Source organism: Kickxella alabastrina (assembly GCF_025024165.1).
Source record: "Kickxella alabastrina strain RSA 675 chromosome Unknown BX661scaffold_38, whole genome shotgun sequence".
Taxonomy (NCBI): domain Eukaryota; kingdom Fungi; phylum Kickxellomycota; class Kickxellomycetes; order Kickxellales; family Kickxellaceae; genus Kickxella; species Kickxella alabastrina.
In genome coordinates this window covers 10,793-73,366 of record NW_026251509.1, presented here as the reverse complement: position 1 = coordinate 73,366, position 62,574 = coordinate 10,793, and the positions used below count along the sequence as shown (strand labels likewise).

The 62,574-nt window shown below is 45.9% G+C and overlaps 27 protein-coding genes and 1 non-coding gene across 28 annotated transcripts; 16 read left to right on the top strand and 12 right to left on the bottom strand.

The window, feature by feature from the left end:
- Positions 1-3,298: 3,298 nt before the first annotated feature.
- Positions 3,299-4,085, top strand: BX661DRAFT_146781 (P-loop containing nucleoside triphosphate hydrolase protein; the record flags this gene model as incomplete). Its single annotated transcript, XM_051533192.1, has 2 exons — positions 3,299-3,780; positions 3,884-4,085. Coding segments are annotated over 2 exons (684 nt in total), but the record flags the coding sequence as incomplete, so codon positions are not given.
- A 1,164-nt stretch (positions 4,086-5,249) lies between these two features.
- Positions 5,250-6,050, top strand: BX661DRAFT_189329 (multidrug resistance-associated protein 1-like protein; the record flags this gene model as incomplete). Its single annotated transcript, XM_051537559.1, has 1 exon — positions 5,250-6,050. The coding sequence occupies exon 1, from the start codon at positions 5,280-5,282 to the stop codon at positions 6,048-6,050; it is 771 nt and encodes a 256-aa protein (XP_051388709.1). The 5' UTR covers positions 5,250-5,279.
- Positions 6,051-8,200: 2,150 nt separating this feature from the next.
- On the bottom strand, positions 8,201-8,666 carry BX661DRAFT_71023 (uncharacterized protein). The gene has a single exon (XM_051539438.1). The coding sequence runs from the start codon at positions 8,573-8,575 to the stop codon at positions 8,324-8,326; it is 252 nt and encodes an 83-aa protein (XP_051388708.1). The 5' UTR covers positions 8,576-8,666; the 3' UTR covers positions 8,201-8,323.
- On the top strand, positions 8,444-9,037 carry BX661DRAFT_189323 (uncharacterized protein). Its single transcript, XM_051537558.1, is given in 2 exon segments — positions 8,444-8,515; positions 8,526-9,037. The coding sequence occupies 1 exon segment, from the start codon at positions 8,748-8,750 to the stop codon at positions 9,006-9,008; it is 261 nt and encodes an 86-aa protein (XP_051388707.1). The 5' UTR covers positions 8,444-8,515; positions 8,526-8,747; the 3' UTR covers positions 9,009-9,037.
- On the top strand, positions 8,636-8,708 carry BX661DRAFT_t129. Its single transcript has one exon. It is a non-coding gene; the product is annotated as a tRNA-Ala (tRNA).
- An 851-nt stretch (positions 9,038-9,888) lies between the features above and the next one.
- BX661DRAFT_201021 (uncharacterized protein) lies at positions 9,889-10,422 on the bottom strand (the record flags this gene model as incomplete). Its single annotated transcript, XM_051538466.1, has 1 exon — positions 9,889-10,422. One exon carries the CDS (start codon positions 10,420-10,422, stop codon positions 9,889-9,891), a length of 534 nt encoding a protein of 177 aa, XP_051388706.1.
- A 395-nt stretch (positions 10,423-10,817) lies between these two features.
- Positions 10,818-13,243, bottom strand: BX661DRAFT_227000 (uncharacterized protein). Its single transcript, XM_051538984.1, has 2 exons — positions 12,715-13,243; positions 10,818-11,351 (listed from the first exon to the last, which is right to left on the bottom strand). Exons 1-2 carry the CDS (start codon positions 12,914-12,916, stop codon positions 11,248-11,250), a joined length of 306 nt encoding a protein of 101 aa, XP_051388705.1. The 5' UTR covers positions 12,917-13,243; the 3' UTR covers positions 10,818-11,247.
- A 462-nt stretch (positions 13,244-13,705) lies between these two features.
- Positions 13,706-14,755, top strand: BX661DRAFT_70982 (uncharacterized protein). The gene has a single exon (XM_051539437.1). The coding sequence runs from the start codon at positions 13,811-13,813 to the stop codon at positions 14,582-14,584; it is 774 nt and encodes a 257-aa protein (XP_051388704.1). The 5' UTR covers positions 13,706-13,810; the 3' UTR covers positions 14,585-14,755.
- A 7-nt stretch (positions 14,756-14,762) lies between these two features.
- On the bottom strand, positions 14,763-15,482 carry BX661DRAFT_128342 (aquaporin-like protein; the record flags this gene model as incomplete). The annotated part of the gene is made up of 1 exon (XM_051532504.1): positions 14,763-15,482. A coding segment is annotated over one exon (720 nt), but the record flags the coding sequence as incomplete, so codon positions are not given.
- A 124-nt stretch (positions 15,483-15,606) lies between these two features.
- Positions 15,607-15,972, top strand: BX661DRAFT_70978 (uncharacterized protein). The gene has a single exon (XM_051539436.1). The coding sequence runs from the start codon at positions 15,731-15,733 to the stop codon at positions 15,926-15,928; it is 198 nt and encodes a 65-aa protein (XP_051388702.1). The 5' UTR covers positions 15,607-15,730; the 3' UTR covers positions 15,929-15,972.
- A 413-nt stretch (positions 15,973-16,385) lies between these two features.
- Positions 16,386-16,970, top strand: BX661DRAFT_201017 (uncharacterized protein; the record flags this gene model as incomplete). The annotated part of the gene is made up of 1 exon (XM_051538465.1): positions 16,386-16,970. One exon carries the CDS (start codon positions 16,386-16,388, stop codon positions 16,968-16,970), a length of 585 nt encoding a protein of 194 aa, XP_051388701.1.
- A 23-nt stretch (positions 16,971-16,993) lies between these two features.
- Positions 16,994-18,745, bottom strand: BX661DRAFT_189314 (DUS3L protein; the record flags this gene model as incomplete). Its single annotated transcript, XM_051537557.1, has 1 exon — positions 16,994-18,745. One exon carries the CDS (start codon positions 18,743-18,745, stop codon positions 16,994-16,996), a length of 1,752 nt encoding a protein of 583 aa, XP_051388700.1.
- Positions 18,746-20,227: 1,482 nt separating this feature from the next.
- BX661DRAFT_146779 (uncharacterized protein) lies at positions 20,228-20,872 on the top strand (the record flags this gene model as incomplete). Its single annotated transcript, XM_051533191.1, has 1 exon — positions 20,228-20,872. One exon carries the CDS (start codon positions 20,228-20,230, stop codon positions 20,870-20,872), a length of 645 nt encoding a protein of 214 aa, XP_051388699.1.
- Positions 20,873-21,095: 223 nt separating this feature from the next.
- On the top strand, positions 21,096-21,443 carry BX661DRAFT_173658 (uncharacterized protein; the record flags this gene model as incomplete). Its single annotated transcript, XM_051533884.1, has 1 exon — positions 21,096-21,443. The coding sequence occupies one exon, from the start codon at positions 21,096-21,098 to the stop codon at positions 21,441-21,443; it is 348 nt and encodes a 115-aa protein (XP_051388698.1).
- Positions 21,444-22,627: 1,184 nt separating this feature from the next.
- BX661DRAFT_146775 (putative ATP-dependent RNA helicase) lies at positions 22,628-24,289 on the top strand (the record flags this gene model as incomplete). The annotated part of the gene is made up of 3 exons (XM_051533190.1): positions 22,628-22,693; positions 22,751-23,318; positions 23,625-24,289. The coding sequence occupies 3 exons, from the start codon at positions 22,628-22,630 to the stop codon at positions 24,287-24,289; spliced, it is 1,299 nt and encodes a 432-aa protein (XP_051388697.1).
- Positions 24,290-25,993: 1,704 nt separating this feature from the next.
- On the top strand, positions 25,994-27,148 carry BX661DRAFT_201013 (uncharacterized protein; the record flags this gene model as incomplete). Its single annotated transcript, XM_051538464.1, has 1 exon — positions 25,994-27,148. One exon carries the CDS (start codon positions 25,994-25,996, stop codon positions 27,146-27,148), a length of 1,155 nt encoding a protein of 384 aa, XP_051388696.1.
- Positions 27,149-27,308: 160 nt separating this feature from the next.
- Positions 27,309-28,464, bottom strand: BX661DRAFT_189305 (uncharacterized protein). The gene has a single exon (XM_051537556.1). It carries the CDS (start codon positions 28,375-28,377, stop codon positions 27,325-27,327), a length of 1,053 nt encoding a protein of 350 aa, XP_051388695.1. The 5' UTR covers positions 28,378-28,464; the 3' UTR covers positions 27,309-27,324.
- A 289-nt stretch (positions 28,465-28,753) lies between these two features.
- Positions 28,754-31,935, bottom strand: BX661DRAFT_189304 (MCM2/3/5 family-domain-containing protein). Its single transcript, XM_051537555.1, has one exon. The coding sequence runs from the start codon at positions 31,737-31,739 to the stop codon at positions 28,845-28,847; it is 2,895 nt and encodes a 964-aa protein (XP_051388694.1). The 5' UTR covers positions 31,740-31,935; the 3' UTR covers positions 28,754-28,844.
- A 930-nt stretch (positions 31,936-32,865) lies between these two features.
- BX661DRAFT_189301 (plasma membrane iron permease) lies at positions 32,866-34,371 on the bottom strand. The gene has a single exon (XM_051537554.1). The coding sequence runs from the start codon at positions 34,171-34,173 to the stop codon at positions 33,133-33,135; it is 1,041 nt and encodes a 346-aa protein (XP_051388693.1). The 5' UTR covers positions 34,174-34,371; the 3' UTR covers positions 32,866-33,132.
- Positions 34,372-36,787: 2,416 nt separating this feature from the next.
- On the top strand, positions 36,788-38,563 carry BX661DRAFT_194713 (Cupredoxin; the record flags this gene model as incomplete). The annotated part of the gene is given in 2 exon segments (XM_051537901.1): positions 36,788-38,466; positions 38,479-38,563. 2 exon segments carry the CDS (start codon positions 36,788-36,790, stop codon positions 38,561-38,563), a joined length of 1,764 nt encoding a protein of 587 aa, XP_051388692.1.
- A 130-nt stretch (positions 38,564-38,693) lies between these two features.
- BX661DRAFT_189296 (uncharacterized protein) lies at positions 38,694-39,929 on the bottom strand. Its single transcript, XM_051537553.1, has one exon. The coding sequence runs from the start codon at positions 39,021-39,023 to the stop codon at positions 38,793-38,795; it is 231 nt and encodes a 76-aa protein (XP_051388691.1). The 5' UTR covers positions 39,024-39,929; the 3' UTR covers positions 38,694-38,792.
- A 434-nt stretch (positions 39,930-40,363) lies between these two features.
- Positions 40,364-40,903, bottom strand: BX661DRAFT_189295 (uncharacterized protein). Its single transcript, XM_051537552.1, has one exon. It carries the CDS (start codon positions 40,754-40,756, stop codon positions 40,520-40,522), a length of 237 nt encoding a protein of 78 aa, XP_051388690.1. The 5' UTR covers positions 40,757-40,903; the 3' UTR covers positions 40,364-40,519.
- An 883-nt stretch (positions 40,904-41,786) lies between these two features.
- BX661DRAFT_189293 (uncharacterized protein) lies at positions 41,787-44,006 on the top strand. Its single transcript, XM_051537551.1, has one exon. It carries the CDS (start codon positions 41,827-41,829, stop codon positions 43,909-43,911), a length of 2,085 nt encoding a protein of 694 aa, XP_051388689.1. The 5' UTR covers positions 41,787-41,826; the 3' UTR covers positions 43,912-44,006.
- Positions 44,007-44,159: 153 nt separating this feature from the next.
- On the top strand, positions 44,160-44,758 carry BX661DRAFT_189292 (uncharacterized protein). The gene has a single exon (XM_051537550.1). It carries the CDS (start codon positions 44,267-44,269, stop codon positions 44,522-44,524), a length of 258 nt encoding a protein of 85 aa, XP_051388688.1. The 5' UTR covers positions 44,160-44,266; the 3' UTR covers positions 44,525-44,758.
- BX661DRAFT_189291 (uncharacterized protein) lies at positions 44,160-45,232 on the top strand. The gene is made up of 2 exons (XM_051537549.1): positions 44,160-44,682; positions 44,892-45,232. The coding sequence occupies exons 1-2, from the start codon at positions 44,601-44,603 to the stop codon at positions 45,158-45,160; spliced, it is 351 nt and encodes a 116-aa protein (XP_051388687.1). The 5' UTR covers positions 44,160-44,600; the 3' UTR covers positions 45,161-45,232.
- Positions 45,233-56,945: 11,713 nt separating this feature from the next.
- BX661DRAFT_189278 (trypsin-like cysteine/serine peptidase domain-containing protein) lies at positions 56,946-58,441 on the bottom strand. The gene has a single exon (XM_051537548.1). The coding sequence runs from the start codon at positions 58,014-58,016 to the stop codon at positions 57,045-57,047; it is 972 nt and encodes a 323-aa protein (XP_051388686.1). The 5' UTR covers positions 58,017-58,441; the 3' UTR covers positions 56,946-57,044.
- A 1,822-nt stretch (positions 58,442-60,263) lies between these two features.
- BX661DRAFT_189274 (carbonyl reductase [NADPH] 1-like protein) lies at positions 60,264-61,889 on the top strand (the record flags this gene model as incomplete). The annotated part of the gene is made up of 2 exons (XM_051537547.1): positions 60,264-61,583; positions 61,870-61,889. Exons 1-2 carry the CDS (start codon positions 60,761-60,763, stop codon positions 61,887-61,889), a joined length of 843 nt encoding a protein of 280 aa, XP_051388685.1. The 5' UTR covers positions 60,264-60,760.
- A 3-nt stretch (positions 61,890-61,892) lies between these two features.
- BX661DRAFT_189273 (uncharacterized protein) lies at positions 61,893-62,504 on the bottom strand. Its single transcript, XM_051537546.1, has 2 exons — positions 62,120-62,504; positions 61,893-62,039 (listed from the first exon to the last, which is right to left on the bottom strand). The coding sequence occupies exons 1-2, from the start codon at positions 62,332-62,334 to the stop codon at positions 61,958-61,960; spliced, it is 297 nt and encodes a 98-aa protein (XP_051388684.1). The 5' UTR covers positions 62,335-62,504; the 3' UTR covers positions 61,893-61,957.
- Between the last annotated feature and the right edge of the window lie 70 nt (positions 62,505-62,574).

Genomic DNA, 62,574 nt, shown 5'->3' with positions numbered 1-62,574 from the left:
CCCAAGTAGGGAATTAACTAGCGATTGATTCATTAATCAATCGCCGGAGACAAGCCGCAATTTCTTGTATCACAGCTGGAGCGTAAACTGTATTACAAAATGCTTTATAGCTTGCTTATCCACAGCTGGAATGTATTCAATCAATGTATCTGGTTGGTTTTGTATAAACTTGCCATTGTAAACTTTTTTGCCCATCTGGGGCCATACGACTTGCTTACCATATATGTTGCTATTACGCCTATGTACTATGTTTATCCGTTGTATTGGCTGCTTGAGCCAACGACGATCAGCGCTCTTGTAAATAATTATAAAGGCGCACAATCACAACAATAATTGTTGTGATTCCGGGCTTCTCCTTCCTGGATTTTTATTTAGTACTGAAATAAAGTCATTTTATACACCTGAATTTCTATCGGCTTAAACGTGCGATAAGCTTGTGAATTCGTCAAGCAAGTCCTTGGGGTCATATCTCTTGATTTGGGTACTCCAGAAAGGGTCGTTATGAATATCAAATTTGTAAACATCAATTGGGTATGTGTTTTGCCTTTGAAAGATCTACCGCTGAAGCCAATTGCCAAATATGACCATGGAGCCCCGCTAATTGATTTTGGCAGTCCCCGCTTTGGTTTATGTTTGATTGCTGAAAAAAGCAGAGACAAAGCCTATATCAGTGATTTTAAACACGTAAATATAAAACCGATTAGGACGGACGATTACAACGGTTATGACTATGTCACCTCAGTTTATCTGGGCATGCGCTGCATAATCAAAGTGCCAGACAACTTGGCTTAAAAAACTTTGGCATATAGCTGTGTATTCATTTAATATTTACTTAAATATACGGTACCATTCCGTGTGTGACAAGAAAATCTGAAATAAAACAATGTTTTAAAGGCACACCGCAATGGTGATAGTAATAATGTTGTTAAAAGCACGTTTGGCGCAAACACACAAACTCTTTATTGCTTTAGGTTAAGACGGGCTGCCCGTCAAAACTCAATTCATTTGTACGCATTTTAAAAATTTTATTTGCGCAGAAAAATGTGCTAAACTAAAATAATTGCAATAAGCACATGCTATGCTGCAGCAGGAATAAAAATGTGTTTTGGCTACTTTTAACCATTAAAAATACAATGCAGAACAATATACATGTCTAAAATGCAGGCCACTGCTCAACCATGCAAGGAAATTGCAACCACATGAGCTTTTATTCTCACAGAACCATTTTTCACATTCAGCAGATTCATTGTTTGACTGCGGCTTTGGGTCTATTTGTAAAAGATGTCCTATTTGCATATTGCATCTGGAATAACATGTTCTTAAAAATATGCTGGACGTTGACGAGTGTATTGAATACTAGACTAATTTATATTCCGTAGAAACCTAGAAAAGAAAAGAATGCTCACAAAGAAATATTATTTTTCCCTTTTTATGACTACAAGTCTTAGTGCTCACAAAGAAAAGGGCAGCTGATGGGCATTGGGCTAAAAAGGAAATGTGTGCCCAACAGTACATGTGTTTTTGGATGCCAAATTCTCATTCTAGTGTAGTGATGCGTGTATACCAACAAAATAGAGAAAGCCCAACCACTGGTATGTGTCTTCTGCTTCTTATTCTCCCACCACATTTTTCACATTTATTTTATTTACTTACAGCTTGTTGAAACATCACCCATTAAAAAACTTCATATTATCATCTTTTCAAATTACCAACAAATGGCAGCTAATTTTATTGCGGCAAACGCTAGCGTCGCAATTGATATTGTTGTGTCAATGGCCTGCCTTATGGCAATGTTTAATGCCAAATCAACCAGGCGCAAAACATTGCCCACGCCTGCATTTTCACTGATTGCATTGGGCATTGCCAATGTGGCACTTGTTGTAATCCAGAGCGTGTCCATCAGCTCAGTTGTTTTTACTGCTTCTTTGTCTGCTGCAGTCTCGCTGACAGCATATTCGGCATTTTGCCACTATTTGGGCGCAGCCAGCGGCAGCAATGCACTTGCCTGCTTTCATGTGGCCAGAATTTACCGACTGGGCCAATCGCCGCTGATAATGACCCTGCCAGCAACCGCAGCCAGCGCAGCAATTCACCTTTGGCTCGCGTGGTATGCGTTGAATTCGCAGTTGAAAAGCAACATTTTGTTCCATCTCAAGGGCATTTGCGCTCTCGATGGGTTTGTTTTTGCCAGGCTCATGCGCAGTGGTGGCCTTTCTATTGAAGATTTGCGCAACCGCAAGTTTGAGAGCGAGTTTAGCGAGCACAGTAAAAGAGCAGTGTTTGACCCATTGCAAAGGCAATTCTTCTAAAATAAAATACATGCTAAATGATATATTTGACCAACTACAATTAGTTTGTTCTAAACACACCAATATCTTATTACTGTATTTTTTGTGCACATAGGTTCTTTGTCATCCGCGGCCTTATTGTAGCCGAATGGAAGGGTATTGTCGGTGTGCTTGTTGCCAAAACACTAGTTAAAATGGCTACTCACTTGCGCCGGCTCATGTTTGTTAGCATTATTGCAACTATCGGCAGTCCGGGTGCAATCGACTACCCGAGCTTGGCCATGCTTCTTGCTGTCTGGCAGTTGCTGTCGCTCACCACTCTTGCTGATAGATATATTATACATTTTCATGAGCTGATATCTGAAAAAATTCTTGCGCTTGTATATTTTAAGGCACAAGAGTTGTACATTACGGCATATTGCAAATTTTTTAGAGAGTATAAATTTTATAGCTCAGCTTATAAGATCTCAGCAACAACCAAGACCCTTATAGACACCTTCAGCTCGATGCTTGCTCAGCTTTTCAATGTTTGGATCATATCTCGACATATCGGCTGGTGTGCTGTCATTCCAGTTGCCATCACTCTTGGCCACCAGCTGATTGCCCATCTGGTATCTGCAAATATCGAACATCTGAAAAGGCTAAACCAAACGACCAGGATGCCCAGGTTTCAGGAAGACTATGACACCATATCTAGAAATATTCGCACAATCAAGCTCTATGCCTGGGAGAGGACATTCATGGGCGCTATGGCATGGTTGGATTTGCCAGAATACACACCGCCAATATTTTGGTATGTGCTGGAGTATATAATTAAAGTTCTTGGGTCCTCGGTTTCGCAGATTTCCGCTGCATCAACAATCATTATTTTCTTCAGCATGTCCAGTGATCCAATGTCATATGCCACTGTTGCACTGCTAGTGGACTCAATCGACTCGCTCATTCGATTTGCCAAAACAATTGGTACCACTGGACAGGCACTTATTGACATCAAGGAGGGTGTGGCTTTTATGCAGACACTTGTCGATGCTCAGCATACCAAAATTATTGCACATGTGTCAGAGACATCCAAGGATGGTGTTGCAGTAGAACTTGACAACTGTGCTTTCAGCTGGGGTAAGAGTAAGTTTGGATTGGATCCGATCACACTGTGCATCAAGGCTGGCGAGTTTGTAACGATAATCGGATGCATTGGCAGTGGCAAGTCGTCATTACTTTCAGGGCTGTGCGGCGAGATGCCTATCGTCAGTGGACATGGCCGCATGTGTGGAAATATTGGCTATGTCAGCCAGAAACCATACATTATGAACAACACCTTCCGCGAGAACGTGCTCATGGGTGCTGAGTATGACGAGAAATGGATGCATCAGGTGCTTGAAGCCTGTGCTCTGTCCGAGGATGTCAAGCAGTTTGCAGCTGGCGATCTGTCAGAGATTGGCCCTAATGGCATTAACCTGTCCGGCGGTCAAAAGGTCCGACTGGCACTAGCGAGGTAAATATTGGATATTCACAGCAAACATGTATCATACATCCAACATATGCAGGGTGTAGAATATGTATTTTGTTGCTAATTATTTTGCATAATTATTTTGTAGGGCGCTGTACCTAAAAGCGGACGTTTACATCTTTGACGACTTGCTTGCAGCTGTTGATGCACGAGTCGAGCGCCTCATTGTCGAGCGTGTTTTAGCATCTGGCGGCATCATTGGCAATAAAACGCGTATTCTAGTCACCCATGCTGATCATCTGGTGCCACTGAGCAGCAAGGTTGTCACGCTTGCTGAGGGGCATGCTGTGATTGTTGAGCAGCAGCCGGTTGGTTTTGTGTCTGCTGTCAACACAAATGAGCATATCTCTGATTCATCGACAGAAACTGCTTCAGCCAGCAATGCCGACACCAAATCTGGCAAGTTTACCATTCACCCCGAGCTGAAGGATCCACCGTTCAAGCTGTGGCAACTGTGGAGGTTTATCAAGCTCAGTGGGTATGGGACTGTTGCTATTGTGGCCTTGATCCAGCTTGCCAATGCCTATGTGATATACTACGTCGAAAGCCTGCGAATCAGCCTTATGGTCAACAGCAATCCTGACACAATGCGCCAGTCAATGAGCAGGTACTTAATTGTCAATGCATTGGTGGGAGTTGTTTGCATGCAGCTAAATTATTTTGAGGCGTGGATCAGGAAGGTTTTGTGGACCAAACGTGTTGCAGAGAAAATGCGTCGCCAGCTTATCAGCAGTATTCTCTCACTGCCACTCACACTTGCTGAGAGACTATCTTCCTCTGACCTGGTAAAAACGTTTATGGCTGATCGGGTTTATGTATCCAATAACCTTCCAAATACCCTGTGCAATACTGTTTTGTTTGAAAATTTCTTGGCAGTCTCAGCAATAATCCAGGCTACAAGATTTTCGCCAACAATTCTGCTGCTGTGCTTGCCACTGGCTGGCCTAACTGCACTGTCCAAAATATTATTCAGAGATATAGACAGGTTTCCGTGGATTCTAAACCAGTATATTGATAATAGTATCTTAAATCACTCAGAAGTGATATTTCAACACAAATTGTTACTTCGGATTCACAGATGTGCCGACGTATACCTGGACCAATCAAGAACTAGGGTTTCCTTTGAAATACATTTTGGCCACATTCGTCGTGTATTGGACAGTTCACGCAAGATGATGGCTACTGTTTGCGCTGAGGTCATCCGCAGCGGGATCTTGCTATTCAGTATCCATCGTCGTCTTTACACTAACACTCCTGTACTTCCAGGAGAGGTCGACACAATGGTTTTGCTGTCCTTAAACGTGTTTCATTGTGTGAATGCACTAAATCACATTTCTGGCAAGTTTGAGGACCAAATCCAGGCACTTTTGCGCTACTACATTTATACAGAACAGTTGGAGCACGAGGCACCACCAGTCATTGAGAATGCAAGGCCAGAACCCAGTTGGCCGCAGAATGGGGTAATTGAGTTCTGCAATTACAGCATGCGCTACCATCCAGAGTTGGATCTGGTTCTCAAAGGGCTTAGCTTTTCGGCACAAGGCGGCGAGAATATTGGCATTGTCGGCCGCACGGGTGCAGGCAAGAGCTCAATAACATATGCGCTGATGCGCTTGGTCGAGCCAGCCAACGGCCGGATCATCATCGACGGCATTGACATTTTGACCATTGGTCATCATGACCTGCGATCACGCATTGCCATTATTCCGCAGGACCCGGTGCTGTTCAAGGGTACCATTCGCGACAATCTTGATCCGGCCAACGAGTACACTGACGACGAAGTCTGGGCAGCTATTCATGCAGGTCAAATTAGCAACCTTCTCGATACCCCAACAGAGAAGTACGTCAAGCCTCTAGATAGCAAAAATTCTGACAAGGGGCTGTGGATCGAGGGTGTTGGGCTGAACAAATGGGTGAAATACAATGGTATCAATTTTAGTGTCGGCCAGAAACAGCTCATCAGTCTTTGTAGGGCACTTCTTTGGCGGCGCAAGATTGTCATTTTAGATGAGGCGACGGCCAACGTGGATTCCAAGACTGACCAGATCATGCAAGAAGTGATTCGCCGCGAGTTTAAGGAATGCACCGTGCTGACCATTGCGCACCGGCTGGGCACTGTGATGGAGAGCGACCGCATCCTGGTGATGGACCACGGCCAAATGGCAGAGTTTGACACGCCCGAGAAGCTGCTTGCTGACAAGAACAGCCACTTCTCGCAGTTGGTCGAGAGCATGAATTTCAGCCACAGCAATTGACATGGTTTTCAATGAATAAATAATTATATTGACATCAACAATTATTTTGCTCACATACTTTATTGTAATAAAACTTATTCGTACTAACTATATTTTTATTTAAAAAAAATACACTATAAGGGAGCTTAAAGAGCTCCGCTTATCTATTCGAAACTATCGACCGTGAAAATAGAAATCGCGATCGTAAACAATCACAATTTCAAACAATCGCAATAATTGATGTCACACGTTGTGTGCTGAGGTGCTCCTGGCATGAGGACGGGACACCCTCCGTTTTTAATATGCCTTTATTTACCCCTTTAACAGTGTTCCTTGCGAGTGGTCGGCTGATTACTATTGGTATCCTCTTTGGGCATGTTCACGACAGCATTGTACAATGAGCGCGTGTTTTAACTGGAGTATTCCTTTTGGTCGTTTAAGAAATAGCTCTTGTGGATTTTCTCCTATTAGCATCAAGCTGCAGCACCAGATAGTAGATAATAATAATGAACAGCTGTCTCCCATTTTCAATTTATTTTCTCACTCTCACTTTATTTATTTCTTACTAATTACAACATACCACTCTATTATATTATAGTTTTGCGCGCGCAATATTATTCTTACTATTATTCAAAATGTTTAACAGGAAACCGGCTACTATCGCCAGCACTAAAAAAGAGGAAAAGAAAAGGCAAGCCTCTCCAAAGAAGATTGCCGCCATGTCTGTAAATTTTCTTAATAAAGGATTCACGCTTCAGTTGGGCAATATTGAAGGCAAAGATTGCAATGAACTGGTAGCCTTTGCTAAAGGTTATTTAGCTAGATATTATAAGGACATATTGGAAATAAACGCCAGCAATAACCCCAATATAAAAAAAAGGATGAAACAGTTACTAGAACATTCCAAATACGAACCTACTATCAAGTTTGATAAGGTCAACCAAATTAAGCTCTGCGGATATTCCTTGATCAAGGGCCAATACATAGCTATCCTTACATATAGGGGAATGGGGGTAAATGAATTCGCTAGGCTTTACAAAAGCCAAGATTAATTATCGCAAATGCATTTGGTTTATATTTAAATACATTTATTTTTTAGGTAGCTGACATACTCAGCTTGTGATGTCTCCAATCCTAGTTTTGTTACCCTTGTTTTTTTACGAATAAACTATATCCGTATTTTCGCCATTTTCACTCAGTTGTCTTTTCTGCCTTTTAATTTATAATTGTATAAACAAAAATATATGAACATCAGCTGCCACCATTTTATAAAGAATAAACCTTTATTTTTGTACTCGAAAAAGGGAAGCAGGTTTGGCGACAGCGTCGCTTTTTTGTTTTCTTGGCTAGAGGTACCGCCATAATAAACGGTATGGTTGGTATTTTTATTCATGAAACGTATGGATGCTTTTTTCCAATAGAGCATTTTGTCAATTGTATTAAGCAGAGTGCTGTCGCGCAGCATTTTAATTGAGTTTTCAACAGCGTAAAAAAGGGTAAGGGAGATGCATACATGACACACATAATACATGCCTATCCCCTTTCTGCCACTCAAGCCGGAGTAGTCCTGATTTCAAGGTCGCGTTGATTGCCAAAGACGGATGCCAAAAAGAACAGTGTTTCAAAACCAGCAGCAGTAGCGGAAATAACGAGTAGTAAAAAGCAAAACCTCAAGATGCTAGCAAGATCAAGCAGCAATTGGTGCCGGCCATTATTACTTTTCTATTTTTACTTTGCTCGCGAGAATGACCAAGCTTGAGCTTTCGGCTATATTTAGGCAAAGTGCTCATTGCTTATTGCGTCCTGATATTGCGTTTGCGGTTTAGTTTTGTATGCCATCGTCTGTTTTCCATTTCAAAGCTGTACTTTTTTATCTGGGCGGAATCGTGTGCCGAATTATGTACTACGTGCTTATTTGGCACCGGTATTTGTGGTGTCATCTCGGACAATGGCAATGGCAATGGCCGCCACTCGGAATGAGAGCATTAGCCCAGCATTGCAAACAGGTACCGCCCGCATGCAGGCTATACCCGCCCGTGCATAAATGAAATTTGTGCACTGCGCACAGAAATCTTCAAAGAGGCCAGTGGACATGACAAATTTGAAATGAGTTGAGGTGAGGCGAGACGCACTGTTACTATACCCTGGTGGTCAGAGATTGGCTTGCCTCACCTTGCCTTGCTTAGCCTCGCATCTTCTTTTATTATTTTGGGCATGCATGGTGTCCAACGCTATCCGTGTTCGGAATGTGCAAGTGAGCAACTGGCATGCAGGACAAATAGCAGCAATAACCATTATCTCACAGCTGCGCTCGCATTGGGTTGGTCACTTAGTTGGCTGGATGGTTGTCGGGACAGAAAGCAGGGGAGCCGGCGCGATATGAGAGTGATGAGTTGGTTTGTGCGCGTGGCATCGCACACACGTATTGGATAAACAAGTACAGCTGGGGGCGGGAGCAACAGGGCGGGCAAAAAAACACAGGTTGCCAAAGCAAAGCAAAGCAAAGCAAAGCAAAGCAGCATTGCCCAGCCATGGATACGGGCCATAATGAAGAAGTTCAGAAGGAAGTTGATTAGCTCAGTAAAGTGAGCCAATCAGGAGCCGAAGGGGGTCTAGCTCAAATGGGAGAGCGCTCGCTTAGCATGCGAGAGGCACTGGGATCGATACCCAGGTCCTCCACACTTTTGCCGCTTCTTTTTCTTGTTGCGTGCTGTGGTGATGGTGGGCCTCATTGGGTGCTGTGAAATAATAACAAAAACACTAATCTTTTTCGAATGGCTCTTCTTTTTTTGCAGAGGCAAAAAAATAAGGAACGACCTGGTGGATCCAGATGCGGGCTGGCCATCGTTGCAATGCCTGCCACTGTGTTTTTCAAAGCTGTTTCTTGTCTATCCCACTCTTGTTTCTTTGTTGTTTTATTGCTTGGCACTTGCTGACCGACATTTTCTTTTTCTATTGTGGATATTGTATTTACAATAAACTGCATTTATTTTACTTGTGTATTGTCATTTTGGCGCTATTGTCTTTTCAACCTTTCATATTTGTGTGATGAATTGGCGCTGGTATAGGCTTCTTTATTCTCCCTCGTAAAATGTTTGACCTCAAGTTTCTGTCATAATTTGCAGAACAGCGGATAATGGATAATGGATAATGGATAGTGGATAATGGATAATGGATACTACCAGGGATTCAACCTGCCGCATCATCCCGTTCCCTTTAATTAAACCATTTTGTACTTGCCATTTTTGCTCTTTATTTGTTTGTGGCCATTGTTAGTTCCAAAGTGTTGGGGATAGTGAGTGAGAGGAAATAGACCCAATCTTTGAGCTATGCATTTTGTATTTGATAAACAAAGGACAGGAGATAGTGGGAAAATGTTGTTTTATTAACTCAAAAAGGAAATAATAAAAAACTTGGATCAGCGACGGTCGTTGTCGTTGTCGTTGTCAAGATTATACAGGGTTTGAAGAGTGCATACAGGTGGCAATGCTTTGGTCGTGATTGTGGTGGAGTCGGCAGACAATGGACCAGCCAAAGAGAAGAAAAGGGAAAAGAGCGAGAGCGAGAGCAAAAGACGCAGTAGAAAGGGGGGTATGAGTGAAGAAGGGTCAGAGCACAAAGAGCCTTCCAGAGTTGATCACGAAGAGACGGGAAACCAGCTCCAGCCGAATGAATGAAATAATAATAAAGGGGTTTTGGAGTATTTACAGTGTCAACAGAGACACAGACACAGGCACAGCCACACAGAGGCTGTGAGGGAAGGGCGAAGAAGAAAAAAGGACAGCCTGACGCCAATTACACCGCCAGCAAAAGGCAAGTCGTGTACTGCTCTCCCTTTGGCTCAATTCTCGCGGCCATCTCAGTTGTGCGCAGAAGACCCAACGCCCATCTTGATGGTCAGCCTGCGGAAATGCATCGAGCTCCTGCGCGTCATCTCCTTGATGTTCGCCAGCGACACGCGTCCGCTGGTGCTGGCACCTGAGCTCTTGCGCCGCATGTGCGTGCGCCGCCCGCCCGAGCTGCTTCCGCCATAGTCGTCCTCGTTGTCGGACCCAATATCCAACCACGATCCACCAAAGTTGTTGCGCGAAGTGTGGCGCATAATGCTGCAGGCGTCGGCCGGGCTGCCGTTAGCGTCTGTCGCGCTGTAGGTGCTGTGGGCGCTGTCGCTGCGCGCGCTGCGGGCACCGCCGCCGCTGAGGGGGTGGTAGTGGCTGTACAGGGAGGGCGCCGCCGGCGAGTGCATGGGCGGGTGGAAGCCGATGTGGTCGCTTGGCGAGGCAGACATGGTCGCATCGACCATGGGCGATGGCGGCATCTGCGGGAAGCCGCTAAGGGCTGTGCCGTGGGCCGTTGTGGTGGTGAGCGTCATGTGTGTGGGGCGACCGGTCATTGTCAGTTTGTTTTTGATGTCAGATAAAAGATGGGCGAATAATAATAGGGTTTGTGAGTGGTAGAAAATATACAAATAAATAAATAACTAAATAAATAAATATGGATGGGTGGGTGGGTGGTTGGTTGGGGGGTAGGGACAACGCCAGCGTATTTATATGTGCAAAAAGATCCTTGCCAAAGGCTCGGAAGAGAAAAAGAGTGTTGTGGGCAGTTTAGCCTGAGAGCTGTAGAAACAGGATCGGAACGGCGATTTATGAACTCGAGTGATTTAATGTGACGGCAAAAAGAAAAGAAACAGAATGCAGAGAACAAAAGCCGAGAAAAAGATGAAAAACAGCAGATCCACCCACCCCTTTTTATATAAACAGGATACGGAAAAGGAAGAGGGGAGGGTGAGAGGGCGCTTGGTGTTGTTCTCAGCAAGAAAGAGCAAAATAAAATAAGGCGCGTTCATACTCAACACCAGAAACCAGGCGGATTGGCCAATCGCAGGATGCTCCGATAGCCGATATCGAGTCAATCCGCGCATTTTTCCATTCCGATCGACATGCAGGCTAAAATAAGAGAGAGGACGCAGGAGAGGTGTCCGCTATTTTGATCACAAAAACACAAAAACACAAAAACAATAACAGGCGGCTTGGGCGAGAGCGCGAGAAATAAGCCGAAAACACAGGCTTTTTTTAGCACTCGACTCGGTGCTTGGTTGGTTGGTTGCCTTCAGCTGCTTTGACTGCTTGACTGTTTGGCTGTGAACTCCGATCGACCAGTCAAACGGGTGATTTTTTGCGCTTTGGCTTTATTTTGGTTGTTTTGGTTGTTTATGTTAGCTCGGTGCTCTCACTTTGCCGCACCTAATTTCGGGTTTGGTGCTTTGAGCGTCGGAATCACACTCGCTGGCTGTCGCTGGCTGTCGCTGGCTGTCGCTGCCTCCATCTTGGGTCAGCTGCATATGCGAGCCAATGGCCATATGGGTGCAAAAGGGGACACGCACACAATAGCAATTTAGCCATCTTTAGAAACTATGCACCCGGTGCAAAACAAAAAGCCAAAAGAGCAGACACATTTTCTGCTTCTGGCAGTCCTCGTGCTCTATTATTATTATTATTACTATTGTCTTCGTCGCAATGGAAAAGAGTTGACAAAAGACAAACAGACAGGCATATTGGGGCAATAGTGGGAAAAAGAGAGCAAAAAGAGAGTCATAATGACATTGTGTATTATTCTCACTCACCCTCTATTTTCCGAAAACAATGCGATTGTAGACACAAGTACTGCCCAATATATCCATTTCAGGACCAGTTCGCGAAACTGCGAAAAATAGAGACGTAAAAAGACAACAATAATATATTGTTTGATTCAGTTCAGTTCAATTCAATGTAACTACCAAAAAAGCATGTAAGCCTCCCTCTGCTTTTCCATTTGAATTTTCACTTTGCGTATTCCATGTATGTCTGGCAAGACAGCTCGCTTGTTCTAGCACTCCGTGCAAGGTGCAAAATGCGGGCTGTAGGAACCCAGATACGCCGTGGCTTTTTGTGCTTCTAGCTGCCGCGAAAGGCATATGTGTGCTTACGTCACTCGCTTTTATTTCCTTTTTACCAAGTCTTTTTCCTTCTTTCTTTCTTGTGCACAAAGGACAAGTGCGCTGTCGGATTCCAAGCACGTGTTTGGCGATCGGGCCGACCCGCCCTGGCCACAAATTGGTTCATCGGGGTGGATTTGCAGCCCGCAAAGAGTACGAAAAAGAGACGGAAGGCGGAGACGGAGAGGAGTCTTGGCAACTGCGTGATACTAAGCCCAATGGTAAAAAACGATGAGGAATTGCCGTTTTGGCTGGGCTTTGACAATGCATAAAGCATAATATTCTAAACAGGCCCATTTGTTGTCATTTATTGCCTTTAATTGCTTTCGGCTGTCTCTGTACCACCCAGGATAAATATCCAAGGGCCAATGAATGGCACTGTTCCTGTAAAATATTCAGCCTAAAAACCAAACGTTGTCCGCCATGGATAATATAGTGCGACGTGGCCAATAATACGGCTTGACTTGCTGGTTACACAACATGTATTTTAACCATCCGCTCATTTCATAGGTGCCTTGGTGTGGCGAAGCAACAAGCGTGAAACAATGTAAAAGAAGTGGCTCGTGAAAAAAGATTGGTTTTTGTCAAATGCCCAACCCACTAGGCGAACTTGAAACCAGCCAGGTAAAAAAAATTATTTAGTAAGAGTAAAGGCGGGAAGAATAGCAGTGTTGCTGGGCTCCTCGGACGGAGTCCCGAAATGGCCACCTTCAGCTCCAAGGTAAGCCGAACGGTTGCCATCAACGGCCTTCTCACACGCCTTTGCAGTACCCGTCAGATCCAGCTGATTGTAATCCGGGCTATACATGGTAGCGATCTCCTCCCAATCCGAAGCCGCCGGCCAGATGAATAGTAGCATTCCTGTCAGCCCTAAGGATGAGTGGCAAAGGGTGGTATTTGGATCCAGCATTTGGTTACAAATGATTTGGTGGCAGACATTTAAAAAACAATATTCGGTTATTTGTTGATTGTATTTGTGGCATGTGTGAGTTTCCTACATTTGTGGCATGTGCGAGTATCCTACATTTGTGGCACATTAGCGGCAATATCAACAGTATAATTGAGAGTAATGGCAACATCAGCAGCTGCTCATCCACTTTATGCCATTCATTCTGCACACCATTTATTTATATATTTTAGTGGCATACTTTGGATGGCATCCCATCTTCCAAACGCAAATTGTCAATTGCAGTCTCATACACTTTATTTGGTTGAATTGCACGTCCCACAGTTCTCTGTCTATATATATGTATATATAATTTTTTAAAGTTCAAGTTCATGAAAACAAAAACCACGAAAATGCTTGGTAAATTAGTTCCGATTAAAGGCGTGTTTGTATTTCGAAACAACAGCAGGTTTATTGTAAAACGTTAAGGAAAAGGTATAAAGTTTGCCAGTGGGCTTTTCTTCTGTTTAACATTTAACATTTAGCATTTAAAGTTGCTGTTTACGAAAGAATACACAGAGCCCAGTCAGCTGAAAAGACACGGGGTGCAAGCATTGGTCTGTTCTCGCTGTTTTTGTACAGTTGGCGACAACACCACGCTTTTTACTCGATCAAAACGCCAAATATCAGGCCCCAAAAAACATGTAAAAAAGAACGGGATATCAATCACATGATTTCGACTGTCCTGCTTCCCAATTGCGTGGAAAAGAAAAGAAAAAGGTTTGGCATTGGAAAAGGACAAGAAGCGCATTTATTTTCTACTCATCTTTTCTTCCGTTCACTCTTCGTTAATTCAACTTTTTTACTTTTCACTTTTTACTATTTATTGTACTTTATAATTATCTAAACTTTTCAAGAATGAGCAGCAATAGCAACGGCAACGGCAACGGCAACGGCAACGGCAACGGCAACGGCAACGGCAACGGCAACGACGTCTCAGACACCACAGCTTCCACAGACCTCAAGGACTTTAGTGAATTCGAAGCAGCCCCAGCCTCCCGACAGCTCGACCTCCCAGCCTACGAGGTTGGTGTCCCCGAGGCCATGAACAACTACAACTTGCCCTCCGACCCCGACCTCATTGCCTCCAAGCAGCAGCAGCTCTGGGACCAATTCCCGACGTTTGCGAATAAATCCGCAGATGATCTCGAAGACCTCCTGCGGTACGCGGATCTTTTCCAAGCGCACATTGACGGGTTAGAGCAGATCCAGCTGATGCGTACCTTGGAGTACGAGCTGCGCGAGGAGAACGAGCGACTGGCTAAGGTCAACTTGTCGTCGGAGGATGAGCTGAAGCGGATGCGGGAGGGCGTGGCGGAGCTGCAGATGTTTGCAAGCTCGTTGACTACAAGGCTGTATGAGTTGGTGCAGGAGCATTTGGATTTGCAGAAGCCATATTCGCCGGCGGTGTTGTTGGCCAGGGCGAAGAGGGAGGCGAGGGAGGCCGATGAGGAGGCGGAGAGGAGGGCCGACGAGTTTTTGGACAAGGGCGTGGACGAGATCGAAGACTTTGTCAGGGCGTACAAGGCGATGAGGGCCAGGTTCCATTCGCTCGACTCGAGGCATAAAATGGCTGATGCTGCGTACCGCAGTGGGGATCTTGCCGGCGTGCCAATGGCCGTTGATCGCTGAGAGAAAGAGACACACACACACAGAGAGAGAGAATGGGAGAGAACCATTTTGCAAGGCGTGCTTTTATAAACAATAAAGGTAAATTGATTTAAAAGTAAATCTAATGGACTAAACCCGGCTAGTTGCCCTCCTCAAGCACATGGTGCTGCTGGTACTCTGCGTCCAGCTTGACCAGCCACTCATACACAAACGCGCCCAGCGCAGCGCCAACCACGGGCCCAACCAGGGGCACCCAGAAATAAAGCGAACCCTCAGTAAACACGCCGAAACCATACGCCAGGGCGGCAAACACCCTGGGTCCAAAGTCTCTGGCCGGGTTAATCGATACAGCCAGCGGCGAGCTCAGCGCCAGTGACACGCCGGTGAGCGCCAAGCCAATAACCAACGGGGCAACAGGGCGTCCTGCGCTTCTGCCATCAGTGACGGCAAAAATAACCAGCACAAAGACAAATGACCCCAGTACCTCAGCAACCAAGCCCTCCCATGTACCATTGGATGTGATGAAAGCAGCAGTGGCCGGGTGTGTGCCAGTGGGATCAGTGAGCTCGAGCTGCGCCAATGCCTGAGCATAGTTCAGCCAGACGAGGAACGCCGCTGAGAATGCGCCGAGGGTCTGCGCGAGCAGGTATCCGGGCAGCTTAGCGGGTGAGAATCCGTTGAATAGCGCGCGGGCAATGGACACTGCTGGGTTGATGTGTCCGCCGCTGACGTGTGCTGAGGTCCAGATGCCCAACGTGACGGCGATGCCCCAGCCGATAGAGCTGTTGAGTGCTTCGGTGTGCTGTGTGGTCTTGCTCGTGAGGTTCTGCGCAGAAATTCCCAGGCCGACAAAGGTCAAAACAAGGGTGCCGATGAATTCGGCCCAGTAAGGCGCGGCAACGTTTCGAATGTTATTCATAATAAAATATATTATAGCGCTTTATTAAAACTTGATTGTTAGATTTGATTTGAGTATGTAAATGAGCGGAGTGGGTGTATTTATGAGAAAAATTGTTTAGGAAGAATATAAAAATACGAGTCGTGTGGAATCGCTCGGGAATGGGGGTTTAAAACGCTTTGCTTCTTTCCTTTTATACAATTGCCCTTGTTGCTCTCTTTCCACTTAACATTCTCTACATTCCCGCGCATTTTGGTGGTAATGCGAGAATGGGATTAGGTGAGCACAAGCGACAAAATGTTTCAAGTATAAAAAACAAGGAGACATCACAGCATTGCTCGTCCAATGTCCAATATTTGTCCAATGTTTGCATCGCATCGCACTCTACCCAGAAGATACATGTGGTGATATACAAAAAACATATACAATCAAAGCAAGACAAAATTTTTTGGTTTGCTCACGAGTAACATCCATTAGGATAAGGGTATGTGCACTCTCATTTGTTTTTAGCGGAAAACAATATATCAAATTGTATCACAACAAGTTATTACATGGGATAACGTGACGTTTTGTGGCTTTCTTTTTGTTTGTCTATTGGCAGCGGTACAATTTATTGCATTGTATTTAAGAAATATTGCAATTCATTTATTTTAAAAAATTTCCCACACTACTGGCATGTGCACTTTTATTTTGTCACAAATATTTCCGCTCATTCTGCTGCGTATTTTTTATTAACTGCTTTAGAAGGTATAAAATGTTTGTTCATATGACTATTGGCCACTCCAATACTTTTTTCCCACATATAAATCAGGTTTTTAACCTCATATTCACTTTCATATCAATTCACTTCCCAATCTTGCATATACATTTTTATTGATCAACATTTCAATAGATTACCACATATATATATATTTATTTTGCAGGATGCATATCTCCTTAACTTCCCTTGCCCTTGTCCTCGGCCTGGTTTCGGTCTCCGCGCTCACGACCAACATTAAAGTTGCTCGCGACGCCACGGTCTCCTACAACTCGATCAAGGCCAATGGGCAATTCGACTCGCTCACACGCAAGGGGCTGCTCCCAACGCTCGTAGCCTCAAATACGCGCACAGAGCCGCTCACCCACGACCGCATACTCCTGGGCTTTGACTTTCCCACCAGTATCAAGCTGACGCCCAATGTGAGGTGTAATCTGGTGATTCCCGCGCCACTGGAGGGCCCAGTTGTTAATTACAGCTTGACAGCATCGGCGGCGGAGAGCGGGTGGGAGGAGGAGACGGTTAATGGCGGAACGAGGATTGGCGAGGTGAGGGTGCTGAACAGTATGAAGGTGGTTGGGGACAAGACGGGTTCGCTTGGGGTTGTGGATATTACGCGCGCGTGCCAGGCGGCTGCGGCGACTAAGGGCCGCAGGTTCAGCGTTATCGTCGACTCGAACTCGCCGAGAGTCGTGTTTAACTCGAAGCAGTCTGGCCAGAGCAGCATCTTCAGTGTCGACATTATCCATTAGAACAATAAATTCATACCATTAAATTATTCGTACGAATTGGACTTGTGCTTGGGCACAAATGTAAAGTCGTCGGAGACGGGGCCGAGGATCATCTCTGATATCTTGATCCAATCGCGAGACTTTTCACTGCCCATCAGTGTTTCCAAATCATTGCGGCCAATAAAGGCCGGCGGTCTCTGATTCATCTTCTGTGGAAGAACCTCCAAGATGCCAGCCGGAATATACCTGTACAAGAACGACTGCCACTCGAGCAAGTATCTGCGCACATTATCTATTCCCTGCGTATCCGTGCCCCAGTGCTCCATCCCGAAGCGCGCAAACTCCCTTAGCATATCGAGGCGCTCCGTTGCCGAAATATCCCAAACACGGCGCTCCTCGATTTCCTTAAACACCCAGGGCTTAATCAGCGCGCCGCGGCCGATCATGACGCCGTCGCATTGTTTTTCGTCCTCCAAGTGCGCCCAGTAATCCTCCCACGAGAGCACGTCGCCGCCGCCAAACACTGGCATCTGCGCTGCCCGCTGCTTGCACTCACCGATATAGCCCCAGTCGGCGTGCTTAGTGTAGCGCTGCTGGCGCGAGCGCCCATGGATGGTGGTCAATGCGGCGCCCCAGCGCTCAAACTCCGGCACAAAGGTGTGTGCGGCAGGCGTGGTGGAGCTGATCCCAGTGCGCAGCTTAACGGTGATATCGCAGTCCACAACTGCACGCATCGTGCGCACGATGCGCTCGACCTTGGCCGACTGCGCCATCAGCGCGCTGCCGCCGCCGCTGTTGTACGCCATGTCGATGGGACAGCCCATGTTGAGGTCGATGAAGTCCACCAGGCACTCATTGCCGACTGCCTCGGCGGCGCGGCCCAGCTGGTCGGCGCGGTTGCCGGCGAGCTGGATGCCGAAGAGTGTCTCGCTCGGGTGCCGCTTCAGCAACGCCCACTCGGATTGCTGGCCCTGCAGAAGGTTGCCGGCCAGCGCCATTTCTGAACACGTGATGTCGACGCCAAACCCCTTGCAGATGCGTCGGAATGGCAGGTTTCCAACTGTCGTCAGCGGCGCAAGGTAGGTTTTGGCGCGGAAATCCACTCTGCCCGCGGTCTTCTGGCGCTTGGGCTCCTGGTCTGTTATGGGTGGTTCGCCGCTGCTGCTGGCCGCGTACGTGCGGTCAAAGGCGTCGGTGCGCGGAAAAGTAATCTGCTTCTTGCGCATTCTGATCTGGATCTCGCGGCCAAAGTCGTTGTGCGCATAGAGCTGCTGCTTGCCCTCGACCTGCATCTGCTTGTGCTCAGCGTTGGTGTGCGCGCCAGCGTAGCGGCACCGCAGCCCGTACTTGCATGCGCCGTAGGTGTCAAAGAGAACGCACTGTGTGCCTAGGTCAACAGGCTTTTCCGTGAGGTACTTGGTGATGTCGTGGCTGAACGTGCATTTGTCGCCGAACGGGCAGTCCTCGCCGAGCGAGAATTTAGCGCACAGCCGGTCGGAAGTAGACACCTGGTATGCTTTGTTTTTGTTTTGCGCGCGCCGGTTTGCGTTCTGCCCGCCGGTGGCCTTGGCCGGGGCGGCAGAGGGCTCTGTGCAAGGCTCGGTGCTGGGTGCGGCTGCGGCTGGAGTGACCTTGGCGAGAAACTCCTTTTTGATCGGCGCCTCGCCCGCCTTGACTGGCCGCTGCTCTGCCTCCTCTGTTTGTGTTTCTGTGCTTCCGGGCGCGGCTGTGTTGCAACCCGGTTCGGGGGTCGGAAATTCTGGTGTTGAATTCGAATCTATAGTGAGGACTGTCATTGTCGCCAAAAAAATAAATAGTAATAAAAATGCAGAGATCAAAAGAGAAATACGGGCGAATGACTGAACAAAATGGTTGAATCAATGATCAGGCAGGGAAAATTCAAAATAATCCACCAAATTAACACATCGTTAATTTAATCTCATTTCTGTATAGGGTGTCGCCATCACCATTTAAAATACAAATAGAGGTAAATTTATAAATATAAAATATTTGCCATTTGTTTATTGCGTTTAAAAGGGAAAATCGTTCAACTCACTTGGTGTAAATATTTAATGTTTAAAATACGGAGTAGTCGCCAGTTCTTGCTGGCCACAAATTATATTTTGTTCAGCTTTTATTTTGATGCACAGCACGTATGTCTTCCTCAATAAAAATTGCGCATACAGATTTGCGTTTTTTGGTATAGAACAAGTATATGCCCTCTTTCTTTCCCAAATTCTCCTTTCAACACGTAAACAGACATACATCAGCAACTACTAACCGACACTCTAGGTTTGCATACTCGGCGTCAGCCAAATCATTAAATTTACATACATAGTCAAACAAAGCGCTTTTCATCATGGTTATCTTTTACGTTCATTCCCCAAGGACAAGTGATATAAATAAGAAATTTGAAGTCAATGATAAGTCAATGAGATTATTAGACATACTAAAGAAAAAAGGATTTGAAGACAAAGCACGTTAGCATTACATCTTTTTACACGCAAAAAAACAAAGATGATCAAATAAGTAAAGAAAAATATAACACCGGTAAATACTTTAATATTAAGGAATTCAATGAACTGTATGGTATAACCATTTATAAAGTAGAAATATCCGACCATGATGCTTACATTCATCAAAACATGAAATACAAGCTTAGAGAATAAGTGAAACAAAGCGTAAACTACTTTTAATATGTGGGCTATATGTGATACAAGAGGTTGCGGCTTGTCTCCGGCAATTGATTAATGAATCAATCGCTAGTTAATTCTCTACTTGGATATGCGGGAATTCATACGCACGCATAAATGCCAATGAATATGAACAGTGGAGGCTGTTCATCCCTTAGCTTTCTTTTAGTTCATTTATTCAATATATATATATTTATAACACAACACTATAGATATTTTAATATTTTAATATTTTATTTTATGGCACCAATAAATTAAAAATTTGTATTCTTGACTTTTCTTGATCTTTGTTTTTTTGTGCTGCGCGCTTTTTCGATTTGTCGATCATCCACTGAAAAACAGTGCGGATTCCACCTCTCCCATGCATTTATTTCCCCCAATACTTTACTCCGTTATCGTTCGATTACACCAGTTTTCTAGCTTTTTTGGTTTATCAAGCAAAGCAAAGAAAAAATCGACACCCCAAAAACCCAATTTTTCATTATTTTTCAGCTTCATCTGCCCAACTCTGTCTCTCTCTAGATCTCCATATATTCCATAATTAATTATTTTCACCTTCATCACAACATTGATATCAGCAACGAAATGGCCGACACCAAGCTTTACATTTCGTACAACCAGATCCACCAGCTGATTGAAAATGCTGTGGATAACTTCCACATGGGCGAAGACTTTAGTCCGGATCTGATGATTGCCATTGGCGGCGGTGGCTTCATCCCAGCGCGCATCCTTCGGTCGTTCCTCAAGGCCAAGCGCGGCCACAACATCCCAATCCAAGCCATTGGCCTTTCGCTCTACGAGGAGCTCCCCAATGCCGGACAGGACGGTGTCCCGGAGGTCCCCGGCGTGCAGGTCACAAAAACGCAGTGGCTGAATTTTGGCGGCGCCGATTCTCTGGTTTCTCTGCTGGGCCGCAAGATACTGATTGTCGATGAGGTCGATGATAGCCGCAAGACACTGGTGTATGCGGTGGCAGAGCTGTTGAAGGATATTGAGGAGCAGGAGCGCAAGAAGGGGTTGCAGCCGGGTGAGTCGGGCACGGAGATTGGTATTTTCGTCGTTTATAATAAGGACAAGCCGAAGGCCGGCGATTTGCCTGAGAAGGTCATGGACAGGTACTATGCTGCGGCCACTACGCCTGACCGCTGGTTGTCATTCCCTTGGGACTGCACGACGGATATTGCCGAGCACACTGAGCTGGCTAAAAAGTCATTTTCAACTTCCATGTGACAAGTAAATAAAGGGAAAAAATTATGCATTATCAATCATTATTTTTGTGCTTTGATATTGATGGTAACACAAAATAGCTTCTAGACAATCGATTTTATATAGGTGTGTTGCCATCGAATAAACGCATTATTAGCACACATAAAATCGATTGTTTTTCTTTATCGACGTGTGCTTTACTCGCTTCATAATTTGAAACGAATTAGTTATTTACACTTTTAAAAATATGATGGAAATAGTAGACAGTCAGAGCGCACACGCGTCCAGCAATTGCACATCCGCCGAGCAGACTAACGCACTCAAGCAGATCAACGCGCTTCTCGAGATGCCGTCTATCTGCCTGTCGCGCATCCGCGAACCACTCGCTCTGGTCGGCGGCTACTGGAACATAGACGCCGACATTATTAACAAGGTGTCCACAGGAGCGCCGCACACCGCAGAAGAGGGGATCGCGGATATGTGCGCGGTTTTCAACAATATCCGTCATTCGCCATCGCTTGATGCGAAAATCAAACGCGATATCGCTATTTTCGTCGAGCGCGCTGGTGCTTGGGTCACGAACAACCGGATTTGAAGCTTACAAGGAAAAGGAAAGCGGGCAGGCAGTGTGTCCCAGATTTAATTCTGGAAACCTCGATCGGAAAAAAGATTAAGCGGGGCAAAATTACAACTAGGCTTTGACTACACAAAACCATGTTTTCTGTATGTGATCTTGATTAGGTGAAAAATTTTCATGAAATTGCAAACTGCAATTTTTTCTTCTGGCTGGCTGGCTGGCTGAATATTTTGGCTGGGGGGTGTGTGTGCGAAGTGAGGCAAAGCAAGGCGAGGGGTAGAGGAGGGGTGAGGGGACGCGCGTCGCCGCCACATGAAGAATTCTCCAAGAAATTTGTACGTGTTTGCGCGAACACAAACAGGTGATGGAGGCGACGGAAGGCTGTGGAAGGCGCATACAAACAAAAATACACCGTGGACGAGATTGTGTACTGGCAGAAAGAAAAAAACTGAAAAGAACAATAGCCGCGCGTTCATTGTTTTTTGTCGCCACTGCTATAAAACGCGCATATTCCAAGGCAGAACTTGTAAAGTATTGCTTTCTCCAAGCCCACTTTCATTTTCACCCACCCCTTTCTCCTTTGTAATATTTGTACTCTTTTTTGTTTCTTTTATTTGCACCTATCAACCCTTTATTATTTTTTAGTTTTTGCAATTTCAAGCCATCTCCCCTTCACCTCTTTTTTCTCTCATAATTTTCATTTTCTGTTTTGTCAACAAGGTACGAATTAATCATGATATAAGCACAAGTCGGGTTCTGGTGCTCGATTTCCCTGAGAGACCCCACCCTCAAGCCCCAAGTCTACACACAACACCGCGCTAGGACACACTCACTGACAGAGGTTGGTGGTGTTTTTCTTCCGGTCAAGCCCCCTCGTCCATCGAGCCAAGCGCGAGCAAAGGAAAGAGAAGAGTTTTAACAGGACCTTCTCACGACATTTTTTCCTTTGGCTTCAAGATGGACACTCAGTTGGGTTGCTGACGCGACGCGTCGTCTTTATCGCCGGAGCAGTTTGGCAGATCTGAATTCACAAGATCCTCAAAATTCAAAACTACTAATCGGATCTCCAAAAAACACTTTCGCCGTGGCCTCGTTCTTTACTCCCCCTCGTTAGAAAAGGTTTTATTTTCTCTTCTTTACTAGCAGCGACCACCTGATCCCAAAAAACCGCTACCTTTTTCAAACCAAGACCCCTTTTAACTATGGCTGACCACGCTGATGATCTTATCGATTACGAGGAGGAGGACGAGGAGACTCTCCAGCCGGCTGTTGCCGTTGCCGCCACCGCTGCTGATTCGTCAGCTGCCACCGGCGCAGCAGGTGAGTCCGGCGATGCCGCTGACGGTGACGCCAACACCGCAGATGCCAAGAACAACAAGGGCAGCTATGTTGGTGTGCACTCGACCAGTTTCCGCGACTTCCTGATGAAGCCCGAGCTCCTCCGTGCCATCGTTGACTGCGGTTTTGAGCACCCGTCCGAGGTGCAGCAGGAGACTATTCCGGCGGCGATTAACGGCAATGACGTTCTTTGTCAGGCCAAGTCTGGTTTGGGCAAGACCGCGGTGTTTGTCCTGGCCACGCTTAACAAGATTACGCCGGTGCCCGGCGCTGTGTCGGCGATTGTTCTGTGCCACACGCGTGAGCTTGCGTACCAGATCAAGAACGAGTACATGCGTTTCAGCAAGTACCTGCCTGAGATCAAGACTGAGGTGTTTTACGGTGGTGTGCCGATGAAGCACGACCAGGATATCCTTGGCGATAAGGATAAGTGCCCCAACATTATTGTTGGCACGCCTGGTCGCATTCTCGCCCTGCTGCGCGACCGCACTCTGCGTCTGTCCAGCGTCAGCAGCTTTGTTGTTGACGAGTGCGACAAGGTCCTCGACTCTATTGGTAAGTATTCTTGTTGAGTTTATTGCTTGTCTTGATTTGTGTTTATGTGGCTGGCTTTGTCTTTCTTTTTTACATGATGAAAACATTTTTTTCTAAACCTAGCTCGTTTAATGGCCACCAAAAACAACGCAAAAAACCGGTCATAATGAGATCAAAATTTTATCTGAACCCACCCACCCACCCGAAAAAAGAACATTCATTCTGCCAGTCCATTGCACAAGCTTGCTCATCAAAAAATTTATGTATTACCAAGATATTTTGTACTAAAACCGTCTTTTGTCTATTTTTATTTTTCATGTCTTATAGATATGCGCCGCGATGTGCAGGAGATTTTCAAGGCCACGCCGCATAACAAGCAGGTACTGATGTTCAGTGCCACTCTGAGCAAGGAGATCAAGCCGGTGTGCAAGAAGTTCATGCAGGATCCTCGCGAGATCTACGTTGACGACGAGGCCAAGCTGACTCTCCACGGTCTGCAACAGTACTACGTGACCTTGCCCGAGGCCGGCAAGAACCGCAAGCTGAGCGACATCCTTGATTCTCTCGAGTTCAACCAGGTTGTTATTTTCGTCAAGTCCCTGCAGCGCGCCAAGCTGCTCAACAAGCTGCTCAACAGCTGCAACTTCTCGTCTACCTGCATCCACTCGGGCATTCCCCAGCCGGAGCGCATTGAGATTTACAAGAAGTTCAAGGACTTTTCGTCGCGCATTATGGTTGCCACCGACATTATTGGCCGCGGTATTGATGTTGAGCGCGTCAATATTGTTATCAACTATGATATTTCGAGCGACGCTGACTCGTACCTTCATCGCGTTGGTCGTGCCGGTCGCTTTGGTACCAAGGGCCTGGCCATTACCTTTGTGTCGACCGACGAGGACAAGAAGATCCTTGAGTCCGTGCAGGAGCGCTTCGAGGTCAACATCAACGAGCTGCCCGCTGACATTGACCCCAAGACCTACATGACCTCGTAATTTTTGCACTTTTTTTCTATTTTTTTTCTAGCTTTTGGATTCGAATTTGATTCGGGGGGTGTCTCGAGATCCATTAATGGGTCTTCGGGCCCCTTTATTTTTCACTATCATTTTTTTTTGGGTGTGTATTGAATCTCATGCCATTTTTTCTTGCAGTTTATTTTGTAGTTCAGTTCAGACCGTTGAGCAAGCAATAAAAGCAGTAAATCTAAAAAAAGAAGAATGCTGGGCGATAAAAGAAACGTGCTAAGAAATAAATTGTGGCACGGGGGTCCCAATAACTTTTCTTTCTTATATTGTTGTTGCTGTTTATATCAGCTCTGCCAAAATGGAAAAGGGGGGAATAGGGACTACACAACATTACTGTACAATGGCTGACTGTGCTCATTAACAAAATGGCTTTTTTATAATTGTTTACGCCTTTTGTATATTATATTTGTTGGCGGTCTGCCCGAGTTGTGTCGATGGTCTTACTTTATCAGGGGAGGGCCACATGATACGTATATAAACCACCAACCAAAAGTAATAAATGTGTAACATATGAGACCGAGAAATGACCTGTTTCACTGTGTCAAAAGCTGTTGAAAACAAGGCTCAAGACAGGTCAAATGAGGATAAACAGGTTTAGATTATTGAGAGTATTTCTGTTTTTCCTTTACACGTTGAAGCTCACTTGTTTACTTGTGAGAACGCAGATGTTGTGACGTTATCAATATTGGAGTATGTATGTGTTGTTCTGCACATATAAGCACTACATGCTTTTTGTTTTGTTCGTACGTTTTCTCACTCACTCACTGCCTTTCATCCCTTGTCCCCCTTCACTTTTAATTTTATTTTTGTATTGACACTCAATACCCCTTTTTCGGATTACTCTCTTCTTTTTTGTCCATTGTCTCTATTTTTCATTCCTTCTGCATCCCAAGCAAAAAAATAGTCGCTTATGCTGCAAGCTGCCTTGTCTATTATCTTTATTTTGGATGGGAGAAGAAAGAAAACTGCAGCAGCAGGCCATAAAAAACCCCAGCAAAGAATCTTCTTCGCATTCTCAACAGTCTCTCACCCTCTGCCAGTCAGTCAGTCTGTCTGTGTCCTATGGTCTGTCTCTCTCATTTATTGTAGGAATTGACAAGAAAGAACAAGTTTATCGCTGATCAGTCACTTTTTTGAACTATATTTTTTTGTGGCAGGATTTTCACAATTCAAACCCACTTAAAAATGGTTTAAAGCGGGTTTATTCAGTGGATTCAAAGTTTCCTTCTTTTCTTTCGGCTGCCGATCAATAAACTGCTTTTTTTGTAATTCACACCCAACTCGGTCCATTATTTTCTCTTGTTTTTTTTGGGATGCGGACCGCGCGGCCCAAATAAACAATACAATCCGAAAAGTTATATTTATTTTCCACGCCATTTTTCCCTCTTTCTTTCTCTCACTAAGCGTTTCTGGAATTTTTATATTTTCATTTCTTTGTCAGTTTCTATGTAAAGAAGTACTTTTTCCTTTTTCTCTCTTACCTTTTTCTTTCTAGCTTATATTATATTATTTTTAAAATACCTACCAAGGGACATTAAACGTTTTTATTTTTTATTTCCCCTCTACTTTTTATTTCCTCCCCTTCTGTTTATTTTTGTTATTTAAGAAATGAGGGCTTTTACAACTATAGCAACTCTTGTATCAGCCATTTCCGTAGCTGTTGGAGCCGCCCCCATGGCTGAAGGAAGCCTGGTGGGCGACTTGGGTGAGCTGATAGCCGAACCACTAATGATTTACTTCCAAGCAGGGAGCGGACAGCTGGTGACAACAGTGCCTGGTGGTACCACTGAGGAGGATACAAAGCAGACCACCGCTAGCAGTAGCAGTAGCAGTGCCAGTGCCAGTACCTCGACCACGATTATCAGTGCGACCACTTCGAGCACGGTTATTAGCACAAGTGTTGCCGTTGAAACCTCTGTCTCCACTCACACCACCGAGGAGGTAGTGCAGACGAGCTCAAGTGCCGCAGAACCAGTTCACAAAGAGGAAAAAGAGGAGGTGCCAGTGTCTTCCAACGGCAGCATTCCTGATGGGCAGGGCAACGACTTTAACACACCACCGGGCGCTATCCGGTTCCCTTGGAATTACGGCAACAGCGACCACGTTGTTCCCTTGACACCCTCATCCAAGAACGGCGGCTGGGCGATGTCGCCAGACCAATTGTGCAAGTCCAACTCCTGGTGCCCCTATGCATGCAGCCCAGGGTACTACTCTGCACAGTGGGATACCACAGCCGTGCTGTACAATGGTGATCGGTCGATGAATGGTGGGTTATATGCGGATAGCAAGGGACAGCTGTCGAAGCCATTCCCGGAGCGTGCATTCTGTGAGCCTGGGATGATGAATGCTGGGATTAAGAATACTTTGGGTAAGTCGGTGTCTGCGTGCCAGACTGTGTACCCGGGAAATGAGGCGATGATTATTCCGTCGGTGGTTCAACCCGGTACCACGGAGCAGTTGAACGTGGTGCCGAACACGTATTGGTTAGGCACGTCATCGCAGTTCTACGTCAACCTCGCAGGATCCACAGCCGAGCAGTGTGTCTGGGGTAACAGTGATAAGCCTGTGGGCAACTGGGGACCGTATATTTTCGGTGGCGGACAGGGCAAGGACGGAAATACTTATATCAGCGTGCAGTTTAATCCGCTGTACCACTCGGCTGGGTTCGATATTTCGGCTGCGTATAACGTTAATATTGAGTGTGTCACGGGCAAGTGCAATTTCCCTGAGGGCGGACAGTGCAGGTGCGAGAAGGGTGTGTGCTCGGTCAGTAATGGATGCACAGTCACTTTGGGCCAGGGTGCCAGCGCTAACTTTGTCCTTTACTGAGCTTAATATTTATTAATAACAATGCCAATAACAATTTCTTTGGTTATTATTCCCGATGGACCTTGCTGACAGCTCACATAACGCAACCCTCCTCCCTACCCCAAATTGGACAAAAATAAAAATAAAAATAACATTTAATGTATTTTCTTTATTTAAAATATCAACAATAAAATCTCTCAATTCATGGCCGATCCCTTGGCTATATACTCAACAAAGCTTTCTCCCTCTTTGGGAAACGCCGACGCAATCGAATGATCAGCCATAAACCCAGGAAGCCATCCAGAAAAGTCTGAGTGATGGATACATGACCACTCAACAGAGCCATCCTCAAACTCCCTAACTTCCTCGTATGTCTCATAAAACGCGCGCACATACCCTTTCTGGGGCGTGCAGTTCTTGTGGTCCATCGGGATAGTGACAATTTGGAATCTTCGCCGCACAGGACGGTGTACAGCGTCAATATCGATGTCTGTGCTTTTGGTGGGGAACGGAGGCAGTGGCTGCGGCATCATCGCCAGTGGCATTGGCATTGGTGGCGCGGCATACTCGGAGGCCGCGTACTCCGAGGCGGCGTTTTCGAGGTCCATGAAGCTTCGGGCGGTCTTCATGCCCTTGTGGAAGGGATTCGGGCTGGAGGGCGTCAGTGGGCTGGAGGGCGTCAGCGGACTATCCGGCCGACTATAATGATGACCCCCCATGGTATGCACAGCAAGGTTAACAGTCGACTGCGAGCGCATGACCTGTGCCAAGTTGGTCATACTCGCCGAGGGCGTAAAAATCCTAGGCTTCACACGGGCAATATCCCCGGTGAACTCACGCTTAACGACCAATTGACAATAGTCTCTCCTAGCCTTGATTCCCTGTGACCTAAAGGTGTACCGGTAGACGTCGCATAGATTAGGCACGATGCCTTCGACTTTTTCCGCGGCCAGCATTTGCGGTGTCCAGCGTGGGAGGTGGTCGGCGCGGTTGATGAAGAGGGTGGATTTAAGGTCGTTGTAGGAGATTTGCAGCCGGATGTCGCGCCGTAGCCATCGGTGCTCTTCATGTGGGTTGCGGTTTTGCCGTTGGACTGTCATTTGTGCGGTTCTTTTAACTACCGGGTAGCGCTTGGTGTAGGAGAGCAGGTCGTCGCATTTGTTGAGGTACTGCGTGATGAGCTCGTCAAAGTTACGCTGGTCTTCGAGCGGGGAAGGTATCTGCGAGCGCTTGATAGGGTTGAGTACCATTGTAAAAAAAAGTAGTTATTACTTATAGTTTTTAAAGAGGGCAGCAAGAATAATAATAATGTAGTACATAAAAAAAATATATATAAAGAAGAAATGGAAAGTATAGAGCTGCATTAGGAATTTTAGTCTGATTTCGTTTTTTTTTATTTGTTCATTGTCGGTCCCGGGGCAGTTAAATTCCTTTTTTTTGTTAGTTTTTGTTTGCTTTTGTTTCTCGCTTCGTTGGTTGGGGGAGAAAATTATGCGGATTGACGACATTGAGGTTGCCAAAGCGTGCACAAGAGAATGCAGAAACTCCAAACCTTTTTTGTATATTATATTCGACGCTGGTTTCTGGAAAGAAAAAAAAAGAAAGTCTTGTGGACCGTTTGGCATAAAAACAGAAAAAAAAACATTTTATTATTGATTAACAAAACACTGAATCAAAAATAAACAAAACATAACACCAAATCAAGAATATATTTCACTTAGGAGTCCATCACAAAGTTCGGATGCAGTACCAGCATTGGTCCCATCTCCGGGTCAGCTTCCTCCTGCTCATTGCTGCGCAGGGGCATCACACAAGCCTCAACATTAACCAAATACTTGAGCACGGTTTTCGCCAAACGACGCTCTGCCTCAAAGTCGTCCTCAGTCTCAATATTGTCTTCGCGCTGGCTAACGTACCAATCCACAAGATCTCCCTGACGCAGGCCCTCTTCAGGCCGGTCCTCCAGCTCATGCAGCTTGAGCACGAGCATCGCGCGCACGCGGTCAAAGTCTTCACGACGCACAGTGACGCGCTTACGCGACGGCTCCTCCCCCTGCTGCTGCTGCTGCTGCTGCTGCTGTGCGGTGGTACTATCAAGAGCTGCAGCGTCAGTATTGGCATCAGCAGAGTCCATGGCTACAGAGTCAACGGCTGCCACCAGCGCTTCCATCTCTGGCATTGCGTCGTCATCGAACACGTCAATGTCGTCCATTTCAACATGCACAATGGACCGGCGCAGCAGACGCACGGCTTCACGCACATACTGGGTGGTAATGATTTCGGCACAATGCACGCGCGCCAGGGCCTCGCTCAGGCGAATCAGAGACTCAAGCTGGCGCACAGTAATGCGATAGGCGTTACGACCAGTGGGCGCAGCCGCCGATGAGCGGCTACTCACACGGTCAATCATGCCTCCGCCACCGACGTCCTCCTGGCGCAGATTGCGGTAGGACTCCCACAGCAGGCGCGCGGCGTCCTCGGAAAGCACCGGCTGGATAGTGTGCGCAAAGCGGATATACCGGCGCAAGGTCGCAGGCGAGTAGGGCGGGGCAACGGCGTCGTCCAGCAGCTGGTGCACGGCAACGATATGGCGCGCGGTGTTGTAGTCGCTGGTTTCGCTGGCGTTGTCCAGGACGACGAAGAACAGGTCGAAGCGCGACATGATCGGCGCGCTCATGGCGACGTTCTGGCGCAGCGTCAGCCGCCGGTCGTAGCGGCCGGCGACCGGGTTGGCGGCAGCCAGGATGGCGGTGCGCGCGTTGAGCGTCGCGTGGATGCCGGCCTTGGCAATTGAAATGGTCTGCTGCTCCATGGCCTCGTGGATAGCCACCTGGTCGGTAATGTCCATCTTGTCGAACTCGTCGATGCAGCAGACGCCGTGATCGGCCAGCATCAGCGCGCCAGCCTCGATGGTGAACTCGCCGGTCTCGTCGTCCTTAACGACGCTGGCTGTCAGTCCAGCGGCCGACGACGCCTTGCCGGAGGTAAAGACGGCGCGCGGCAGGAAGCCGGCGACGTACTTGAGGAACTGCGACTTGGACGTTGCAGGGTCGCCGACAATGCAGACGTTGATGTCGCCGCGCAGCCGCATGCCCTCGGCCGTGCGCTTATGCACGCCGCCCATCATCTGCAGCAGGATCCCGCGCTTCACCTCTTCGTGGCCAAACACCGTTGGCGCCACGGACTGCACCAGGTCGTTGTAGATGCGGTCGCCGCAGGCGCTCATTGCCGCCAGCTCCTCGCGCTCCTCGCGCGTCAGCGTCGCAAGGAACGCGTCGCGGTCCTCGGTGTCGCCCAGGGTCTCGGACCCGCCCAGTGCGCCGGCCGCGCCTAGGAATGCGCCGTCGGCGGATAGCACGCCGGGCACGGCGCCGCCCATAACCGTCGACCCCGAGCCGCCACCGGCGTCATTGACTGCCTGCGCGAAGCACGCAAGGAACGCCAGCCGGTATGTCAGCTCGCGCGACCCCATCGCTCTCGCGCCCGACACGCCGCCGCCCGGCTGCTGCTGCTGCGCGCGGCCGCCCTCGCGCTGCGCCACGGCGACTTGGCCGGGGCCGGCCAGCTGCGCAACATCCGGCAGCGCAATCAGCGCGCCGGTGAATTGCGCGCGGTCGCCAGGCTTGACGCGCTCAACGAGGTCGCCGCGCACGACAACGTCCATTGTGCGCGGCATCGAGCCGGGCGGGATCTCCGAGGCGTTCTCCTGCAGGCGCACGCGCTGCCAGTCGGCGAACCGGCTCTGGTCGACGACCAGCGTCCAGGCGAGCCGGTTCTGGCACACGGGGTTGTCGCAGACGCTGGGCTCCGTGTACTTGAACTGCTGCGCAACGGGTCCGCAGACTGCACCGCATTCGCCGCAGCGGAAGACGCCGCCGAGAAGCTCCGGCCGCACCTCCGAAGTGCGCGTCACTGTGCCGCTGATACACGCCAGGGCGCCGATCTTGTCCGCGCGCAGCTCGCGCACGCGGTGCACGGACGGAAGGCCGAACACCGAGACCGCCAGGGCTGTGGGCTCGGCCTGTGCGTGCGTGCGCTGGTAGATGCGCTGCGCCGCCTGGCACAGGTATGGCTCGAGCCGAAGGTAGTTTTCGCCCAGCGCCTGCGCCGCACGCTCGTCGAACCGCATCAAATGTGCAAAGTTGACAAACAGCGTGGCACACTCATCGACGCGCATCTTGGCCGCCTGCCGCACGTACACTGCTGAGCCGTCGATCTCAAACGTCGCGAGGAATGTTTCGAAGATTACGCGGAATGCCTCGGCTGCTTCGTCGCGCACTTTGGCTCGGCCCTCACGAGGCAGCAGGCCAAGGGTGTCGCGCAGCCGACGGGACCGCTCCTCCTGCACTTCTTCGCTGGTCGTGGCCAGTGCCTTGGTTCGCGGCGCGTTCATGCTGCCCAGCTCTGACCCGCCCGCACCTGCGCCCTGCGAGTAGTCGGCGCTCTCGCCGATGCGCCGCCGCACAGAGCTCGAGCTGCCCGGCATCGGGATGCTCGATGTTGGCGGCGGCAGCGCGCCACTGCTAGTCAGAAGAGAATTTCCGCGCCGCCCGCCAGAGACTGCCGACGACGGCGGGGGCATAGCATCGCTCGACGAAGGTGGTGGAGCCATGCTGTGTTTTTTTTGGTCAGGGCGAATTGGGCTGGACAGAATTTGACTGTGTGGCTGGTTGAGAGTGAGACAGAATAAAGAAAATAGGAATAAGAATAGGAATAGGAATAGGAATAAGTTAGCTGTGCTCGAGAATAAAAGTCAAACAAACGAAAAAGAAGAGAAAGCCCGAGCAAACTGTCAACAAGAAAAAAAAATTAATCAGGAACTGCTTTTTCTCTCGTTGAAAGAGCTTATTTTTGTTGTCATTAAAATTATCCACCCCTCTCTTGATCACCACCGAACTAATAAATCAACCCAGCTGATCTTCCAGTACCTGTGGAATTTTTGCTGAGCGCATAATCCACAGCCTTCTTTTTTCATACAGAGGGATAATGAAGTGCGGATTATTCTACCAAGTCTCGACGCAACAAGCGAATATCTTTATACAAAGAGGCTTGCCACGTTTTTTTGTCTTTTTTTTTTTTTTTTTTTTTTTTTTTTTACAAAAGCCTGTCGACAAGGATATGCCACTTGCATTACCCAGCACATACTCAGTCCTATGCCCGCACAAATTAAGTTACTCGGACAATATCATACTCATTCGAACCGCGCGCCTTCATAGATCATATCAGTTTTCAAATTGTGCTAAACAAGAAATCTATCCACCAGTTGTTTGTTCTAATTAATCTAGGACTGTAAAAAAATATAGAAAATGAACTGCCCAAAAAATTCCTATTTTTATTCTTCATCTTTTACATATTTTGTATATTTTGTCTACTCAAGTTGTTTTCCGTATAATACATACAACAATCACCATGCAAGAAAAAAACACTGTTTTCTTATAGACAATAATTTCACAGTCAAGTCCTTAAATACTGATAATAAATTTAATAGTCCACTTGACATTATATTCGGGGAATTCAAAAGTACGGTACTTAGGCGCTCATTTAGTGTTGATGGCCCTAATACAAATGAAAGAGTAGAGTTGGAGGTTCTCATGCTTAAAAAACATGCCAACATATGTTTTCCGCTTAAAAATCGTCCGATAAAAAAAGACCCTACACCACTAAAAAAATCGTCTGATATTATAAAACCATCCTTTTTAACATGTACAAGAAATTTTAACGACTCAGTGCCTTTTCCCCAAATTAAAAATATTATAATATTAAGTCTAAGAGTTACTTGAAAAATTGAGTATTATGTAGGGGCGCCATAGTATTTTATATGCATCACAATAAACTGTCGTGACCAATTAGCAAGTTTTTATTCTTTTTTTTTAAATAAATGAAAATTCATCGGTTCAATGAAGCTGTTTAATGCTTCTTTTATGCCACGTATGGCATTGCCTTGCAACAGTCAAAATTGTGCTAAAAGCGAATTAATTAAAAACGGAAGAAATGTATTTATTTTTTCAACGAACCTCAATCGTCGGCTGGAGTTTGTCAGACCCGTTGTCATGGCTAGACACCATGTTCTTCTCGTCATGATCAATGCTCGCCTTCAGGCGGTCAACCCTCTTCTCGCGAATGCCGATGAACAACAGGAAGGCAGCCAAAAACACCCAGTAAAGGCAGTAAGAGATAATTGTGCCGTAGGTGGCAACGTTGTTCCAGCCAAGGATGGCGTTGAAAACACCCCACGCAGTATCATCGTTGGCCTCAGGGTTTCCGTAATCCAGGGCCCAAACGTTGACGCGCACGTCAATGACACCGGAGGCATCGGGATCAGCACCGGCGTACTTGGAAAAAGTGTGCTCCTCGAAGAACCACACGGACTTGGACATCAGGCCGGCGGCAATGAGATACAGCAGGCAGGTGGATACGACAAAATACCAGTGGAACGACATGGCGTTACCTGTGCGGTAAATGGCGAAACCAACAATTGCACCGCAGATCAGACCAATGATAACGGGGAGGGGGATAGATTTGGCTGTGGCGCCCAGGGACACGCCTCCGACAAAGACAACAGCCTCAAGACCCTCGCGCAGAACCGTGAGGAAGGGCAGGTGGAAGAACAGGTACTTCTTTGAGAAAATCTTGATGTCGAACCACTTGCGCCATCCAGTCTTCTCGGACTGCTTATCCATGAGCGTCGACAGCTTTCCGCGCCATTTCTCCTGCATGCGACCAGAGCGCAGCATACCCAGACCCATGACAGTAATCATGATGGTGGCAATAAGACAGAAAATACCCTCCCACAGCGCCTCCGTTTTTTGCCACAGATCGTTGGCAACCGTGTAGAAGACTCCAATGAAAACCGCTCCGATGATCAAACAAATTAAGAACCCCACTGCCGCTCCGATCCAAATGTGCTTTCTCGCCCGCTTGTACGCCTCGGGCTGCGTCTCAAACATCTGCTTGCTGAAGGACAGCAGCACCGAGATGATCATACCCGCCTCAATGGTCTCACGAAAGATGATGAAGAAAATCGCGACGTTGAATACGTTCGCCATCTTTTTAAACTGTGTACTGCTTTAGCGTGTGTGTATATGTTGTTTTTTGGGGGGTCAATTAGGGATTATTAGCAGAGGCTTGTTTAAAATAAAATAAAATAAAAATTAATGACTCGAGGGTAAACAAATTATAAAGTGAAACTTTTTTAACCCGACATCAGGCTTATGCCGAAGGAATAGAAAATATGTAAAAGAATAATAAACAATAGGGAATAAGAAAAAATGGTAAAGAAAAAAGGCAGCGAGTCGAGCGTGTTGCCTTTTAAAAGGGGAGCAAGCGTAAGGCAGACACAGTGCAGTTTGTTAGCAGTAGTCATTTTTCCTCTTGTGGTCCAAAGTCGCAATCACTGCAATTGCTGGTGATGCCCGAAAGAAAAATACAAGCAGCCATTGCAGTGGTGGCGACAAGCACCCTTACTGCTTATTGGAAGTGCAGTCAACAAAAAACAAAAGCAAAAACAATATCGGTGTGTGGATAAGCCGAGTTCATACGCACAACAAGCACATATGCCTGGCAGACAGAGGGGGCGTATCGGCAAGTAGGTATGCAGGCCAAAATTCCAAAAAAAAAATTGAACCCGGGCGAATTTCTCAATTATCATTTTTTTGGGCTCGACAATAGGGAAATACACTACCGGACAAATATAGAAATTGCTCTTTTTGGTGAGAAAGGAAGGAGCGGGCTATGTGTAAGAGGCCGTGGTAAATTTTTTTTTGCACAATTGCCTTGTATTTCTCTGCTTCTTTCAAGGCTGGTCATACTGGACGCCTGTAATGACCATCGGATATGCCGGTATCAAGCAAAAGGAAGCTTCTCTGAAGAACATTGCATCGCACCACATGTGTGGGTGCGCTATTTTTTTGCTCTGTCAGATAAAGATAAGCAACAATGCAAATGAACAAATGACCTTCAGCGGACGAAATACAGCGGAGTGCGGGTTTTGTTGTCGAGGGAATATTTTCTCTGATTTAGCGCTTACTATTGATAATGTCGATCTGCGCACATCCTTATCTGTTCGTTCAACATGGAAAAAGCGATTAAAAAGGTAAAAAAAAATTATCACGTTCTATCACGCTCCCGCGCGCGCTCATCACCCCCAAACTTTTCTTTATCTGTTCGAAAGAAGTTTCCTCTTCTCCATATGTGCAATTTTGCGGACAACAATATTAATGAATGCTGGGGGGTTGATTATTATTCCAAATCGAAACATCAAAATGCTTGTATTCTTCTCACAAATTCATTTTTGTAATTGAAAGCCGCCAATTTGGGATGGCGTTATTGCAAAATTTATTTATTCAGCTAGGATCAGATATTGCGCGAAAGAGATGACAAAGCCACACCCGTTAGGCCAATAATAATCACTCTGCTCCAAAAAAAACAGCGAGTCATTTATTTCACTCAATTTTATGCTCGCATATTTTGACACATGAAATTGCGAGCTGCATTGTATACTCGCCCGAATCATTGAAACTCATATGAACTCGAGCAATATTCTTTTTGTTGTTATTAAACATCCGATCCCCAAAGTATGTGTTCCTTTAGGAATTTCCAGCCAGACAGCCTTTTTCTGATTGACGACTGGACCAATCGGTGCACTCACAAAATAACACCAAACGGGCGTGCTCACGCGAATCCACGCAATTCCATTCGCGCAAACATAAGATATTCACTACAGTTGATGTCTTGAAATAGAAAATTAACTGCAGAATTTGGCAAGCAGTCATAGATATAAAGAAATACAAACTCGTTGGCGGTAAGTCCGAAAATATACGATGCACTTTCCCTCCGATGACACGACCGACTGACCGGCCAGATTGAAGGGCACAGCATATCTGATGAGGAGTGTCCAAGGGAACAATCGCTTTCTTTGGTTTTTTTGGATGGGGGTTAGGCGAGGGAATGGGCAAAAGATAAAGCGCTTTCTTGCGGGTTTTGGTGTTCTCCGTTGCGACATTATACGCTTTACGCATAGGTAAAATATATGCGTAAAAAATGTCGACAGGGCCAGTGTCAAATTCACTGCGCTTGTCAAATGACTGAGGAAAAAAAAACATTGCTTATCCATTGTTTTTCTCGCTAAGCACGCCTGCTCAAATTACCGATTCATTTTTTTCGGGAGCGCACGGTCGTTTATCCTTATTCATAACGAACGCTCAAAACTTTTTTACTCTCGTTGTCTCGCGAGTATAAAGCCAAAGTCGCTGCTGGCCCACCGTCTCTCTCCCTGTCAGTATTTTATTTTATTTTTACTCTTTTAACTTGCTCTTGAGGATACAACCATCAACCGGCAATTTATTGTTTTCAATATTACTTTTTTAATTTACTGTTGTTTTTGTTGCTTGAAAGCAAAGTTCGTATAGCCTTTCGTTGTATTGACTCTGCTTACTTTTACACATCGTATTTTTTGTGGATCCGAACAGCTAGTTTACACACGCCCGTGTTATTATTATTACACTCTTTTCTCATTTGTCTCCAACCAACAACATCGCCTAATTTCTTTATTACTCATTTCCTTACTTACATATTATTTAGTCTTTAATATTATTGACATTTAGTCAAGGCCACAAAATACTTTAGACGCGCTTTATTCGGTTTTATCTTATTTAAAAGAAGATGCTCTTCAAGTCGCTAGCGGGCCTTGTGCTGGCCGCTGCGGCGGTCGCCAAGGACGTCACATACTACTGGGACATCGGCTATGTCACAGCTAACCCAGACGGTAAGCTGGAGCGTCAAGTCATTGGCGTCAACGGTGTATGGCCGCCGCCACCCCTGCACGTGTCGCTGAACGACACACTGGTTATTGAGACACGCAACTCGCTGGACACGCCGACCACGCTGCACGCTCACGGCATGTATCAGAACGGCACCAACTACATGGACGGACCGTACATGGTCACGCAGTGCGGTATCCCCCCTGGCGGCAACATGACCTACCGTATTCCGATTATCCAGACCGGTACGTACTGGATTCACGCGCATTTCAGCGCGCAGTACGTCGATGGTATCCGCGCACCGCTGATTCTGCACAACCCCGAGGAGCCGCATAAGTACGACGAGGACGTGGTTCTGACGCTCGAAGACTGGTACCATGACGGTGCTGCGGGCCTGCTGAAGGACTTTTTGAGCTGGAAGAACCCCGGTGGCGCTGAGCCCGTTCCCAACGGCGCGCTGATCGGCAGAGTCGGCGGCGATGAGCTGTATAAGCTCAAATTTACGCCTGGCAAGACGTACCGTATCCGCCTGATCAACATGTCTGCGCTGTCCATGTTCCATTTCTCGATCGAGGGCCACAAAATGCGTGTCATCGAGGTTGACGGTGTTGACACCGAAGAGCACGAGGTCGGCAACGTCATTCTGTCTGTCGCCCAGCGCACATCGATTTTGGTGACTGCCCTGGAGACGGCGGATAACAACTTTATCTTCCACGCCGACATGGACACTGACATGTTTGATTCCCTCCCCGATGACCTCAACTACAACTCGACCGGTATCATTGAGTACGCTGCTGATGCGCCCATCAAGCGCGACGACGAGATCGACTGGTCGCCGTTCAGAGACATTGATCTGGTGCCGTACAAGAAGGAGGCTGCTCTGGGCTTTGATGTCACCTACAACCTGGACGTGTACTTCAACCAGTACACTGACGCGCTGAACCATGGTACGTTCAACAACATCACCTACGTCATGCCCAAGGTGCCCTCGATGTTCACGGCGCTGACTGCCGACGAGGACATCTTCAACCCCGCCATTTACGGCCCGCAGACAAATGCGCATGTCGTCAAGCACATGCAGGAAGTTCAGCTTATTGTCAACAACTTTGATGCCGGTAATCACCCCTTCCACCTGCACGGTCACCACTTCCAGCTGATCGAGCGCGGCCCGGCGCCCTATGACTCGACGTACAACCCACGTCCCAAGACCGCTCCCAGCCGTCGCGACACTGTCACCATTCCGAGCATGGAGTATGTTGTGTTGCGCTTCCGTGCCGACAACCCGGGAGCATGGCTGTTCCATTGCCATATTGAGTGGCATATTGAGGGCGGCCTCAATATGGTCATCATTGAGGCCCCCGATCTCATGCAGGAGCGCATCAAGGTGCCGCAGCAGATCATTGACCAGTGCGCTTTGGCTGGTATCCCGACCTCGGGAAATGCCGCCGGTCGCAGCGGACTCGATCTGGAGGGCGCGCCCGATGGTCCCTACCTGTACCCTCTAGGCTGGACGAGCAAGGCGAAGGGTGCCCTGGCGGGCTGCATTTTGTCTGCCATCGTGGGCTTTGTAACCATCGTCTGGTACGGATGGAGCTCGCAGCGTACATACAAATCGGTGCCCACCTCTGAGCAGGATGTGCACCAGCCTTCGGGTGAACTCAATTACAGCCGCGATTAGAGCCATTAAAATTAATACAATCTATTTTTCATAATACAATATCCACACTATATTTTATTGCGGCTTTTCCGATAAGAAAAATATGTGGTAAAGAAAGTGTCAACAAGCAGAGCAATGATAATTCAATGGCAAAACTTTTTTTTATAAATTTTAAACATGAAAGAAAACTTTATTTTCTATGTAAAAAAACAAAAATATATAAAAAACAATACTATTTACTTCATTTGATCTAGCAAGTAAAGTAATTTAATAATGCTAATAAGAATCGCGCAACTTTGAAGGCCACTAAAGCGCCGACAAGTCCTACAAGTGCCATCAGGTAATTGTCGCGGGTGTCGTCAGACATTTGGCGTCTGGAGAACTGATTTGTTATTATAGGAGGCTCGTAGTCAGTGGGAAGTGCATAAGCAAAACCAAACATGAACATTAGTAATATTATGAACGAGTTGAAGTTAAACATTATTGGTAAGTTTAGGATGTGTACAAATTGATGTGGTGTTTCAGAGACAAGCAAGTGTAAAAATAAGATAAAGTTGAAAGGGCTGAAGATAAAAGGTTATAAATGAGTGAAGCTACAAGGTTGCTGTTTTTAAAGTTTGAAAAGTAATGTAGGGTAAGGTAAAAACGTGTAGGGATAAGTGCAAAAAATGTAAACAATAGAGAGTTGAAGCTATTGTTTTAATGTTTTCAAAACGGATTGATATATGGAATGAAATGAAGTGAGATGAGGGATATAGATTTTGGGCGCTGGTGTTTAAAATCTGAGAAAAAGATAGATAACTAATTCAGTAAGATAAAGAAGTCAGGTAAAGATGAAAACTGATTTATGTCTTAAAACCGAGAGAGAGAGAGAGAGTGAGTGAATGTGTGTGTGTGAAAAAGTTAAGTGAGATAACGTCAAGTAAAAAAAATGAAAAATGATTCTTCTTAAAACTGAGGGCGAGTGAGAAAAAGATGAGAGGTAAATTCAAGTAAAAAAGTAAAATTTTGTTTTGTCCTAGAGCCAAGTATATAGATTGCGGCAGTTAAATTTGAAAAGTGAAAAGTGAAAAGAAAAAACCAAGGTTAGTTTATAGAGTTTGAGCTGTAGAGCTGTAAAGTTGAGTATATGAAGTAAAGTAAAAAAGTGAGATTTTTGCTGCTAAAAGTCAATAAACGAGATGAACTATATAAATTGCAAGTCGATTTAAAAAAAAAAGTCCAAAGAAAAGTGTTGAAAATATGGAAGGGAGAGGATATGTGCAGATAATTCTTTTTTTTTTTGAAAGCGTGAAATGTAGGAATAAAGATTATGCAAAATACAAAATGCAAGAAATGCGAATGAGAGTTGTGATGAGAGGCGGATGGGAGTGATGATTGTCGTAATGATGATGATTTTGTATTTTGAAATTCCAGGGTCCAGATGGTTCCTTTTATACCAATTTAAAAGATATCCTGCTACACTTAAAAAATGTTTTTATTATATATAATTGTAGTCGAAATGTGTGGTGTGGTATCCCAAATGACCTATTTTTAGATAGGCTAAGGAACGGCGGTACCTTTTTCTTTCTAACCCCTCCCAAAAAATTACAAATAGAAAGGGGCACAGGATTTGGCGCGCCAATTAAAAGGAATGGCAGCTGGATGCGTCTACAAAGCAAGCCAGTATTTATTTTCGAGTGTGACGGACAGGGGCCTTTCTAAACAAGTTTTTTTGTAAAGACAACTGGAATTGCACAAAGGACAGAAAAGAAAATGTTTTAATTGTAAGGGAAAGCCAAAAATAATTTGTAAAAAAAATGTCTAAAAAAACATGTTTTGTTTGTTTCTACACACACAGAAAGCCCCAGATTTGTCTCTTCGGGCGCCTAAGCAAACGAGTCGCTGAAATTAAAAAAATCCAAAGTGCATAATGTTTTCTTGGAACTGCTCGGAATTGGATTTTCTTAAGCGTTTGTCCATTTTTAGATACTTTCATTATGTGAACGCGTCGATACAGAATTTAATAGAATTGAACAGAAACTTTGAAACCTTGATTCCAACAAGAAATCCTACAAGCGCGGTAATTGCGACCAAGTGGTTGTCCCGGCTCTCCTGTGTTAAATCTCGTCTGGATATCTGCAGCGCCAATGTCGGCTTGTCCGTGGGCAGCGCGGCAATTTTGCCAAGTGCAAATGAAATTAACATGCAGCTAAGGAGTTGTGGGGAATGCATGGTTATTAAAAAACAAAAAATTAATGCTTGGGCAAAAGGAAAAAATAAAGTGGCGGAATTGAATATAACAGGGTTAGTATGTTTAAGAGAAATACAAAAACAACGAGCAAACGGCGCCCTATTTATTTGTATTTACCAACATACTAAGCCATAGTTGTAATGAGGACTACAAGTAAAGAAAATGCTTCATCAGGAATTTACAACGGCGGTGTAAAAATAAAGTCAGCATACATGTGCATTTTTTGTTGACTGGGAGGTACACTCGCCCAGTCAATCAGCATTCCGTCTTTGTCTGCTTCTTTTCAATGCCACAATAAAACAAATGTCAGAAGAAATAGGGCGTGTGCATGTAGCTCTGCCTGCTGCTGTTAAATTGACAATAATTGCGAGAGCAAATGAAATGGCGTTGCGATAATTGTCAATACAAAAGTGTTACCAGCACGAGTTTCTTTTGGGATTTGGATCTGTACCCCCGCTGGCACCAATAGAAGAATGGATCTACGCGGCCACCCTCATTGGATCCCCCACATGTGTAGTGCTGACGTCTATGACTATAGCCGTGGCTTGGTTGTGCCCCCCCTCCCCGTCCGTGCAACATGCTTGGTTGATTCCCAGCGTCAACCACGTCTCACACTGGTTTGTTGTTCAATATTAATGGCATTATGGATTCCGCAAAAAAAATTAAACGACAGCCACACAATAACGCCAACCGTAAACATACAAGTTGCAGGGGATTATTGATTATTCAAACCACCCCGATTAAGTAATTAATCAAATATTGGTTGTTCCAAGACAGCAATCAGTGCCCACATTTCCCTTCACCCCCACTCCTGCTTCTGCTTGTCCATGCCTTTTTTTGGTTTCTGTAGTTCGCGATAGTCCCCCTCCCCCCTTGCTTTGTCCCCTGCTCAGTATCTTGCCATCAAAGCAAGCAGACTAGAACATACCCAAATGAGGGGTCCGCAATGATGAGAGCAAATACATGACAGGCCGCCCCAGGCCCAGCTTGGCCGATTTCTGTATCTCTTCCCCACATATTCATAATTTTTTCTTCGGGTGTATTCACTCGCATGCGTTTGTACTTACTATTCCATTACCACCTTTCTAATATGTTAAACAAACTATACTCCTTATGTATGCCTCGCAGCGGCGGCGCCAGCGACAGCAGCGAGACGCCCGTGCACAGATACCCGTCGACCATCGAGCGGGGGCTAACAGACTGCGCACCGCCCAATGTGGGCACTGTGTACGATGCCCTGCTGTACCGGCTTGGACAGGAGCCCGATAAGACAACAATGGGGCGGCGGCGCGTGCTGGGCATCAGCGAGCGCACAAGCCCCGGCAGCGGCGGCGGCGAGGGCTCGGGCAAGAAATGGAGTTATTTCCGCCTGAGCGACTACGAGTGGATGACATACCGCGAAATAGCGCAGCTCACCCGCGAGATGGGCGCAGGGCTCGCGCACATTGCCGGTGGCTTGGCAGGCGTGCGCGTGGCAATCTACGCGCCGACGTCGCGCGAATGGACGCTGTGCATGCTGTCGTGCTACTCGCAGGCTATGCAGGTGGTCACCGCATACGATACGCTGGGCGACGAGGGCGTTGTGCACGCGATGAACGAGGCCGAGGCGCGCGTGGCGTTTGTCAAGGCCGACCAGATGCCAGTGCTGGACCGCATTGGCAGCCGGCTGCGCACAGTCACGGCCATTGTGTACTACAGCGACTTTTACGGGATGCCCAAGGCGGCCGAGGCGGCACTCGAGCGCGTGCGGGGCAGATTCCGGGTGCTTGAGATCGCCGAGCTGCAGCAGCTCGGGCGGCAGCATCCGCGCGACCTGTGTGTGGCTGGGCGTGGCGACACGGCGCTGGTCATGTACACCAGCGGCACGACGGGCCCGCCCAAGGGCGTGCTGGTTGCGCACGGCGGGCTGCTGGCAATCTGCGGTGCCATCCACGAGCTGGTGCCCGAGTGCATCGACTACGAGGCCGACCGCGTGCTGTCGTACCTGCCGCTTTCCCACGTGCTTGCGTTCTTCGTCGAGACGTACTGCCTGTACTCGGGTATCCGCATTGGCTACGGCACGCCGCGCACGCTAACCGAGGACAATGTCGAGGGCTGCCTGGGCGACCTCCGGACGCTGCAGCCGGCGGTCATGCTGGGCGTGCCGCAGGTGTGGAACACGATGCGCGCCAGCATCCTGCGCCAGGTGGTGCGCCGCCCGTGGGCAGTGCAGCAGATCTTCCACGGCGCCGTCGAGCTCAAGACGTGGCTGACGTACTATGGGCTGCCCACGGGGCTGCTCGACCGCGTGGTATTCCGCCAGACACGCCAGGGCACAGGCAGCCACCTGAAGATTGCAATCACCGGCGGCGCGCAGATCAACCAGCACGTGCAGAAGTTCATTGCCGCGACTATCTGCCCGATGCTCCACGGGTACGGCCTGAGTGAGGCCAGCGGGCTTGTGTCTGTGCAGGTGCCCGGCGACGTCACGCTAGGCAACATCGGCCCGCCGGTGCCATCGGTCGAAATAAAGCTGGTAGATGTGCCCGAGAACGGCTACTTTGCTCGCGACGGGCGCGGCGAAATCTGGGTGCGCGGGCCGTCGGTATTCCAGGGTTACCTGAACAACAGCGACATGACGCAGGAGGTGCTGACCAAGGACGGTTGGCTTAAGACCGGCGACATTGGCGAGTGGACGCCGCTGGGCCAGCTGGCCATTGTTGACCGCAAGAAGAACCTTGTCAAGCTGGCCCATGGCGAGTACATTGCGCTTGAGGCGCTCGAGTCCGCGTACAGCAACTCAAAGTATGTCAGCAACATCTGCGTCTGCGCCGACGCGCGGATGACTCGGCCATGTGCCATTGTCAACATGGACTCGGCTTCTATTGCGCACTGGGCTGCCGAGGCCGGCATTGCGTATGGGTCTGCCGCTGAGCTAGCTACTAACCCTGACTTTGTCGGGTTGGTTTACGACGACCTGGCGGCCGCCGCGCGCCAGAACAACCTCCGCAAACAGGAGCTGCTTGCCAGCATTCTCATCGACCCCGAGCTGTGGACGCCCGAAAACGGCATGCTCACTGCTGCCAGCAAGCTGAGGCGCACAGACATCCAAAAGCACAACGAGAAGCGGCTGCAGGACATGTACGCGCACATGTAAATTAATTGAAAAAATAAATGTAAACGAGACTTCATTCACTACTCTTTGTTTATTTATTTCAACCATTGAAGCATAAATGTAAAAAAAAATTGGGGGTTAGAAAGAAAGACTTGCTATTTTTTGCTTTACACTCGCTGAGCTACAAAACGCACACAATGACATGCGCGCATATTAAAGAACAGAAAAGACGACGACGACATGCTGCAGTCAACGCGCAATTAATTTTACATACTTTATTTGGCCAAAACATAAGTAATACCACCACTCGAGTGTCCAACGCTATGCTCACTTCACCTCACCTCGGTTTTATTTAATATACACTTTTAGCAATATATACGCACATCAGCCAAACAATATGTTCAAGTTTCTTTTCATCATCGCGTTGAATTTTGCATTGGCAGTTGCTACTGCCATAAATTACCCGACAGGTCTCTACAGGCGCGTCATCATCGATAGCGCTGAAAATAAATCCAATTCAACGAATGATGTCAGTGCTGGGCTAATAGCCGGAGTCACTGTTGCTGTCATCTTGGGTCTTCTTCTTCTTTCATTTGGTGTCACATTCCTGATCTCTCGCTATAGCCGCAAAAAGGCTGCCAACATTAACAAGTAGATGGGAATAATAAGCGCTAATACAGGCAGGCGGACAATATTTTCGATAGTATCAAAGAAATATTAAGGCTTGTCGCATGTGTAAGTGTAAATGTGAGTGTGTTTGTAGCTTCTATTTCTTTGCTTTGTATTTTACTTTTTGCAAAGCGTATAAAAGAGGTGAGTAAAATGTGCGACTTTTTTTCAAAGGGCCAAGACAACACGGTCAATTTTTGTTTTTACATTGATGCGAAAATCATCTCTTGCTTCTATATTATTTGTTCTCATTAGCATTAAAATTTTTATTCAATACTAATTAAATATCTTTATTATTCACACAACCATGTCGACTCTACACACCACACTCGCGCTTCTCATGTCATTTGTAGTTGCTGTCATGGGCTATCCAGCTATTCATACAATCTACGAAAGGCGCGCCGTTGATGGTTTCAACTCCATAACACAAACACAGGTAGTTGAAACTGATAGCCCTACAGACACGGAAAACAAAATCTCTGGAACAACCATTATGTGGGCTGCAATTGGGTGTGGACTGGGTGTAGCGTGCTTTATGGCTTTTCTGTGCTGCTTCAAAAAGGTCAACCAGTTTCTCTGCCCTTGTTGTTGCAGCGGGGACAAAGAAGAGCACAAAAACTAAAAAAGGGTTAATAGAATCATGTCCAGTCAATAATAATGGCCAGAATTAACGTTGGATTATATTTAATGTATGCGCTAATTTGCACAAAAAAAATAATATTATGTCACGCTTTTTTCATATTATTTTTAAATATATGCAATTTGTGTGGCTTTTTTATTTAATTTTTTTTCCCAGAAAATCAGCAAACAAGGAATTTCCGTTTCCATATTGTCTGTCTGCATTCAACTTGGGATTTGAAAACATAATTTGTCGTAATACAACCAATAAATTGTCGATATTTTACAATAGCGCGATCACACTATTGTGATGACTTTGCAAATGTTAAATAGATGTAAAAACAATGAAAATTCGGATTTAGCGTTTTCCCAACAACTTTTAGTAGGTTGAAAAAGTTGTAGCACCTGGCAATCATCTATATGAAAAAACGACTGTCTCATCTTCATAATCCTTTTTACTTTACTAATGTTTAATCTATATATTTTATACGCGTTCATATATTTATAAACATAATAATGCATTCTGACCCGCACGTATGCAGTAAATGCAACGCATCGTTCAAAAACAAAAGTGATTATTATGTGCACATTTTTGACTGCTATTTAAGTATTTCCAGTTGAATGTCTAACCAAACGCACCTGATTACCAATGTGGTTGTTTCTCAATGTCTCAGCACAACAGCCTTAAGTAGGTTTTGGAAACTATAAATAAAAATGACATATACAGCGGTTAGTTTACTTTATTAGATTAAACAAATAGTAATAAATAAATAGTTTGTCCACACAGACCCAGTGCACAAAACAGCAGCTATGAAAATGGCTTAATAAAACTGCCCATTGTGGTTGCTGGAGCTCAAATATCGGGCAGCAACATCAGTAATTGCCCATTCCTGATCAAGTTCAATCTATAAAACTATTTTTAACAAATTTACAAAAATTCAATTAGAATATTGCTTACCACAGTCTGTCATTTGAATATAATTACCTGCAAGATGCCATTTGATAGTTCCATTTTTTATTGTTGCAATAGGCATACTAGTGACACCACTTAATTTATTGTGTGATTGTAATGGTAAAATGAATATCAAATGACCATAAGCGCATGATGAATAAACGTACATGCAATTTTTTCAATTGAGAAAATATTTTTGCAAAGTGTTTAGTTTTGAAAAAAATATAAATATTGAAATTGGCGTTGTAAATGCTCTATTCCTATCATTTTTAACAAGTTTATTTTTAAATTTTGAATATAACGCTTACTATAACCTTCCTACGTCTTATATTTGCTGCAAAAAGTATTTAAAACCTTATAATGCAGTTAGATTCAATAGTTTGCACTAGATGCAACAGGGCTTTCAAAACTGAGGGCTATTATCACCTTCATTTGTTTGAGTGTTTGACAACCAAACCAAAGTAAAATTTTAGGCCCGCATGCTTGTATACTACAAAAAGCAACGCATTAGCCTGATCCATTGCCTTTGCGCAGCATGTTTGAACAATTGTTTTATTTTACTAAGTTTTATTTAAAAAATAAACAATGTAAACATAATTAATTTCCCTTGATTACCAAATTGTTTTCAGTGAATATATATTGGCAAAATAAGTATAGCGATAAGCATAAAGTTTGTAAACCAGCGGCTCTCACGCTAACAACAATAAGTTAATTAATTGGATGTGTTTATGTGTTTGTTTGTATATTTGATTGAATTCGACTTGAATGCAAACAATTGACAAACCAACCATTATTGCAACACACTTTGATATGCCGCAAATAATTAAAATATGACTTGCTCAAAAATAATTTTTAAGCATTAAACCACGTTATTTTGACTGGGACAAATATTATTGCGTGTCAACTCATTTTATAACATAAAATATAAAGCTGAAAATATAAAATATAAAATTGCGCAATCGCCTGCAAAAAAAGACTGACTCATATAACATTTGTTTTTTCATTTATATAATATTTTTCATTCAATTTATTTGCAACCAACGTATAAGTGCATGAAATAATCAGTGTTTTTAATAAGGTCAACGAGACGCCATTTGTGTGCATACATTGCAGTAAATAATTTCCTATCAACCAAGGTGTATTAGGATATATGACGTTCTATGAACGTGTAGATAAAGTATAATGCTATAAAGTATATTTAATAACAAGTGCTATGCATTGTGTGAGGTAAAGAGAAGAAAGCATATTGCTCTGGTCACTGTGTGACTTATTGTTTGTGTGTCTAAACAGCCAAGACTGGTTAATCAATTGATCGCCATCAACCAATACATTGCCCTAGCAGCACGCTTTTTTTGCTCAACACGCACTTTTGTTGACATACAAATAGCTTGTTTTTTTGCGCGATTTTATTTCAATAAACATAGCTACACACTTATACACATTGTAGAGTTTATAATCTCTTGCCATCACTTTTTATTAATGAACAGCTGTATTTTAAAAATGTCCGTTCGGAACTGGCCTATAGGCGCTCCTAGATTCATATGCCCCTTTTGTCACATCACATTTAGGACCCAAGCTGAATGGGAATACCATTATAAACATTGTATGTATGGAGATGGCAGCTATTGATTAATTTATAAAAGCAATATAGCACGTTTGCTGTAAAACATTCGAAAAATATACATTTTATTCAAACGAATAAAAAATTGGATTTTCATTTAATATCTTTTTATAAAATAGTATTATAAGAAAAGTTTTGTTGCACAGACTGAAGATATGTAAGTGGATGTTGAGGTTGAGAATCGCGAAGCAGGTTTCTACCTGCGTGCCGATTGATAGGACGCTAATTGGATCATGCAGGCGTAAATTAGGGAGGCATTACATTGATGCCCAAACATGCTCCCCATTTTGCAATGCACACGCGTGAGTGCACACACACGAAAACCACAACATTGACTTGCCAAGATACCGGTCTGCTCGCAAAAGACCAGTTCTCACTAATGGAGCGCACAATTGACAGTGTGCACAACAAAGGCAACAAGGTACATATATAAGATGAGGCTGGCCCTAGTAGTATTTTAGAAACCTCAGTAATAAAACCTTTTATAAACTCAACCCCTTATTTCTAACACTAGACAACTAGTGCTCTTCACACCCCTTCTTACTATAACACTTTAATCACTTAAAATTCTTTAAAATAACTTTAATTAATGATATCTGCCTAAAAATAATGCAAATACTGAATATTGGTTTCATTAGATATCACTATTTAGAGGGAAAGTCACTGTTGGACATTCACCAAGTTTTACACCAGTATTTCAGCACAGGCGCACCCTCCATATCAACAGTTAGAAAATGGGTTAGCAGGTTTTGTTGAGGACACATGTATATTCAAAATAAGCCTTAAAGCAGCTGTCCAAAGCTCAAAATTGCACAACTTCATGGTGCTGTTACTCGCAAGACAATCGACCGATCTCCACATACAAAAGCTGAGAATTTAGCTGAGCAGTACGATTGTTTGGTAACAGCAATGCAAAAGGTCTTGTGTTGTAATCTGGGCTATAAAATGGTTCATCGGCAATTAGTACTTTATTCCCTCACTGATGGGCTTAAGGCAACGCATATTGGGTTCTGCCAACAATTCATAGAGAACTTCGCCGGCTCGTCCAGAACAAATATATATAACATTGCTACATGCAATAAATCGTATGTCTACCTGAAAATGCCATTATATGGCTCGGCAGCCAGTGTAATGAAAATTTGGCTGGTTATAATATATATTAATTAAAATAAAACTATGAAAAGAGCTAAAGAGTTCACTATTCGGAATTTGCTGTACGCGTGAAATATTAAACATATTTCATGTGTCTGCGCTATCACGTGACTCAGCCCCCATTTTTGATGTCACAGTCATTTGCCTGGGCAAAACATAGGGTTAGCTGCTCGACAAAGCCAGGAACCAGCTTGTCTTTCTAATCGTCGGCCTTGTCTTTCAGATACTTGGCTATTGGCTGGCGTTACGTTAAAAATAGATCTTGAACATAAATGAACTAAAAAAAGCTAAGGGATGAATAGCCTCCACTGTTCATATTCATTAGTATTTACGTGCGTATAAATTCCCACATATCCAAGTAGGGAATTAACTAGCGATTGATTAATGAATCAATCGCCAGAGACAAGCTGCAATTCCTTGTATCACCCTTCCTATCATTTTAACTCCCTACCTCTATGCCTTTGTATTGCCTGTTTTTCTTTTTCTTTTTGCCATGAGTTGCATCTACAACATCACAAGCTGATCAGACTTGTAATGATTGCTGTGCTGCCATGTATTTAATAAATTTAACAAAATCCTTAGAACATTTTACAATGTTTCAAGGCCCATGGAAACTAATCTTTTTTGTTTATGCAATGCATTAGCAAGGAGAATGGTCAGCAGCAAAGGGAGGAGTGGGTAATGAGGATACGAAATATGAATATGAGGGCTGGTTGTATGACGAAAGATAATTTGACGTGGAAAGCCAGTGGGTGTGTTCAAACATCTCTTGGCATAAGTTGTGTTTTGAAAGTAAAAATGTGGACTGTAGATTTTGCGAGCAAAGGGTTGGTTATTGAAAAGTCAAGAGGTAAGCGGTATCCGCGGTCGCTGGTGGTATATTCCATATATGAACATGGTGCGTAAAGTGTAATTAGTAAGTGGTGTTGTAACAAATTGTGGTGGGGATGAAAACTCAAAGAAATGTCTTGGAAAGTGGACGCTCTATTTATATGAAACCTGGCATTCAAATGGATGGGTGAGAAAGACAGCTAAAACAGACCTATCATTTAGAAAAAAAGATGGAAAATGAAAAATACAGCGTTCTTCATTTTGCGCCAGCCTAAAATAATTTCCCCATGTTTTTTGCACCGAGGCGTGTATTTTGATAATTAAACAAGCCCAAACTGCCAAAATAGCAGCAAGATATATCTCCATGTGCTTGAAGAAAAAATGTTAACATTGCACCATTTCAATTCCAACATTGCATCATTTATGCCGTGAAATAAAGTGAAAATGATTTTGATATTTGCAAAAATACAAACATGCATTCGACCATTTTTGCAAGCCAAACAATGATTTTTTTGGGAGGGGGGCAGATTTTGTTCCGAAAATTTACATGTATATTTAGAGAACCTGGGTAAGAGGCCCAACTTGAAACATAAACATTTGGTATTTGCTACAAATGATATCAATCAAAGGATTCTATTTATTTCTTCCAAAGAAAATAATTATTGGCTGCCTAATAGCCATTCCTTATATGCTCTCCCTGGCATGTAGCTAAACTATAATAGAACCTATTACCATTGCTTACTTGCCATGCACGTAATCAATTAATCTCAGTAAGAAAACATGCAAATCCATGTGCCTTTACTGTGATATATTATTGGAGTCAATTCACAAACTGATTTGTATAGCATTGGATGTCAGTGCTTTAAAAGCATTTTCACAAAATGATGAATAATTTCCAGAAATGACATGTACAGGATTCTGCTTCCATTATTGCTAAAATCCCATGTATAAATAAGACATGGTTTCTCGAATATTCAGTTGGTAGTTCTTTAGACACTCTTGCTCCTTTTTTACTCACAACTGCAAACACCTTTATTTTATTTACCAGCAGCCATCATTTTCAACATGCAGCTCCTCTAATTCATCACTCTTGCCCTGATTGCCGTTGCTGCCACTGCTGTTGTGCACGCCGAAGCTTATGCTGATGCCATTTTTATTAACAGTTTTGGGATGTTTCATTACCCGAAGCAGGCCTCTTGGTCCATAGAAAGAGTGCAAAACATATTTCAGACTGGCAAAACTTAGAACCCACTGCATTTTTCATTTTTCCATCTCTTTTTTCAACTGGCAGGGCTTTTTTGCCGCCCTTTTCCATCTATTTGTATCTCTCATTTCATATAAAAAAGGCGCTCACTTTCGAAAATATTTTTTGGTTCTCTATCTCCCTCCAAACAATCACCACTTCCTCTAAAATACTACCATTTTTTCTAATACGCAGACATATTTTGCTAACATTAGGGCATCACGACTACAGTACACGCGCGCACATGCAGCAGCATCAACTTTGACTTCAACATGGATTATCGGTTCACAATACACAAATTTTGTGGGAGGGGATCAGACGCATGCAACAGTTTTTGCGCAGCGTCATCCATTTCACTACACCAGCCCATATATTATATCCGCCGTCTACCACAGCCACACTCATTCGCACATCACAAAAAAATAATGTGAGTGTGTCTAGTAAACACTTGGTAAGATATCTGCAACTGGTCTCATCAATGTCATGTCTGGGATGTCTGGGTATATAAGGGGACCTAAAGAACACCCTTATAATAAAAATCGGGCCGGTTCCATTCCGTAAGACCCGTAACTGTGGTATATAAGGGGGCCCACAGAACATTTGTTCAATATGAATCCGGCTGGTAACACGCCTAAGACCTGAAATCAGAGGCAGCAGAATGGGAGGAGGGCGGGGTTTACTCGTATACCTTCTCCGGATTGCCAGCGTCTGGATGGGCTCCTCACAAAATCACAACATGGGCATGGCTAGAAAGAGTAGCGCATGTACCAAACCCAAAGACATGACAACCAGTTGCAAGTATCTCCGAGCGTCCAACGACATTTTGCACTCGAAGCTCTATGAGCTCTAAACAGCTATCATTTGCGCGGCGATTCTTTTTAGATGGCACTTTACTTTTAACTGTGCTAATTTTTGTCTTTGCCGTTCATCATGGCAGAAAATAAAACCACTGTACATACCACACCCAAAATTCCCATTGAAAAGTACAATTACAAAAATTAGACTGAAAAAGCCAAGAGAATGAATTTTGTAAATATCGCTCGAAAAAATCAGATAATATTAGAATATCAAATTGGATAATTTCAATTTGCATGCGCTTTTCCAGCCACTGATTTAGTCTGTGTTTTAGTTGATCATGTGCAACAGCCATCAAACACGAATACATGTACAACTATTGGGCACTTGTCCAGCTTAATCTGTGTTGTGCTTAATTTGCTGTTTAGTTGATAAGAGAGCGTTGGTAAAAATAAATATATATGAAATGACAGCAAGCATACAAACAATGTGGCTGTATTGACATTTGCTTGGGATTGCGATTGGTATTGGAGACCATTGCAGCAAAAAGCTGTTGCAGCAAAAAAATGCTTCAGCTTTTTGTTAAGAAAAAACAGGAGATATTGGAGAGTGTACAGCTAATGATACATTCAATTAGGAGTTATTCGTTAGGATCGAGACGGGAATATTCACTTAGATAATCTATGGCCCCATTTATACAGCCTGTTCTGCAAAACCACATCTAGTGCAGCTCAAAAATAGCAACGTTAATGTAATGCTGCGCAGCCTGAAGACATGGAAGTAGATGTCGAGGTTGAGGATCGTAAAACAAGTTTCCACCTGCGTGCCGATTGATAGGGCATTAATTGGATCATGCAGGCGTAAATTAGGGAGGCATCATAATGACACCCAAACATGCACCCCATTTTGCAATGCACACACATGAGCGTACACGCGTAAAAACTACAACATTGACTTGCCAAGATACCGGTCTGCTCGCAGAAGATCCAGTTCTCACCAACGGAGCGCACAATTGACAATGTGCACAACAAAGGCGACGAAATACATATATAATACGAGGCCGGTGCTAGTAGTACTTTAGAAACATAGTATAAAACAATGATAAATCACCCCCTACTTTCTAATACTACTAAAATAGTGCTGTCTACATAAAATTGCAAATGGCCATGCACTTGTTTTATAGAACTCTGTGTACATTGAAAACTTAATTTAATCTGCTGAATAGCACAACTTTGTATTCCCCTTCCGCTAAAAAAACTATTCTGCTGCTAATTGCTATTAAGTATTTTCTTTTGTCAGTAATCATAATATTCCCTTGTTCTCGAGTTTATTATAGTCATAAGTAACCTCGTTGGACTTTTTATTTGCTTCCAGGAGCAATATTGCCCGTGATTGATACTTCTCATCGATTTCACGTGTAACTAACACATTATCTTTAATATCCTCTTCAGTGGGTTTTTTGTCACGCTTTTCCATTTCATTGTTGATGGGATTGCACGATGACCAGTGGAGGTGGGTTAACAACCTCGTAAATCTCATAATAATTGTCCCCGGGTGTTACGTTAAAAATATATATATTCAACAAAAATGAACTAAAGGAAAGCTAAGGGACGAACAGCGTCCACTGTTCATATTCATTAGTATTTATATGTGCGTATGAATTCCCACATATCCAAGCAGGAATTAACTAGGATTGACATTAATCAAATTCCTGTATACACTTAGAGCTTAGCATTTTATTTTAGCACGAGTAGCTACATATTAATAGATTTACTTTCTGGAATGGTGTTTTATAATAGGGGAGTACTTGCAAATGAGTACAGTATATCTGTATTTGTATTTGTATTTGTATTTGTTATACTTGACATATACTGCTGTTGTTGAATAGTTACGAGGAAGTGACATCATTCGGGTTGCGAAAATGCGCAGCAACAGTAGCCAAAGCCCCAACAGCAAAAAAACAATATCAACAATGTGGATGTTTGGTTTGAAAAGATGGTACGCAGTTAAGAAGAATCCTCAAAACAATGAAAAAAGCAGAGCGGCCAAGTAGAGTAAAGTAAGGTGAAAAGATGGACAAAAAAGAGGGGAGGAAAAATATGGAGAGCGTCAAAGTATAGTTGCTGGTCAGGTGAGGTTGGAGGTCTTGGATTTTAAATTCAGGCTTGTTCCTCAAAATCTCGCCCCCTTCCCCCACCCATTGAAATACACCAAGAAAGAAGAAAAAAACAAATCACGAGCAAAAAAAAGGAAAACCTATTTTCCTATACTGCGCTGTGCTGTTCATCTCAGCCCCCAACCCCCTATTCTGATACCAAAATAAAAGCTCTGCATGAATGCAGCTGAAACAGGTTCATAGTATTATTTTGGCGCATTCATCTCCCGAGCCTCTTTATTGTTCGCCTGGTTGATTTTTTATTTCATTGCTGTACTGAGTGGCACATTTTTAAATTCAACAGAATCGGTTCTCTCTTGTTTTTTTACATTGCCCCTAATTTTTAATTTTATTTGTAATTTATTTATTTTATTTCTATTTGTACAAACATTTCTATACTTTTCCTATTGTCTCACTATTTCGCACGCATTTATCATGGCGCCCTTCTCGAGTTCGGGCCCCGGAGTGAGCATTGAATTCGACGACACAGCGGCCGAATACGGGCGATACGACCCGAGTACAGAGAGCACACACATCAGCGGCCGTGTCCTTGTACGGGTCATCAAACCGGTGCCGGTACACAGCGTGTGCGTAGAGTTCATCGGGGAAGAGTCGTCTGGCTACGCGCATGGGTGCCCCTGAGCTCCAAGACCCTGAGCCGCGAGGTTCTCAGGCAGCGGACAACACTACACGCCAGCGGGGTGCTGAGCGAGGGCGTACACATATTTTCATTCAGTATTGCAGTGCCGGCGTGGGCGCCGTCGTCGCTGGACCGCGACATGTGCAGAATCCGGTACGTTGTGCGGGCAGTGGTGGAGCGGACATCGTTTTTGGGCGGCGGCGGCATGAGCAGCATGGGTGGAAATGTGGGCGGCGCGGGGCAGGGCGCCTGGGTGCACGAGGAGGAGGTGTCGTGCCGCCGGATACGCGCGTCGCGGCGGCTGGCGCGGCGGAAGCGCATCGATCAGTCAGTGGGCTGCCCCAACGGGTCGTGCCACGTGCGGTTTTGGGGGTCCATCAGCCGCGATGTGGTCCGGCCCGGCGCGCAGATCAAAGTCGACGTGGTAGCGCACACATCAGACGCGCGCTTCGGGCTGCGGATGCTGGTAGCCAACTTTGCCGAGCATGTGCTGTGTCATGTGCAGGTCAAGGGCGAGGAGCGCTTTGTCAACAAAATAACCAATCTGGTGACGTACCGGCTCGACAGGCTGGCTGAGGACCCGTCCGAGCCGCTGGTGGCCGCGCGAGGCGATGCGGAGCTGCATCGAGAGTCGCTGCGTAGCGACCCCGGCCACAGCTCGCCTGCGCTGCAGCCACCGAGCCGCAGCGCGCGCAGCTCGAGCGCCGCTGCCTGTGGCGATGCGTCGGACGCTGAGCCCAATTCGCGGCAGCAGATCACGCGCGGCATGCGCAAGACGCGGTCGCGGCTGGCCGTCCTTTTGCGCAGCACCAGCCCGGCACCGCCGCTGGCGCGCTCAAAGACCGCAGGCGACTACGAGAACGCCACAGCATCGCTGCCGCCGGTGCCCTCGCTGCCCATGGCGCTGCTGTCGCCAACGCCAACACCAACGCCAGCCCAGAGCGTTGTGCGGCAGATCCGCGCATCGCAGGTTATCCAGTTGCCCCTAGGCCTGAGCCAGTTCTCGAGTGAGTTTGTGTCGCGCGAGTACCGGTTGATGCTCGTTGCCGAGGTGGCGCCGCTGGGAGAGCTCAGCGCGAACGGGAACTCAGCCAACACGCTGGACGCAGCTGGCCGCGAGCGTCCGACCACTGCGCGGCGGCGACTGTCCGAGTCGAGCACGACGTCTTCATCATCATCGGCGTCGTCAAAGCGAAGCTTTATTCCGCCGTACTTGAAGCTGAAGCGACGACTGGCGCGCAGCCAAATGAGCTTGGTGCCGTTCCAACAGGCGGACGCGCCGCATCCGCGGTGGTCCGTGTCGGAGCAGGCGTCGGCGATTGCCGGGTGGACGGTCGATGTCGTCGACCACTTTGATGTGCGCTTTGACGAGCTCGTGGTGCATGGCCCGGGCGCCAGCGATGCTGTCGCGAGGAGCATGCCGCGCGACCCTGAGATCTACGCCGGCGAATACACGTTTGTGCCACCGACGTCGCCAGCATCTGCGGCCCTGGGCTCGGTCGTGTCTCCGGCCGGCACAGTCACCACGCTGGACGCACAGTCGCAGTCGCAGTTGGATCTCGGGTCGAATGACGGCAGCAGCCGCCTGCGGCGAAAACACCATCGGCGGGCGTCATCGGGCCTAGTTGGGTTTATTCTGCGTGGCTTCCGGTCCAGCACGCCGTCGTCGCCGTCGCCCTCGGTGTCGCCGCGGCTGGGCACCGGGTCGCTGCCCACGACGCCGCAGGTCACCGGTGGCTCCTCAGCCATCGGGCGGCTTGGCAGACACATGCGCAGCGCCAGCAGCAGCGCAATGGTGGGGCGCACGGTGGGCCGCGGCCAGCTGGAAAACGAGCCCGAACTGCCGACCCTGCGCGTGTCAGGGCCGCAGGAGTCGAGCAACAGTCAAGCGACGCACATTGTGCGCAGGCACCCGGACGACCAATTGAGCGACACTGTTATGGTTATGCACCCGCTTTCGAGCGCTGTAAATGGCGGCCCGCTGCATCCGACGTCGAACGCATTGCCGCGGCCGTTGAGGTTGCACAGCTCGCCCTTTGAGGGTAATGTTGGCGACAATAACCGCAGCAGCGTGTCTCTGGCATTGGCTCCGTCTCAGTCCCCGACTCAGACTCAGGTTCAGATTCAGACTCAGTCTCAGGCTCAGAATGCGCCCATAGCAAATGGGTCATGTAGCCGCAACGGCATTGTCAAGAGTCCGGTTCTCAGAAGGCGTCCTCCCACGAGCGCATCCCATCGATAGGGAACCTCTGTTTTGGTGTTATTCCTAACAAGCAGTGCTATTTCTTAGAATAACAAGCAATGCTTGGTGAATCCAATTGTAGATTGACTTTCTCCCACTGAGGAACAGAACAACAACAACCCTAAGATAAAAATAAATGAAGAATAAGCCAAAAAAGATCAAAAAAGAGTTTGAAATCACCAAAAATGAAGAAAAAATGAAGTGCTTTATTATACCCTAACAAAAGAAAGAATGAAAGAAAAAAGGAACATAGGGTTTTAAAAGACAATAGCAGCAGCAATGGCAGCCACCAGGGCGCCTCCGCCAACAATCACGCTTCTTGACGCAGCGCTCTTACTCTGTGAAGAACTAGCATCCCCAGTGTCCTCCTCACCCTGGCCATAAAAGAACGACGCAGGTCTGCCAGAATTTGCAGTGATAAAGCTCATAAAGTAGTTAATATGAGTGTAAAACGCAATACCATTGGCAGTCGCACATGTGGCTGCGGTGGGGTCCTTGAGATCAACGCCGGCACTAGTCAATCCAACCAAGTATGTTTTTCCATCATCCGCAGTGATAATAGCGGGGGAGCCAGAGTCGCCCTGGCATGAGTCTTTTCCGGGAGTCAGCGAGTTGACACTGCAGATTTCAGGCCCGTCAGAGTTGACAAAACTGCCCTCAGCCTTTTTGCACGTGGCGGCGCCGCCGACCATGATGTCAACGGCCATCAGTGTGGCAGGCAATTTAATTGACGTGTCCACAGTCTTACCCCACCCCATCGTAGTCAGCACCGTGCTCTCAGGCACTTTGCCCGTGTACACGGGCAAAATATTGAATCCCGATTTTAGCTGGGAAATCTGGATCAACGCAATGTCATTGGCGTACGTCAATGGGTTATAGTTGGGGTGCAAGGAGATATTGCGCGCTGTCGTGCAGGACATCTCCGAGACATTCGGCGACCCATAGCAGACCGCGACACTGGTTGAGGAGTATACGGTGTTGGTGTCTGCGTTATGCATGCAGTGGCCGGCGGTGACTACGAGGTCGTCGGCGAGGAGGGTGCCGCCGCAGAGGTAGTCTGAGGTGCCGCTTTTGATGTTTAGACGCACGGCAAAGTTGTATTTTGTCGTTGTTATTGCTGTGCCACCAACTATGCGTTTATTGAGGCTGAGGGGTTCGATGCCGTGGACTGCAGGGGCTGTGCTGAGAAGACCTGTGGTGGCCAGGAGAAGGAGCGATGAGAACTTCATTATACTGTTTCTTTTGTGTGCTGGTCTCTGGTCTGAATGGATGGCTGATAGATGGTTTGGAGAGATAGATGTATACCGGGAGTTTGGAAAGGGGGAGATATGTTTTCAAATAACAAAAGATATCGAAAAAAACAAGACGAGACGGGAGGGTGAGAAAAAAAGAAAGAGAGACTGGTTGGAACAGTAATACAAAAGTGTAATAATGTATATAGAAATATAAAAGAAAGTTAAATAAAAAACTGAATTGGAAAAAAGAGAGAACTAAATAAGAATAAAAAGCTGAGATGTTACCAGAAAAACAAAATGCAAAAGCAGAAAAAAGAGAGAGGCTGAATTTTCTTTATATGAAAGCAAATGAAAAAGGAATCCTCAAAACGTCAGATTTTTCTTACATTTCTTTCACACCTCCCCTCTCCCCCTTTTTATTTTTGTAATTTATTCTCGTCTAAAACTATTCCATTTTTCTATTTGCTCACAAAGTACAAAGAAGAAATCTATAATTATATCCGCAAGCCAAGGAAATTTTTTCCACTTTTTTCCGTGCCTACACAACAACAACAAAAAAATCATAATAACATTTAGCAGAAAGTGGAAAAAAAACCAAATTTTGTCGACAAAATAGTGCGAGATGGAAGAGGAGCAGCAGCAGCAATTTAGGCATACATACGTGCCAAATGTCATTTTTTTAATTTTCGCATTGTTGTTATTTTTCAAAATGAAAACGGCACTGATATATTTGTTGTATCGCGCGGCATAGCAAAAACAACAGAGCACTTGGGTGGCTGCTGGATGGATGGATGGATCACACGCAGGGCATGCCCACACTAAAAAATAAATGAACCACTGAAGAATTCAGGGTTGGTTGGGTAAGTGGTCTTTTGGAACACGGAACACGGAGCACGGAACTGGTTAACTGTTGTTGATTTTTCAGCCAGTGAAATAAACGATTGGATTATCAATTGCTGTGGTCTCTTCAGTGCGCTGGGTTTTCCTGCTGCTATCTCGCTGAAGAACGATTAAATCAAGCAGACTAAAAACAGAAACAAGCAGTATAGAGCACCCTCGTTTTTCATGTGTGGAGACCTGACTGATGTGTGTAATCCAGCAGTAACGCGGTGGGGCGCCACTGGAAGATAAGGCGGCTTCTCTATTTTTTATTTGTGAAACTTCCAAATGGACGTTTCGATCATATCACCTGTCCCTTTATCAGTTTTCATTTTTCATGTTTTCATTTTCCTGATTATACTAGTTTCAAAAAGGTGTGATTTAATCAAGCGATTTAGCCTATTGAAAAAACCTGGATCTATCGTATTTGCATTTGTTGGGACTGCTGTTTTATTTTTTTCTGTTGCAGCTGACTGCCACAGCATAAGGCGATCTAAATGTTTTCTTGGATTATCGGTTTGTCGGACGTAAAACACTGCTCAATCATAAAAACATCCAACAAAAAGAAAAACGGATAGATGGATGGACGGAAAACAGGAATGTAATGTGCATGGGTGGATATTTGGGACAGTGGGTGGATGCACGGTCAATGTTTTTTCTTCACTCTTTTGAGCCGAATTCTACTATTGCGTTTAGACGGCCAGCAGCTTCCTCCTTCCCCTTCGTTTCAGCCCAAAAGAATGAGCGGGTATCGGCTATGGTTCAATTGATTTGTTGCAGTTATTTGTCTTTTGGGCAGCTGAACAAAAAAGTTATCAAAGTCTCGGGCGTCGAGCGTTCAATGATGTAAAAAAACAAAAGTGGATTCGGCCATGCGCCCACAAAAAAGCCTATTCCACTTGAGTCTGGAACACTTTGTCCCTCATTCCTCATTCCTCATTCCTCATCCCCGATCCCTCATCCCTCATCCCTCATCCCTCATCCCTCATCCTCATTCCTCCATCCCTCATCCCTCATCCCTTGTATCTCCATTTCCCTGCTTCTTATTATTTATGCTTTTTAATCAAGCTTACAGTCTTGGCTGACGGCACAAAACGCATTCAGCCATCGAGTAAAGTTTATTTAGCCATCCATCCATCCATCCGTCCATCCTCAGCTGTTTTGGTATTGCTTTGTTTTACAAAGACATCCCTTGGGCTCCCCTAGCATATTAAAAAAGCATATAAGGACAGGTAGTGCGCATACAGCGACATTCTTTTTATGTTCTTTTAGTTCAGAAAAGAACAAGATATAAAATATTGAGCGTAAAAGAGAATCATACCACCTTTTTCATATATTTTTATCCAGTGGTTCTCGCTCTCGTCTCGTTCTCGCTCTCGCTCTCGTTCTTTTTCTTTTGCCTTTTGGCTATCGCCCCTTCACTTTCCCTATCCTTTCCGTCCCTTCCATTTCTCCCCCAAATCCTTGTAACCCGCGTCCTATCGGAAGAGAAAATTTATTTTATTTGCTTCTTTTCGATTTCTTTCATTCTTTTTTGAATAATATACCTGGCCAAAGAGCATAAACTTCCAAACTACAGACTGAGCGCCTTTTGTTTTCCTTCTATTCAATTCTATTTTTGCAATTCTATTTCTACTTATAATTCTGCTTCCGCTCAGCGCTCTGGCCAATTCGCAGCTCTGGTTTCTCGCAATTCAGCTCAGCGCGTACATTATTTCCTTCAAAGAATTTCGCGGCCGACATAATTTTTTACTGCTTTGGCCTGGCCGGTATTACATGCATCGCGGAACAAACACGGCCCTCTCGCGACATACTCCATTTTCCACACAGTCTCTCCACCGGCTCTGACTCCCTCGCGCATGAGCGATGACAGACGGCTGGTCGCAGTCGTCACCGGGGCCAACCGCGGCATCGGCAAAGCAATCGTGCGGCGGCTGCTGCTGCAGACCAGCAAGCCGCTGATCGTGTACCTGACGGCGCGCAATGTCGACCGCGGCCAGGCGGCCTTCGACGAGCTGCGGCACGAGCAGCTCAAGGCCGAGCCGCAGCTGAGCAACGAGCTGCGCTTCCACCAGCTGGACGTGGCCGACGTTGACAGCATCCAACCCTTCATCGACTACCTGCGTCTGATGCACGGCGCGCAGGGCGTTGACGTGCTGATTAACAACGCCGGCGGCGTGGTACGCGACAGCAGCGGCGTAGTGCGCAGGTGCGACGCCGACACGGCGTACAGGACGGTGCACATGAACTACTTCACTGCTGTCAGTGTCACGTCTTTGATGCTGCCACTGATGCGGCCGCGCAGCCGCGTGGTGTTTATGGTGACGGCGCTGGCGCACCTGGGCATTTTCTCGGGTGACCTGCCCAAAGTGCTGGCGTCGGACGACCTCAGCCTGCAGGGGCTGCACATTATCGAGAACGGCTTTGTGTCGTCAGTCGGCAAGGGCACCTTCAGCGCCTACGGATTTCCGCCAATGCCGTTCGCCGTGGCCAAGGCCGGCCTGATTGCCTACGCGCGCATGCTGGCGCGCATCTTTGCACGCGATCCTCGCGGCCTGATCTTTGCTGCTGTGTGCCCCGGCTACGTCAGAACCGACATGACCGGCCCATACGCGCCGCTGACGCCGGACCAGGGCGCCGAGACGCCGGTGTACGTGGCGCTGGCCGACGACGAGAAGCGCTGTACCGCCACAACGGCGGCCTGTGGAAGCACAAAAAGCCGTTGAAATGGTAGCGCTGGCTGAGCCAATCTTTTCCTTTCTTTTTATTTTGCGCGCTCACTCTCTCACACTCACTCACTTCTCACTCACTCACTCACGCATACTTACATATCCACAACCCCCTTTTTATTTCAATTCATTTATTTGCTTTTTCCAGCTTGTTACATATATAAATATAAATATTCTGTCCATTTCCCATGTACTTGGGGGCAAAGCCCATACGCAGTGCTTCGACCTCACTCTCCAAGCAAAAAAATGTATACAATGAAACTATCGTGTAAATATATATTTTTTAGTCATATATGGAATGAATATAATAGAAAGAAAACAAAATTTTTACTTGAACCGCTTCTGGGCAGTCCACTTTGCGCATTTCCTGGACAACACGCGGCCCTTCTTATTGCGCACAATCGACGAGCTCTCCTTGCCATTCTTGCCCTTGACACGTCGAGTAACCTTGAGGTTCTTCTTCTCCTCCTCATTGCCAATCATATTGACATCTTGGTACCACCCTCGATGGAAATCTTGTTCTTTGCCTTGATTGCCGCTGCCTCTTCATCATCGCCGGCAGCCAGAATGTCAACAGTGCCGGTGGTCACTCTTTGCTTCTCGGCCAACCGCTGGATGCGTGCTGCCTCGACAGGGCCAAACACTTTTTCGCGCATAACATTGCGGTTCCTAATCATGGACTTTGAACGAGCAGACCTTCCCATTGTAAAAAATCTATAATATAATATAATGTGTGTGTATGAATATTAAACAAGAAAAGACAAACAAAAAGAGCGAAAGAAAGGTTGATAATTATTATATAAATAAAATGAGTGGAAAGGGAAAAGAACTGAAAGCAGAAAAAGTAGAGAAAAAATAAATAAATTATGATCTGATGGTTGTTGCTGTACACTAGCAATAAAAAAAACTGACTGTAACATGGCTCACTGCTAAATTATATTTTT

What these genes read in the sequence shown, in the direction of transcription:
- BX661DRAFT_189273 (XM_051537546.1), bottom strand. Translation starts at nt 62,334, where the DNA reads ATGGGAAGGTCTGCTCGTTCAAAGTCCATGATTAGGAACCGCAATGTT. An exon ending in ATCGAGGGTGGTACCAAGAT is followed by an intron (nt 62,040 to 62,119) that starts GTCAATATGATT and finishes TGGCAAGGAGAG; the next exon opens with CTCGTCGATTGTGCGCAATA.
- BX661DRAFT_189305 (XM_051537556.1), bottom strand. Translation starts at nt 28,377, where the DNA reads ATGGTACTCAACCCTATCAAGCGCTCGCAGATACCTTCCCCGCTCGAA.
- BX661DRAFT_189304 (XM_051537555.1), bottom strand. Translation starts at nt 31,739, where the DNA reads ATGGCTCCACCACCTTCGTCGAGCGATGCTATGCCCCCGCCGTCGTCG.
- BX661DRAFT_189323 (XM_051537558.1), top strand. Translation starts at nt 8,748, where the DNA reads ATGGTGGGCCTCATTGGGTGCTGTGAAATAATAACAAAAACACTAATC.
- BX661DRAFT_227000 (XM_051538984.1), bottom strand. Translation starts at nt 12,916, where the DNA reads ATGCTGGATCCAAATACCACCCTTTGCCACTCATCCTTAGGGCTGACA. An exon ending in GGCTTACCTTGGAGCTGAAG is followed by an intron (nt 11,352 to 12,714) that starts GTGGCCATTTCG and finishes CCCAAGATGGAG; the next exon opens with GCAGCGACAGCCAGCGACAG.
- BX661DRAFT_70978 (XM_051539436.1), top strand. Translation starts at nt 15,731, where the DNA reads ATGGGATTAGGTGAGCACAAGCGACAAAATGTTTCAAGTATAAAAAAC.
- BX661DRAFT_70982 (XM_051539437.1), top strand. Translation starts at nt 13,811, where the DNA reads ATGAGCAGCAATAGCAACGGCAACGGCAACGGCAACGGCAACGGCAAC.
- BX661DRAFT_189296 (XM_051537553.1), bottom strand. Translation starts at nt 39,023, where the DNA reads ATGTTTAACTTCAACTCGTTCATAATATTACTAATGTTCATGTTTGGT.
- BX661DRAFT_189293 (XM_051537551.1), top strand. Translation starts at nt 41,827, where the DNA reads ATGCGTTTGTACTTACTATTCCATTACCACCTTTCTAATATGTTAAAC.
- BX661DRAFT_71023 (XM_051539438.1), bottom strand. Translation starts at nt 8,575, where the DNA reads ATGGCCCGTATCCATGGCTGGGCAATGCTGCTTTGCTTTGCTTTGCTT.
- BX661DRAFT_189292 (XM_051537550.1), top strand. Translation starts at nt 44,267, where the DNA reads ATGTTCAAGTTTCTTTTCATCATCGCGTTGAATTTTGCATTGGCAGTT.
- BX661DRAFT_189301 (XM_051537554.1), bottom strand. Translation starts at nt 34,173, where the DNA reads ATGGCGAACGTATTCAACGTCGCGATTTTCTTCATCATCTTTCGTGAG.
- BX661DRAFT_189278 (XM_051537548.1), bottom strand. Translation starts at nt 58,016, where the DNA reads ATGAAGTTCTCATCGCTCCTTCTCCTGGCCACCACAGGTCTTCTCAGC.
- BX661DRAFT_189291 (XM_051537549.1), top strand. Translation starts at nt 44,601, where the DNA reads ATGTGTAAGTGTAAATGTGAGTGTGTTTGTAGCTTCTATTTCTTTGCT. An exon ending in TTGCAAAGCGTATAAAAGAG is followed by an intron (nt 44,683 to 44,891) that starts GTGAGTAAAATG and finishes TGTCATTTGTAG; the next exon opens with TTGCTGTCATGGGCTATCCA.
- BX661DRAFT_189295 (XM_051537552.1), bottom strand. Translation starts at nt 40,756, where the DNA reads ATGCATTCCCCACAACTCCTTAGCTGCATGTTAATTTCATTTGCACTT.